This window comes from Onychomys torridus, chromosome 5 (genome assembly GCF_903995425.1).
Source record: "Onychomys torridus chromosome 5, mOncTor1.1, whole genome shotgun sequence".
Taxonomy (NCBI): Eukaryota; Metazoa; Chordata; class Mammalia; order Rodentia; family Cricetidae; genus Onychomys; species Onychomys torridus.
The window spans coordinates 12,727,000-12,786,999 of NC_050447.1; the positions used below are offsets into that span (position 1 = coordinate 12,727,000).

General features: G+C 41.9%; 1 protein-coding gene across 1 annotated transcript; it reads right to left on the bottom strand.

Moving 5' to 3' along the window:
- Positions 1–9,117: 9,117 nt before the first annotated feature.
- C5H16orf87 (chromosome 5 C16orf87 homolog) lies at positions 9,118–31,917 on the bottom strand. The gene is made up of 4 exons (XM_036188315.1): positions 31,742–31,917; positions 25,276–25,372; positions 12,368–12,550; positions 9,118–9,252 (listed from the first exon to the last, which is right to left on the bottom strand). The coding sequence occupies exons 1-4, from the start codon at positions 31,805–31,807 to the stop codon at positions 9,197–9,199; spliced, it is 402 nt and encodes a 133-aa protein (XP_036044208.1). The 5' UTR covers positions 31,808–31,917; the 3' UTR covers positions 9,118–9,196.
- Positions 31,918–60,000: the final 28,083 nt, after the last annotated feature.

The window sequence follows — 60,000 nt, forward strand, 5'->3', positions numbered from 1 at the left end:
ATGTAGTCTTGTAGACATTTTTTCTCAGTCTGTGTGTTGCCTTTCATTTTGTTTTCTCCTTTGCGGTGCAGAAGACTTTTAGTTTGGTGTACAGCCTCTATTTCTGCTTTTGTTGTGTTGCCAAAAACTGTTAAAGTCCTACACTGAAGCTTGTCCTCAGCTGTTTGCTAGTTTGGGGTCTTACGTTTCAGGTCTTAACTAGTCCATTTTAATTTGATTCTTTTGTGTGGTGTAGCTTCAGTTTGATTCTTTGGATGTGGCTATCCAGTTTTCCTTGCTTCGTGTACTGAAGGATCTGTCTTTTTCCATTGTTTTTTTTTTTTTTTTGTGGCTTGTTGGAAATCATAGCATGCATTAGAGGTGTAGTTCCAAACTATAGCAGCAAAGTGAATATTGAAATAAAGCAAATCACATCTTTGTTTCCCAGTCTATATAAAAATAGTTTTCATGTTATTGTAGTCTAAATGTACCAATAGCACTATGTAAAAACAAATGTACCAGATGTGGTGGAGCACACTTTTAATCTCTTGCACTCCAGAGGCAGAGGCAGGTGGATCTCTGTGAGTTGAGGCCAGCCTGCTCTATATAGTGAGTTCCACATTAGCCAGAGCTTTGTAGTGAGACCCAGTCTCAAACACAAATGCTGTATTGCTAGAAAGCACTGACGATCATTTGAGACTCAAGCCATCTTTATTGGTAAAGGACTTGCCTTGGCGTTGGTGGCTGCTGACTAGTTGCGGTTGTGGTTACTTAAGTTGGGGCAGCATGGACTTTTACTTTAGCATCTTACTCACAATAGTTCTTTACAAATTGGGAATCACGGGCTGGAGAGATGGCTCAGATGTTAAGAGCACCGACTGCTCTTCCAAAGGTCCTGAGTTCAATTCCCAGCAACCACATGGTGGCTCACAACCATCTGTAATGAGATCTGGCACCTCTAGCAAGCACAGGCCCTGGGTTCGGTCCTCAGCTCCGGTGGTGGAAAAATAGAATCAGTGCTCTCAGATGCTGCTACTATATCAACTGACACATATTTGAATTAAAAAATATTTTTAATTATGTGTATTTGTGTATGGGTATGTATACATGAGTGTAGGTGCCAAGGAGGCTAGGACACTGGTCCTCTGCAAGCTCATTAGGTACGGTGCTCTTAAACACTCTGAACCATCTCTCCAATTCCCCAACCACTCTTAAAAGATTTTATTTTCATTTTATGTATATGAGTATTTTACCTGCATGTATGTATGTGCACAATGTGAATGTTTGGTCCTCCCAGAGGCCAGAAGAAGGCATCAGGATCCCCTAGAACTGGAATTACAGATAGTTGTGAGCCATCATGTGGGTGCTGGGAATGAAACCCAAATCCTCCACATATGCAACAAGTGCTCTTAACCATCGGGCTCTCTTTAGCCTCGTGGAATTGTTTTAACTCTGTTGAGAGTATCCTCTCCTATGGTAGATTCCATTTCAGGAAACCACTTGCTTATTTTTAGGAAACTATCACATTTTAAAAAAGACTTACTTATGTGTATGTCTGTGTGAGTTAATACCACATGTGTTCAGGTGTCCATAGAGACCAGAGGTTAGATCCCCTGGAGCTGGGGTTACAGGTGGTGATGAGCCACCAGATGTGCGTGCTGGGAACTGAACCCTTGTCCTCTGGAAGAGGAGCCAGCACTCCTAACTGCTGAGATGTCTCTCCAGTCCCTACCAAAATCTTATCTTCTTGTTGTAGCAATTTACTCACATCTTAAGTTCTGCTTCAAGTCAACTATGAAAGTTGGAATCAGCTTTTCCCAAATTCTTCCTGATACTTTAACTACCTCCCATGGATCTTAATGGCATCTGAATGAGCTTAGATCTACCAGTGGAATCCACAACTCTAGCATCTTGTAAAATTTCCTGTGACTTGAAAGTCACACTTGCTCCTGATCTCTGTTCTGCAGAGTGGATGTGAGAACAGTCAAGTAAACAGTCATCTTGCACATTTTTATTGTCACTCTTAGGCATTGTCAGACGAGCAGTGATACTGAGCATTAGATCTCAACAGTGAGCTCAAAAGATTCAGAATATCATGCTGTAAGCAATGTCATCTAGGCCTTGTTTCATTTCCATAGTACACAGTAGATTCATTATGTATTGCTTTGGAATAATCCTCTTGTACACTGTAAAGATTTGTCACTTGAATTTGTTTAATAAGATGCTGTTTGGCTGGTAGCTGGGCTGGAAGTTAGGTGAGAAAACCAAACTGAGAATGCTGGGAAGGAGAAGGGTGGAATTAGGAGTCACCAGCCAGATGCAGAGGAAGCAAGATGAGGATGTTGTACTGAGAAAAGGTACCAAGCCACATGGCTAAACATAGATAAGAATTATGGGTTAATTTAAGTGTAAGAACTTGTTAGTAAAAAGCCTGAGCTACTGGCCAAGCATTTATAATTAATATTAAGCCTCTGGGTGGTTATTCAGGAATTGGCGGCCAGGAGAGAACTATCTGCCTATAATGTATGTCTTACAGAATTTTTTGAGAATGATAATGAGCATTGCCTTAAATGTAGTTCCTAGTTGTATGCCCCCACTCCACCCATGTCAGCTAGCAGATCATTTGGAACTTTGAAGCCAAGCATAGATGTCTGTAGAGATATGAAGGTCCTAGATAGCATTTTGCAATATAAGGCTGTTGTTACTACATGGAAAAATCAGTGTATTGTAGCTACCTTCATTTGTGATTTTAGCTAGCTCTTCTCCCTAGCTTGCTGCACTCACTTTGTGCCTTTGTTTTTGTTTTTGCTTTTTGAGAGAAGTTTCTCTGTGTAGCCCTGGCTATGCTGGTACTCATTCTGTAGACCAGGCTGCCCTCGAACTCAAGGATCTGCCTGCCCCTGCCTCAGGACTGCTGAGATTCTTTAGTGTGCCGCCACAGCCCGGTGTGCCTTTGTTTTGGACTTGGATTTTAAACCTCCTGATCCCACCTCTGCTGGCTTCAGCCTTCTCTTAAGCAGCTTTCCTACCTCTTACTGGAGGAACATTTCCTCATGCTGTACAGCCTAGTTAGCCACTGGTGTTCTTTTAGTCTGTATGGCTGTTTTCATCTGAACTTCAATCAATTCTAGTTTTTTACTTAATTAGAGAAGTGCATGAATCTTCCTTTCACTTGATCATCCAAAGGCCACTGTGAGCTGCTAATTGATCTCATTACAATGTTGTCTCAGAATAGGACCAAGGAGACAGAAAAGAATGGCCAGGTAGTGGAGCAGTTAGAGTACACACATGTTGCTGCCATCTTGTATGGGTGTGGCTTGTGGAGATCACAGATCACCCCAACACATAGCTTTATTGAAACAGTTTGAAATATTGCAAGAACTACCAACATTTGACAAAAAGATGAGCATATTCACTACAGGGTTGCAACGAATCTTGTGTGTGTGTGTGTGTGTGTGTGTGTGTGTGTGTGTGTGTGTGTGTGTGTTGTATGTATGTGCATACACATGAACATGTTCACTTGCCTGTGTGTTGTTTATATGTTAATACATGTGTGGATGTGAGGGTGTTGGTACACTTGCCCATGCATGTGCATCTGTGGAAGCTACAGGTAGGCATTGAGTGTCTTCTTACTGATCATCCTTATTTTTTTTAGACAGTCTCTCACTGCATCCAGAAGTCACCCTTTCTGGAGCTGACTGGTCAATGAGTGCTCAGGGTCTAACTTGTCTTTGTGGCCCAAGTGCTAGGGTCACAGATGTGAGCCAGCACACTTGGCTCTCGTGTGGGTGCTGGGGTCCAAGTTCAGGTCCTCATGCTTGTGCAGCAGGTACTTCACAGACCCAGGCATCAGCTCAGCCTCCAATCTTCCATTTCTAAAGAAAATATAGGGGGTGGGGCACAGGGAGATGACTCAGTGGGGAACAACCTGTGAACGCTGGGCGTGGCTGCAAGTGCCTGTAAGGCAGCGCTGTGAGAGAGTTACTCGGGCACACTGGCTGTCTGACTAGCTCCAGTTTTTGTGAGAGACCCTGTCTCAAGTATAAGGTGGAGAGTGATGGAGCAGGACTCCTTCCCTTCATGTTCTCAGGGCTCTGTACCCACACACAGGTGCATACACTTGCACATGTGTGCACACATTACACATACAAATAAACATTAAAGCATAGTGACCAACACATGTAATCCTAGCACTCAGGAGTCTAAGACAGAAAGATTGCTGTGAACTAGTCCATGCTAGGCTACATAGTGAATTCCAAGCCAACCTGCAGTGGGCTGTGTTAGAGCCTGTCTAAAAAATAAAGATCTATAAAGTGCAGCAAACAAACAGTACACCAGCATTTGCTTGCAGTCTTTGGCTTGTCTCAGTGCTCTGTGTTCTGTTCCATTGACCGGTGTTTTGTACTAGCAGTGCTTTGTAATGTCATTTGAAATCAAGAAACATGAAATCTTGGGGTTGGAATAATGGCTCAGTGACCATGAGTACCTGCTGATCTTCCAAATCACCCAGAGTTCAGTTCCCAGCACCCACACAGCAGCTTACAACCATCAGTAATTCCAGTTGCAGGGAATCTGATGCCTTCTTCTAACCTTGGGATTACCAGACACACAAGTGGTGCACAGACATCTTTTCAGGCAAAGCATCCATACACATGAAATAAAAATAGAAGAAATGTGATACTTCTTATTTGTTTTGTTTTCTGTTTGAAAATTGTTTTGGGTTTTAAAGGAGTCTTCTCTGCTTCCATATTAAAATTTTCAGTTTCTGTGCAAAATGTCATTGAAATTTTGATAGGAACTGTGTTTACCTACTTATGTTTGAACAGTATGCTTTAAATCCATTATATTCAGGGCTGGAGAGGTGGCTCAGAGGTTAAGAGCACTGACTGCTCTTCCAGAGGTCCTGAGTTCAATTCCCAGCAACCACATGGTGGCTCACAACCATCTGTAATGAGATCTGGTGCCCTCTTCTGGCCTATGAGGATACTTGCAGGCAGAACACTGTATACATAATCAATAAATCTTTAAATCCATTATATTCAAGTCCATAAGCATGAAATATCTATTTGTGACCTTTTCAATTTTATCAGTGTTTTCTAGTTTTCAGGATACAGATCTTTAACTTCCTTGACTAAATTTATCCCTCCCTATTTCATTTTTTTTATATGATTTCAGTGTTTTGTTTTTCTTCTCTTTCATATAGATTGTTCTTGGTACAAAGAAAAGCAACTAAACCAGGAGTGGTGGCCCACATCTGGAATTCCAGCACTTTGGAGACAGTGGCAGAAGGGCCAGGACTTTGAAGCCAGACTGTGTCAAAACTTTGACCTTGAGGCTGGAGAGACGGCTCAGTGCTTAAGAGCACTGGCTGCTCTCCCAGGGGTCCTGGGTTTGATTCCTAGCACTAATACAGTGACTCACAACTGTCTGTAACTCCAGTTTTAGGGGATCTGACTCCTTGCCTCCACAGGCATCAGACACAAAAACACCCAAACACATTAAAAACAAAGAACTTCGACCCTGTGTTTAAAACAAAAAACACCACCACAACAAAACCCCAACTGATTCTGTATGTTTCAATTTTACTGAAAATGTTTGTTAATTCTAGTTTTCAATCATGCTACCTGCAAATGGTTAATAGTATAATTCTGATTTTATTGCTGTTTTCCTATCTGATTGCTCTTGGTGCAACTTCTAGTCTGTGTTGAGCAGAAGTGGTAGGAGTGATCATCTTGTGCAGATCTTAGAATGGGGCCTGGACAGAGATTTCCGCGGATAAAAGCATATGCTGCTGCTGCAGAGGACCTGAGTTTGATTCCCAGCACCCAAATCAGGCGGCTCACACTGGCTGCGACTCCAGCTCCAGGGGAGTTGATGCCCTTTTCTGGCCTCCATGGGCATTTGCACACGTGTGCTGCACATAAACTCACAAGGCACACGTACATATACATGAATACAGGAAAATGATAGTAATTAGAAAAAGAGAAAAAACTGCTTAAAGTAAATGCAGTGACTTCCTTCAGCAGGGCAAGGCCACAAAAGGGAACCTGCCAAGAAGTCCTCGGAATGGCAGAGGATATTTGACTTTATACTTTTAGGGGGTGGCAGGAAGTTCTACACAGTGTGATTTAGTCTGGGATAGTCTACATGACAAGATGGAAGAGTCAGATGCTGGGTAAGATCCAAAGCACAGATGGGTCCTTGACTCCCTGTCCCAGAGAGAGAGAGCGGGACAGAGTGCTGCAGGGGGCATGGCTGATTTTCTCAGGCTGTGGGAGCTGACCACGGGTAGTGTGGTTCTCAACCTGTGGGTCACAACCCCTTTGAAAGTTGAAGGACTATTACAGGGTCATCTAAGACCATTGGAAAACACAGATATTGACATTATGATTCATAGCAGTAACAACATACAGTTACGGAGCAGCAACAAAAGTAATTTTATAGGTGGGGGGTAACATTGTGAACTGTATTAAAGGGTCGCAGCATTAGGGAGGCTGAGAACCATTGATTTAGAGTGACTGGAGTCTTAAAGGGATAGGCCCATGATCTAACAATGTGACACAAAGCATGCCCATCCCCTTTGTTGTCAGGATTTAGAAGCCTCTCTCCCTTCAAGGCCCCACCCTGCTGCTTATGTAAGACACGCTCTCTCTTCTAATGCTCGCCCACTTTAACCTGATCACCCCCCACACACAGTGGTTATGAGGCTCTCTGTCCTAACAGTTCCTTCTCAGGGTAATTTTGTATCAGCTCCTTTTCACAAACCTGTCGTGTCTCCTTATTTTAGGCTATAACATGTGCCCCTAGCTGGAGCATCTGCTGGCTCCTCTGAACTCTGGGTGATAGAAACAATAAGTCTCTTTTGTCCTGGACACAGGGGCTCCCTCTTCTCTGCTAACTGAATGGCAGGGAGATACATTCCCTTCCCCTTTTACAATCACCAGAGTATCTGGGGTCCCCATATGACACAGAAGCACCCTTCTACTCCCCTGTCAGTTGGGTCCTTATCTCTAACACATATATTCATAATTATGGCAAATTGCGCCCCTACACTCCCTATGATGAGGCCTGCTCACCAAATTTAAGGCCTCTATTCACGTTACCCCACTTAGAAACGACCCCCATCTTTCTCTTGACCATGCAACCAGACTCAGGCAGCAGGCCATTGTCTGCTACCCCCCCTCATCTATGCTGCCTCTGTTTACCCTAGGGTATGGGACACTGCTGATCCCCCCATAGCCTGTCATCACTCTCTTGTCCTTGTCTCTCTGAAAGACCCTTTCTCCTACACAATACTCCCTATCCCCAAATACATAGAGGCCTAAAACTTTCCCCATATCTGGACCCTTGACTTCTCATGCATAGCACAGCCCCTCTGTGAGGCCACCAAGGGGGTCATAGAGGAACCTCTCCTCTCTGCAGTCCCACCAGGGCTCCACAGATTAGCTGAAACGTGCCCTGTCCTGGGCCTCTACTCTGTAGCTTCCAGACCCCTCAGATTCTTCTCTCTTTCTCTCTTTCTTCATTCTACTCAGGGCAAGCTCTAGTGGCCCCTTGTCAAGCAGCAGGAGATGCCTACTCCCCCATAGCTTATTTGTGGAAACACTGGCCCTGTCCTTACAAACCTTGGCTAACGCTTTGTTCCACATTCTGGAAGTTAACACAATTTCACTACACAACCTGCTCCATGTACTTACACACTTTATAGTTACATAGGGCTCTCTAAGTCATCAAGCCTTCCTCTCCTTACCCGCACTGGGTTCTAGATCCCAGTATTCCTTCTTGGCTCTCTTCTCTGTGGTGCGTGCAACTTTCAGTAGCTTCCTGGGAAAGGAGTGTGGGTGGCATACTTTTTGAAACCCTGAATATCACAAAGTATCATTAGTCTATTTTCACAGTAAGTTGTAGTTTGGTTGAAAAAGATTTGTAATTTCCCCTTAGAATCATTAATGAAATGATTTGTCTTCTGACCACTGGTATCACTGTTGAGAAAATCCAAACCTTTTAAAGTTACTTTAATTACTGCTAAATTTACATGTCATGAAATAATGCATAAATCCTTTAGAATCAAAATGTGCTCTGACAGATGCACATATTCATGCAACCCAAATATTAATCAAGACATGTATGTTGTTTTCACTGAAAAATGCCTCCCAGTCTTGGGCATTTGAACTCTTGGTTCTCAGTTGGTTTGAGGAGGTTTGGGTGATGGAGGAAGTATGACATTGAGGGGTGGTCTTGAAGCTCTCAGGTGAGGACATGAGCTCTGCATCCTGTTCCTGCCACTATGCCTGCCACACTTCTCCACCACGATGCTCTTAGCATTCTGGAAGCATAAACCCAAACAAACTCTTCTCCAGTCACGGTGTTTAGCCCAGCAACAGAAGAGTAGCTAATGCACTCCAGAGACCTTCCTTCACTCGGCAAGATTCCTCACGTGCTGTTCCCGTCACTCCTCACTATTCACACTGCCCTTATTTGGAACATAATCAACTGGAGGGGGGGGGGGTTCAAGACAGGATTTTTCTGTGTAACTTTGGTGCCTGTCCTGGATCTCACTTGGTACACTAGGCTGGCCTCAAACTCAGAGATCTACCTGGCTCTGCTCCCGAGTGCTGGGACTAAAGGCATACGCCACCACCGCCCGGCCAATTTAGGTTTTTCTTGAACTTTAATGACAACCATATATTGTATGTAGCTTTTCTTTTGTTTTAGAACTGCCTTAGTGCTGTTCATACAGAAGTACTCTGTTTCTTGCTAGTCAGTATTCCACTGTCTCGCTCAAATATTTTAATTATTCTTTTTGTTTAAAAAACCTAAGCATTTGTTTTTCCTTAACCAAACAGTGATGATACACTTTGTTCTAATTTTTGACCTTCCACTGGATTGGGAATTTCAGGGGCCCTGTTAGTGTCTTTCAGATTTGGAAAGTTTTCTGGAATAATAATCAATAATTTCCTTGTCTTCCATTTTCTACGTTCTTTTTTCTGAAACTCTTTATAGTCGGTAGATTTTCACATTGGTCCTTTAAGTTTCATATCTTCTATTTTCTCCATCTCTTCCAATTTTCTATGCTTTCTGGAGTTTTTCTTCAATTTTATCTTTAAACCTATTAAACTTTTTCATTTTGTGACTCACGTTTTGGCGGTTTTCATATTTTAAAGCAATCCTTGAAGACTGTTTCCAGGCATGTTTTGTCTTTCCCCTGTGCTGCCTCTCAAGGCTCGAGTTGCATCCCCTTCTTATTAAGGATGTTAACACTGGTTCCTTTCCCTGAAAAACACTTTTTCTCCTTTTTATTTATTCTTGACCTTTTCTACTAGATGCTTTCTTCTAGATATCTCAGTAATTTCTGGTGATTTTATATTTAAAAGTACAGAAAAGGCCATTAGAAGCAGCATGTGAATATGTGAGACCTGACTACTGTAGCTGTGGTCTACTAGGTGCGTCTCTGTGAACTCCTAAGTAACAGTATGTTTATTGTAGGTCTTTTCTCCTGGGCTTTTCCAGTTCCCTAGGAAGACTGCTTCTGGTCTCTCTTGCCTGTAAGATAGAAGCCCAGTCAGAGAACTCAATTTCACCACGCTCAACCGTAGTCTCCCTGGGCTTTCTTTATACTGCCTTTGCCCACATTATCACTGCTGCTTCCCTGGACCAAGACTGCCTTTCATTTCCTTTTCAAAGCACTGACCTAGTGGGTTAAAAAAGGACTTTCCTTTTCCATTTTCTCCTCTTCCTAGTCTTCCCCCCCAAAAAAATAGAAAGCAATAAAGTCAATTAAAATATTTTTATACAGTGTCAAGTTTTTCTTAAGTCATTGTGTTAAGATTCAATTTTAACTTAAAGTTATGCTTACTTCAAAGTTTTGGAGTTCCTGAACAGCAAGGGAACAATAAAGACAGACTAAAGTAAACTAATCAGCTGCTTAGCCCTACAAAGCATTAGTAAGAGGTCTTTTATAAAATGCATGAACATCATTAGTTGTTTTATATTTAGAAACCAATGAACTATATCACCTTCCTGTTTTTATGAAGTTTTACTAAAACACAGCTTTCTTTACAACATACACTGTGAGTTCAGTAGTTGAGACAGACACTACATGGCCCACAAAACCTAAAATATTTGTGTTTGAATTCTTCACAGAAAAAGTTTACTGAGGTCCCATGTACATAAGATTCCACTTTATTCCAGACGTGATGGGATATGCCTATAACCCCAGCTCTTAGCAGGGTAACACAGGAAGATCTCGAGTCAGAAAACTTGGTTAAATAGTAAGATGCCATCTTTTTAAGGGGGGGGGATCCAGATTATACTCTAAAATTTCCTGAAATTTTTATCAAAAGCAAAGAAACAAAATAAAACATTTTAAATAATTTGGCTTGTGGGGTGTAGTTCAGTAGAATAATACTTGCCTAGCATAAGAAAGGTCCCAAGTTCACGCTCCAGGAACTGGGGGTTAGGAGGAACAAGGCCTTCTTGGAAAATAGAGGTCATCTACCTGTCTCTCTCTGTCTCCCACATGCTGGGATCAAAGGCATGCACTATTACTCCCAGCCAAAAATATTCTTAAACAGAAAATATCTGAAAAACATTCACTGGCAAATAAATGCTTCCTTTTTCAAGCAATAGTAAAATATATTTTCAGTACTGCATCCACAGAACGCAGACGCGCTCAACACACAGCCTCTGTCCCCACCGTTTCTCTCATCTCATAGCCAGCGTGCCTCCCGTTTCTTTCCAGTTACACTCCCTTCACTCCAGCTGAAAACAATGTTGCTTTCTGACCAAGGAGAGCTTCGTTTTTTCTTCTCTGTGGACTTTTCTTGCCCAGTTTCTATTCCAAAATAGTCTTTCAAATAAGATTTTCTGATGACCTCATTTGCTAAAAACACCTATTTAAAGAACTCAAAAGTGCCTGGAAGAGCATAGCAGAAGAAAAGTGTAAGATTGCTCAACAAACCGAGGCATACCTAAGGGAAACCTTGTACAATAATTATTTATGAACTTTATTTCTTTAATTGCACAGTATCAAGACACTTTCATTTTGGTAAAAGCTAGAGACAGCTATATATACCAGAAAAATCATGAATAATTCTGTGTCTCAAATAACATCTGTATTTATATAGAAAATATTTGTCTATCTAAAATTAAATATCCAAAGACATGCAAAACATAACTAACAAATAATTATAAATTTCTTTCACTGAAGATGAAATCATTTTGGCTGAGGGTTCTAAATAAATACAAAGAGCAGCTACCCAACTCCACTAATTATTGGCTTCAAAGTCTCAATTTTCATACAGGTATTACAGGGGCTCATTGTATCATTCTTCTTACTATTTAGTGGGGCGTGTCTCTGAGACGGTTTCTCTATGTAGCCTGGCTGTCCTAGAACTAGATCTGTACACCAGGCTGGCCTGGAACTCAGAATTCCATGTGTCTCTGCCTCCCAAGTGCTATGATTAAAGGCGTGCACCACCACACCCCTCTAACCCTAGGCTACTTCTTGCTCTTTTATATGTTGAAATATTCCATGATAAAACTTTCTAAAAGATGTACAAATAAGGGAAAAAGAGACACAGAAGTTCTAGCAGAAGTCTAGAAATAACTTATGAGTAGAAACACTACTTATCAAAAGAAAAAGACCTGTAAGGGGAGACAGAACACACTTTGGTCAAGAACATACTATGCCAGTTGTATAGGAAACATGCAAACCTTCCAAAGAGCAATTAAAAAATGCATACCAAACGTCATTTTAAAAAAATGTTTTTTAGCTGGGCGTTGGTGGTGCACGCCTTTAATCCCAGCACTTGGGAGGCAGAGCCAGGTGGATCTTTGTGAGTTCAAGGCCAGCCTGGTCTCCAAAGCAAGTTCCAGGAAAGGCGCAAAGTTACACAGAGACACCCTGTCTCGAAAAACCAAAAAAATGTTTTAAATCCACAGTAAAACAGTTTAAAATAATTGCTTAGACCTGTCTTTAAAAAAAGAAAAAAAAAAAAGTATAATCATTTTTATTGATATCTGAAAGACATATATACAATTATCTTTGAATTTTTTACTACCAGTTAGCAATGTGGATTTCACCTAATGTAAGCCTTCAGGTTTCTAGTAAGAATTTGTTTTGTTTTCATTTTAAAACTAAGAATATAAGGGCTGAGCGTGTAGCTCAGTAGTAGAGGTTTATCTGGCCTGTGTACTGAACTCAAAACCCAGCACTGTAATTCAAAAAAAAAAAAAAAAAAGCTTTTTTCCTTTCACAATTCACAAACTATGAGTTGTAGTATTTTTTTAGGTCCAAGAGCTCAAAGCTTCCACCACATCCACTACGATTATCTACTATGTCACTTGTCGACTCCTACTTGGACAGGGCTGCGGGACTGAGGCGTACCTCTTTCTTCTTCATGTTTCTTGGCAGGTGTACTTTTAGGTCTTCCTCTTCCTCGTCTGATATGATCTGAATGGCTGTTACTTCGAGATCTCTTTCTGTTTTCTAAGTCCTTATTTGCTGTAGAATTTATCTTCTCTCTCCTAACTCTCTCTGTCCGCCTCCTCTTGGCCTCATGCTTGTTTTCTGTATGGATGAATAAAAGCGATTTATTTTAGGACTCCACAACAACTGTCTGCCCAAGTTTCCATCAGCTTCCTTTTACTTTCTAAAAAACACACTTCCCAGCATATCGTGTACTTTTGTAAAATCTAGCCGTATCTCCCCCATACTCACACAGAACAAAGAAACAACAGAATTCAGATCTACATAGGTAGAAAAAAATCTTGTAAGAGAAAATAAATTTCTTCATTGGGCAACTTACTAATTTCATCCCTCTAAGTCGAAACAACTCCACAACAAGCTTTCATCACATTTCCAAGTTTAACATAGTGAAATACATGGAAAGGGGGAAAACCCATGCTTCCTACCCCCCCCCTAAATTACAGATTGAACTATGTATGTGAAACATGTAGCCACAAAACTAGTCTTAGGCATAACAAAGGTTATAATAAAAACCAACCACAGAGCAACCATACCACATGGTTTTAAAGCACAGAAAATACGGAATTTTCACTTAAACCACAAAGAAGGTAATCATTGATGTAACAGAATTTTCTTCCATAAATAAAAATAGAGGAAACGAAATCTAGGAACTTTGCTAATATAGTGATTTTATTACTGCAAGAAGCCACTCCCCCTACACCAAACCAAAATGTTAGATTAAATTTTTTTTTGCCTCAATATACATCTAACTTTAAAGCCAGAAAGTTAACTCACCAAATACCTAAAATCACAATGGTAAAAGGGGAAAGGAGGAAACTTCAGGACCAGTCTGAGCTATACGGCAAGACTATCTTGAAAAAAAAAAAAGTGTTGGTGGTTGGGGGACAGTGGTACATGCCCTCAGGAGGCAGAGATAGGTAGGTAAATGTCTGTGAGTTTGAGGTCAGCCTGGTCTTCATAGTTTCAGGACAGCCAGAGCTCAGAGATCTCTCTGCCTCTGCCTCTCAAGTGCTGAGATTAAAGGTGTATGCCACAACTGCCCAGTTAAAGAACCTGTTTTTATCTTTCTATTCAGACCACATCATTTGGTAGACAAAGAGCAGACAAAGAGAAATTTTTCATTCTTAAGTTATTAAACCTACTAAATAAATGAATGCTAGAACCAGAGTGTCACCACTTTTTAACTTGCAATGAATTATTAAACATCAACAACTGTTAGCATCTCTAAAAGAAAGGCAGGCTTGAAGTACCTACTGTAGTCAGGAAAAAATAAACAATCCAGTCTCATGGATTTTTGTTTGCTTTGAGTAAAAGCTTGTGATTTTATTGTCTTATAACAAAATCAGCTTAGAACTGGACCACTGTCCCTTTCTCCTGTTACAGCCTCCCATTTCACATGCTCACATCTCTTAATGGCCAGCATTCCCTTAGATCTACAGCCAGGCTCGACACACGCTTCTCTCCAGTCTTAAGCCTTTTTATGGAGAACAGGCTCAGTCTGCCATTGCAGGCACACTGTTTCCTGTCACAATGCCAACTTCCCTAGACATGCCACGAGTCTTTGCCTTCCTCTAAGCCGTCACTCTGTAGGGCTGGTGCTTGCCATACTTCTTGCAAAAAGAAAGTCTAAAGTAAAGAATGTTCACCATGTTTGCAGGAAGAGTATCGACACTGAAAGCCAGTCTCATCATTTTTAGATCCAACTCTCAACTTACAAAAAAACAGATCACTCAAGGAATGTGATAGCCTGCAACACTGGGATACAAGCACAACAAAGCTTTTTGTTTCTTCCCCAACCCCACAACAAAGTTTTTTTTGGTCAGTATTTTATCAAAGTAACCGAAAGAAAACTAGGACAGTGGGAAAATAGAAATATGAACATAAGTTGGTGTGGAGGTCTGAATGAAAATGGCCCCACTGACTCATAGGGAATGGCATTATTGGAGGTGTGGCCTTGTGGGAGGAGGTGTGGCCTTGTGGGAGGAGGTGTGGCCTTGTGGGAGGAGGTGTGGCCTTGTTGGAGTAGATGTGGCCTTGTGGGAGGAGGTGTGGCCTTGTGGGAGGAGGTGTGGCCTTGTTGGAGGAGGTGTGGCCTTGTTGGAGGAGGTGTGGCCTTGTTGGAGGAGGTGTGGCCTTGTTGGAGTAGGTGTGGCCTTGTTGGAGGAAATGTGGCCTTATTGGAGGAAGAGTCACTGGGTGGGCTTTTGAGGTTTCAGGTGTCTCTCTCTCTTCCTGCTGCCTGCTGATCCGGATATAGAACTCTTGGCTCCTTTTACAGTACCATGTCTGATGACGATAATGGACTAAACCCCTGAAACTGTAAGCCAGCCCCAATTAAATGTTTCCCTTATTAAGAGCTGCTGTGATCATGGTATCTCTTCACAGCAACAGAAACCCTAAGAAAGTTGGATATCACTATTAAGGAATTATTATTAATGTCTAATTACAGTTTTAAAGGTCTTGTTTTAGGGATTGGCAAGACAGCTTAGTCAGTGAAGTCACACAGCATGAGGACTCAAGTTTGACCCTCAGCACCCACATAAAAATATGGGCATGGTAACATCTGCTCGTAATCCAAAACTGGAAAAGTAACAACAGGTGGACCCTGGGGGCTTGCCAGCCAGCTACCCTACTGTAATCAGAAAGCACAGGTCCTATTAAATTATCTTGTCTCATAAAAAAAAAATTATTATTTTAGATCCCAGACCATGTAGCTACCTACCCCCTTTCTCTCCCTCCCTGCCTCAATCGGGTCACACACCCCAAATCTGTCTCTTAGGACAAAGAACTGACAAGCACCTGCTGTGGCAGAGTGCTAGAATAGGAAAGGGGTATAGTTTATGTTCCTACCTGCTTCCTGCTTCCATGTCCTTTGACATATGGGCCACACATGGTCAGCCTCAGTCCTGTGATGCAGAACTTCCTACAACCCCCTGATGCTGACTATCTCAACACAAAGCTCTTCTTTGGACCTGAATGCCTACTAGACCTTCTCAGAAGCATGAGTCACATAAGCTCCTTTACAATCCTGCCTGTACTAATGCAGTTTCAAAGAACAAGTGGATAGCCCATAAGAAATGATACCTAAGGTTGACCTCTAGCCTCTGAGAGCATTTATGTGCACATGCAAATACCCACATACAGACACATACTAACACATTAATTTTTAAATTGCTTTTAAGAGGGAAAAAAAAAAAACCAGAAAAACCTAATCAAAACTATACAAAGACACCATCTTTAGGATATTAACAGAAAACAGAAAGTGTTGATGAAGAGCGCTTCTGGGCATTATTAGTAGAAATATAAGTGTAGGTGGTATGGTGATTCCTAAAAAGAAGAGAATTAAACAAATGATTCAGCACGTGCACACACACACACACACACACACACACACACACACACACACACACACACACTGTGGATAACATAACCATGTGCATCTTAAGCATCTGGAACTGTTCTGCAGGAGAAACAGAAGAGTATGGCACTGCAGACTAGAGAGGTCCGACTAGAACCTAGAGACTGACAGGCTCTTCTGGGGGCAGTTTAAAGACCATGAGCTTTCAGAAGGGAGCAAGGACTCTACTGGGAACTGGGTTAGAAGTCACGTTTGTTAATCTGTGGTAAAGAATCTGGCTACTTTCTGTACCTATATTGAGATGCTGAGCAAGACTGAATTCAGAACTAATGAATTAATTTCTTTCTCAAGGAAATTTCAAGCAGAGTAACATTCAGGCCATGGAACAGTCACTGGTCTCCAGGGAGAAAACACATGAAGCAGAAAGACAAGAAAATGTGCAGTTTTGTGAGGAAAGGCATTTGAGCTTAAAGTTGTAGACAATGATGGTGCAGACAAAGCGTCTTTGCTAGAGGGTTGGTGTCACTAGAAAAAGACCTCTAGTCTGCAGTGGGTCAGGAAAGGTGCTGGAGAGCAAGCCATCACCCACTGAAGGGCCACCTCATCTTGTGAAAATCCCAAGTTCACCTGAATGGGTCAAGACTGACCTGGGAATGCTGCTGAAGGGATCCACCTAACACAACGCTTTCTCAGATTCAACTGCAAAGGCACAGAGGTGGCTACAACTCTAGTCCAAGGGCGTCAGGCTCTATCTAAACTGGCAGTAGGACTTGGCATTATCGTCTACATGGCACTAGTTTTGTAGGAATGAAAAATGCAAAAGGTTGAAGTGTTTATGAAGGCCTGTGCAATGTTCCAGAAAGCCACTAAGGCCAGGGAGAATAACAGGGTTGGATGGACAAGGAGGCACCAAGAAGCCATTACATTAACCTTGGATATTAAAGCCTGAGCTCCAAGAGAGACCCCAGGACACGAGAACTCCTGGAAAGAAAGCTGCAGGCATGCAGTACAGTAAGGCCAAGTAAGAGGCAGTACGTGCTACGGGTGAGAGATAGAAGGACAGGCAAGGTTATGCAACCCCTTTGGAGCTCAGCTGACTCCTTCACAAGCACCAGATGCCAGACATGGAGCTTCAGGTTTTGGTGCTTTCCCTGGAGGGTTTCTGTCCTGCCTCGGTCTGATCCTTCCCTGCTTCGCCCTCATTTCCTCTTCTTGGAATGTATACTATAGGTATCTAACGGTTTGGTTTTTGTTGCATTTTTTAAATTTTGCAGGGGTTCAGTTAATAGTCTCTCAAGTCTTAGCAGATAATTTGGCTTTTAAACAATGCTAGGATTGTTAAACACTATGAAGACTTAGGAAGTTGGAATAGATACATTTTCCATAATGACATGGTCATGAGCACACAGGTGCCAGGGGCAGAAGATTGTATTTTGAATGTGAAATGTCTCCTATAAGTTCATGTGTTTGAATACTTGGCACCTAACTGTTGTTCTGGAAAGTTGTGGAATATTTAGGAGGTGAAGCCTTGCTGGGAAAAGTAGACTGCTGTGGGCATGCTTTAAAGTTGTATAGCCCAGTTCCATTTCCTATCTGCTCTCTCTTTTCTGACCTCCCACTCCCACTCACCATGCCTTCCCGGTCCTCATGGACTGTGCCTCTCACAACCGTCAGCCACAATAAACCCGCATGCATCCCTTAATGCTTTCCATCAAATATTTTGTTACAGCAACAAGAAAAGTAACTAATACAGTGACAGAAAATGAAGAAACCACCCGATAAATCTGTAACATACCCATGACAAAACTGTTATTCATTTGGGGGGGTGTGGTTTGGGTTTTGTTTTGTTTGTATGAAGAAAGGGTCATTATGTAGCCCTAGCCTTCTTGGAACTCAGAGAGATCTACCTGCCTCTGCCTCCCCAGTGCTGGGATTAAAAATGTGCACCACCATACCCAGCCTGACATCTGTTAACAAGCTGTTACACTCTCTCAAGACTCTCTTGCAAGGAATGTGGCCAGGAAAACTAGCACTGACCAACACATTTAGTGGAACTAGTAAGGTTTCCAGAAAGGTTTTTCTTTAATCATGGCTGGTATGTCCCTTTATCCTTCTGTCCTTCCATGTTCTTCCTGTGTAGGAATGTTTATGGGATATACACAGATACAAAAGTTACCTTATAAGAAGTATGGCAGCCCTATCTTTCCTGTGAGAAAGAAGCCCAATCCTTCACCCTTCCTCACTAAATAAATAACTATAGTCACTAAGTTACCCACTCTGAGTGGTCTGTAAACTGACATATCACCCACTAAATACACAAGAATAACTAAGAGGAGAAGAAAAAAAGAAACAATGATTTTAAACTGCTCCAGGACAGCTCCGTTGACAAGAGTGATGCCTAGAATGCACAAGGACCTAGGTGTGACATCCAGCACCACTTGTCATCCTAGATGCTTGAGAGGTGGAGGAGCTGGAGATCATCTTTGGTTACAAAGTAAACTTGAGTTGAACTCAAGATACATTCAACTCTGTCTTCAAAAAATAGTTAATTTTTAAAAGATAAGTAAAAACTGCCCCAAGTAGTAGAAGCCTTGAGCTTCAAGTGGAAGACTTGTATATATGTATGCATACATGCTAGGTAAACTTTCTACCTTGAGTTACACCCCTAACCCTAAAAGAAAACACTGCAAACCAAGAAAAAATTAAAATAATATTAGTGTTAATGTCACAATGCAAGATAGGAAATACAATGCCACATGGTGGTTTTTTCTAGAACTTTCTAGGTATGAAACTTCTGAGAAATTTGTTCCAGAAATAGAAACACATGTGATTAACACACACACACACACACACACACACACACACACACACACACACGGGGGGGGGTGGGGGAGACAATGAATGAATGAATGAATGAATGAATGAATGAATATATAATTATCTTGAGAGTATGGCAGGAAGAAATTCCAATGCAAAACTGCACAGGAGACCTTAAAACAATCAAGCTGCTTGGTTTACAGCTTGCCTGCCCTGTGTTTTTCCTCTCAACTAATAAAAATAGTTCTTGTACTTGCTTCTGAGTCTGTTTTTAATTTTTTTTCCCCCAAGATAGGGTTTCTTTGTGTAACAGCCTTGGCTGTCCTGGAACTCACTCTGTAGACCAAGATGGCATTAAACTCACAGAGATCTGCCTGCCTCTGCCTCCCAAGTGCTAGGATTAAAGGTGTGCACCACCACCATGCAGCTTTAAATTATTTTATTAACAAGACTAAGAACCCACAAAAAGGGAGCCCCTGACACTGTTCTTAGAGATCAGGGATAGTTGGCCTATAACTCTCAATCTTCCCACCTTTGTTGCAGATTATGTGTTTACACTGTGTGAAGATGTGTCACTGTAACTGATTTAATAAAGAGCTGAATGGCCAATAGCTAAGCAGGAGAGAATAGGCAGGATTCTGGGCAGAGAGAGGGACTCAAGATGAATCTAGGTGCTCTAGAGATGCCAACAAGACACTGAAGAAGTCGGAGATACAGTACAGAGGTGAGGTAACCAAGCCATGTGACAGAACATAGATGAATAGAAACAGGTTACTTTAAGTTATAAGAGCTAGTTGGGAATAAGCCAAAGCTAAAGGCCAGGCTTTCATAATTAATAATAAGTCTCCGTGTTATTATTTGTGAGCTGGCAGCCCAAAGAAAAGTCAGACTACATACCTTGGCCTCCTGAGTGCTGTATCTCTCTTCTGAATTAAAGTGAATTTATCATTTTAAGATTTTTTTATTTGTTTGTTTGCTTGTTGGCCTTTGCCTGTTCATTTATCCTGCAGGTCCTATTTATCCTGCTCTCAATAAAAAATAAGGTGGTAATTTGACTAAACAGCTATCCACTGAACAGGTAAAATATTAGTGAATTCCCGTTTTAATTGTCTTGAATATTTTTCTCACCTTTAAGGAAGTCTTGGCCGGGCGGTGGTGGCGCACACCTTTAATCCCAGCACTCGGGAGGCAGAGCCAGGCGGATTTCTGTGAGTTTGAGGCCAGCCTGGGCTACCAAGTGAGTTCCAGGAAAGGCACAAAGCTACACAGAAAAACCCTGTCTCGAAAAACCGAAAATAATAATAATAATAATAAAGGAAGTCTTATAACTAAATTTGACTTAGAATTCATTTATATTTTCTTTTACGAGTTTTATAATTAAAATTCTAGAAAGGAAAACAGATACAGGAATCAACTGTAAAATGGCACCTCTGATGAGAACCTACATCTGGAAAATAAAACAAAGATACAGAACAAACTGAGTTAATTAATACTTCCCTTAATAACAGCAGTTGACTAAATAGCTGACTCAGAACTACTCCAGGGAGAGTGAGATGGCTCAGTGGGGAGGAGAGTTTTGATCCCTGGAACCCACATGGTGAAAGGAGAGGACCAATTTTGGCATGTTGTCTTCTTACCCTGCCTCTAACATGCATGTCATGACATGTGTCACACACACACAAGTAAATAAATGTAGATTTGGCACAGATTCACAGTTTTAAAAAATAACAGTGTGTCCTTTAATTCCTCTTTTAAAGCAATCAATCCCTTTAGCACCAGATGTGGTGGTGCATGCCTACAAATGCTAGCACTGAGACCATCCTGTGCTAACACCACTTTCTAGGCCAGCAGAGGCTGTATAGCAATAGCCTCAATTTCAAATTTAATTGCAAAGCTTTGTGTTTGGAGGCCGGGAGAGGGAGCTCAGTGGGTAAAGATGCTTGATGTACAAGCCTGACAACCTGAGTTTAATCCCTACATCCATGGTGGAAAGAAAGCACCAACTCCTAAAGGCTACCATTTGACTTCCATGCTCAATGTAGCACATGGGTGTTAGCACACACACATATATACAAAATAGTACTAAAAACAACAATGACAAGCATTAAGCCTAGGCCTTGTGTGTGCAAAGCAGGTTTTCTCCCATTGATCTACATCTCTACTCCTTCTAGGATACTTTTTAAACTCACAATCAACCATTCAACTTAGAAATGAAATCCTGACTTAGTAAGAATTTTTACAATTATTACTTTATGTGTACAAGTGTTTTGTCTGAATGTATTTCTATGTACCACATGCATACAGTCCCCCAGAGGCCAGAAGAAACTTGGAACTAAAATTATAGATAGCTGTGAGCCTCATATGGATGTTGAGAATTAAACCCAGGTCCTCTGGAAGAGTAGCCAGTGTTCTTAACTGCTGACCCATCTCTCCAGTCCCCTGAATTAATGTTTAAAAAACAAAACAAAACAAAAAAACCTCACCTATTTCATACAAAACTGCAACATGTACTTCATTTGGAAATATGTCAAAAAATAACTGCCTTAGGTTCTAGGTTCTTGCACAAAACACTTTTTTATTATTATATTTATTATATGTGTGTTTTGTGGGCATGCATATGCACAACCTGAGAAAGCTGGTTCTTTCCTCCACCATCTGGGTCTGGGGATCAAATGCAGGCTGGCAGGCCCGGCAACAAATCTCTCTACCTAACACATGGAGCCATCGCACTGCCCATCACTTTTTAATACACCTTTATTTATAACACTTACCTCTTCTTCCTTTCACCAAAATTTATTTTAAACATTTAAAAATTCCTCACTTTATATAATAGGTCATTTATATATATTTTCACTCCCCGGTGCTGAGGGCTAGGATTAAAGGCACATGCCACCACATAAAAGTGTTTTGAAAAGTTTTCCATGGTCAGTACATAAAAATTATCATCATTCTAACTAGTACATATTGTTCTCTAAAAGATCTATCCAATTTTAACCAATCTCCTACTCATGATATATGGTTGTTAACATTTGCTATTACAATATGTTGCCTTAAAAATTCACATAATTCTTTGTGCTTATAAGCAATTGGGATGCTAAGTGCCTATTCAAAAAGAACTACAGATATTAGGCTAGGTACACTTAAAACTTCTAACAACTGCTTGAAGATTGTGCAATCAAAAGGCTCTGCCTCACACTATCCTGTAAGTACTGGGAACAAAGGGTTCTGAAAAAAATCCACTTTCCAGTGAACATTGTGCAAAGCAGATTAACTGAGCAGAACTTGCCTGGCTGTGGAAAGGTTGGAAGGTTGCAGGTCCAGACTTAATTACAATGTATCGCGGGCTTTTTATCCTTGTGATTATTAGGAAAAAACCCTTTGGAATGTATTAAAGGCCCACTAGCTTCCACTAAACAAAAAACTCAGAGTGTCATCAAATAGCATCAGAAACTTGTAGCAGAGGGTCCCCTACTTTACTTTAACCAGTCTACCTACTGTTTCTACTAATGTATTTGAAAAGTGTCTTAATTTGTAACTTTTTTGTTCCGTTACTTTTAAAATTTCACCAAGCTAGCTGCTACCATTTGAACATGGAATTTGAATTAACCTAACTCTGTCTGTGTTCCTGGGCCACTGTCACTCATTTGGCATCAGAATAAACTCTCTGCTTTGTGTTCAACAGACATATTTTGACATGTGCATAAAAACATAGTATAACCACTATGTAAAACAATATATATATAACAATAACAATACAATAAACATGTGTGTGTGTGTGTGTGTGTGTGTGTGTGTGTATGTGTATGGTTTTTTAGCAAGCTAGAAGTATCATATATAATCTAATGACTACAGTATCAGGTACACATACAAAGCAAATAAAATGAACACATAAGAGAGTTGCCTGAACTCCCATGCTTACTCCAATACTATTTATAACAGTGACTCTCCATATCTTGGAATCAACCCAAGTGTTCATCAACAGATAATTTGTGAAGAAAATCACAACAACACACACACACACACACACACACACACACACACACACAAACACCCTAGCATGTATGAATATTATTCAATTATTAAAACTGAAATCTGGCTGAGCAGTGGTGGCACACACCTTTAGTCCCAGCACTCAGGAGGCAGAGGCAGGTGGATCTCTGTGAGTTCGAGGCCACCCTGGTCTACAGAGTGAGTTCTAGGACAGCCAGGGCTACACAGAGAAACCCTGTCTCGGAAAAAAAGAAAAGAAATCCTAGCACCTGCAGCAATGTAACAGACCAGAAGATGCATTAGCTGTCATTCCTGTTGCAGCAGAGAGCAGGGCGAGAGGCAGCTAGGGACACTGTGCCTGCAATAAGAAGCAGAGAGAACACTAGAGCTCAGCTCCTTCCCCTCTTCCTTCACTAGGACCACGGCTCATGGAACAGTGCTACCCACATTCAGAGCAGATCTTTTCTCCTCAGTTAAAACTCTCTGAAAAAGCCCTCAGACATGCCCAGAGACATGTTTCCTAGGTGGTTTGCATCCAACAAAGTAGCAATGAAGATCAGCCATCACAGAGAGCATCACATCAAATGAAATAAGAAAGGACAGAATGACAAAGCCGTATGTTGTCACTCACGGTTCTAGAATAATGGTCTATGGGAAGGCACAAAGGAAAGGAATAAAAGTAAAATTGCTGTGGATATCCCTCTGTGTAATAAAATGCTGATTGGCCAGTGGCCAGGCAGGAAGTATAGGCGGGACAAGAGAGAGGAGAATTCTGGGAGGTGAAAGGCTGGAGAGAGACACAGCCAGCCACCGCCATGACAGAAAAGACATAAGGTACTGGTAAGCCACAAGCCACATGGCAAAGTATAGATTAATAGAAATGGGTTAATTTAAGATAGAAGTAGTAGATAACAAGAAGCCTGCCACAGCCATACAGTTTGTAAACAATATAAGTCTCTGTGTGCTTACTTGGTTGGGTCTGAGCGTCTATGGGCCTGGCGGGTGAGAGAGATTTGTCCTGACTCTGGGCCAGGCAGGACAACTCTAACTACATAAAATAAGTAATACAAAATAAAGTTTGACAGAAGGGATAATTCTAGTGTTCTAAACATAGTTTAGTAACTATAGTCTGCAACAATTGACAACACATTTCCAGTAACTAGAAGACTCTGAAGCTCCCACATCAGAAGTGATAGTGTTTGAGGAGACACAAACGCTAACAACCCTGGCCACGTACATTATTACATGACTCAAATGTTTGTGTTACACCCCCCAAATATTTATAAGAATTATGCATCAATTACATTTTTCAAATGTAGCGGGGGCTGGGCGGTGGTGGCACACGCCTGTAATCCCAGCACTCAAGAGGTAGAGGCAGGTGGATCTCTGTGAGTTCGAGGCCAGCCTGGTCTACAGAGATAGGCTCCAAAGCTACAGAGAAACCCTGTCTCAAAAAAAAAAAAAAAACCAGGAAAAAAAAATTTACCCTTCATCAAAAAAACAACAACAACAACAAAAAAAAACCTCTCTTTGCAACAGATGGTAATCATTACAGAAAACCACAACCAATTAAAATGCAGAGTTGTGGAGCCCAGACCCACTAACAGATACATCTACAACACAACTCCTTCACCTAACGCTCAGAGACCATTGGAGAAAAGGTGTGACAAAAAGATTCTAAGCGCCAGAGGAACAGGAAGTGTGCTGTGAGATGTGTTTCTTAGAAATGTCAGAGAAGCTACACCCGTGAAGTCTCACCAGCAAGGCTTGCCTAAACAAGACTGAACAGGGTGAATCCAATAGATATGCTAACATGGAAGTTCATGAGGCCTCAACCCTAGCTAGACAAAGCTAAGGAGAGAAACAGTATTCCTCAAGGAGGGACATGCCAATTAGTTATCTAACATCATATGGCCAGGCCTGAAAACACACACATACAATTAATATTATATGGACTGAGCAGGCTATATTTGTATATTTAGAAATACATTCACACACACACACACACACACATGCAACAATTAAAGAAAAAAAGGTCAGGAATTTGAGAAAGAGCAAGGGGTTGTACAGGGAGGGGAGGAAGAAAGGAAAGGGAAGGGGAAATGATATAATTATAATCTTGAAAAAAATATAATTAAAAAAAAAAACTTCAAAGTTATTACAAACTCTACCAGCATTATGAAAGGGAACAAAAGTAAAGACAATGGTCCACCAGTAAGTGAAGAGATAAATGGAGGCATATCCATATAAAGAACACTACTGAGCAAAAACACAAAGTAAATGTTAAATACTTTGCTCAATGACAGAGGCCAGACAAAGAGTCACATACTGTAACTCCACCCACAGGACAATAGCAAAGAGTGGCAGCAGGGGACAAGAAGAGCAAGGGAGATGGCAGAGAGGGACTGGCCTCCACACATCAGAACCATCAAATGGCAGACTATAAACTGTCCTTCACTTTACATCATTATTATTCTTAGTAAGCCATTTTTAATGTTTTTATAAAAATTTAAATAGATACAAATAAATTAGAACTGTATCACAAACTCTATCAGTATTCTAAGGGAGTTCACATTTAAGTGAAATGAACTCCTGTCACAAGCTGGTTTTCAAGGGTGTTGTGTTTAATTTTCACAATTACCTGTAGAAGATGGTGATTTCTCTGAATGTTTTGCATTCAGTAGTTTTCTGCTAATAAATATGTAACCACAGGGACATGATTTACATGCAACAGGAATCTGCAGGGAAAAAAGAAAACTTGGATTACTCTTCTCCCATTGTTAGATTTCTCAGGACTTAGGAAGTCTCTTGGTAATAAACTGCTTGAAGAGCCACAGATTAAATGAAAACCACTTTGAGATAGTTACTATTTCACAAACATTCACATTTTCCTAGTGCTTATGACACTGAAATACCTTAGGACACCAATGTGATAAACACTAACGCAATGTCAGTGTGTGTAAGAATGAGAATGGAAACTGAAAAAGTAGATCAGCTACATTTCACAGAAAGAAAAAACAAGAAATGGATCCAAACCAACTATTGGTCATGTGAGTAGAATACAAACTGAGGGTTATTAACAGCACAGGAGGAAAACAGGTCCTTTTTTTGTTTTTTGTTTTTTTTGCATTAAAGCATTGAACACTGGTCCGGGCATGGTGGCACACGCCTTTAATCAGCAGAGACAGGTGGGTCTCTGGGAGTTTGAGGCCAGCCTGGTCTACAGAGTGAGCTCCAGAACAGCCAGAGCTGCACAGACACCTTGTCTTGAAAATAAAAATAAAAGTACTGAACACTGGCTCTTTTTCATCTTTAGACTTTTACTACTGCTGCTCTTATTACTAGTGTGTATTCGTGTAGGAGAGAGGGGGGCACTGTAAGGTCCATCCTCTCCTTCCACTTTTACTTGGCTTCAAATCAAGGTATCAGGCTTGCATTCATGCAAACACCTTCACCACTGAACCACCTCAGCTGCCCTGGTTTTTGCTTGTGGCCAGGGTCTCATGTGGTCTAGATTGGCCTTGCTATGTATGGCAAAAGCTACCCTTGAATTCTAATTCTTCTGCCTCTCCCTCTCAAGTGCTGGGATTGCAAGCATGGATAACCATGCCCTGCACAACCTAAGAGCTTCACACTTAACAGACAACAAATGGGGCCTACAAGATCTTGCAAGTCTCATGACCTAAGTTCAATACCAGGTAAGGGGTAGGAGAGAAACAACTCTGAAGGGCTGTACTCTCCATACACATATGGAAGCGCACACACACACACATACACACACACTATAAACTAACTAATTAGCCAATTAATTTAAAACGGAGAGAACAGTAAGACCCAGTGCTGTGGGCTTATAACCTTAGCACAGGAGGCTAAGGCAGGTAGACACCAAGTTCAAGGCCCGTCTGGATTATGCAATCAGTTCAAGTTTAGTTTAGACAGCCTGCTTAGACACTGTCTCAAAAAAATTTAAAAGTTAGGAATGTAATGGCTCAGTGGCAGAACACTTGCCTACCATGTACAAGACCCCAAGTTCAACACTGAATACTACCAAAAGAAAAATATGAAGAAAATGAAATCATTAGAAACAATTAACAAGTGAAGATTGACTTTGAGACCCAGGTGCCCACTGACTAATTCAACTGATGAGATGATTTTTCTTTAATGAGTTCAACTCAAGACACTTTCCTATGTCGGAGTGAATGCACTCTAAAGTCCTGTTTAAAAGTAGAATGTCCTATGGCCAGGCGGTGGTGGCACACACCTTTAATCCCAGCACTTGGGAGGCAGAGCCAGGCGGTTCTCTGTGAGTTCCAGGAAAGGTGCAAAGCTACACAGAGAAACCCTGTCTCAGAAAAAAAAAAAAAAGGAACCCTCTTAATTCCTGCCCCAAAAATCTGTAACAAAACCAAAAAAAAAAAAAAAAAAAAAAACAAACCATAGCCAGATCCTATTTAAAAAAAAAAATTAAAAAAAAAATCTTCAAACAGGTTGGACAACTTGAATAATGTTAGTCTCATTAAATTATTTATACAAATGCCCTAAACACCCTTTAAATTTCAGTTTAAGATAATAACTTAAGTTCTAATGCTATACTTCCAATTTTTTAAATGGGAAAAATCCAAAATATTACTTACTAGGATTTATTATTTTTCAATTCATTCTTTGAAAACTATTATTTAGGTTGTTTATTTTAAAGAGAAAAGGAAAAAAGGGGGTCATCTACACATTTGTTCAATGTCACATTACTTAGGTCTATATGCTGTAGGATATCTTTCTGTATGCTCTGATGGGTTGATAAATAAAACTGCACTGGCCTATGGCAGGGCAGGATGGAACCAAGCAGGAAAATCCAAAAGAGACAGTGGGAGGAGAAAGGAGAGTGAAGGAGCCGCTGCCAGCCGCCACCGCCACCGGGGGAAGCAAGGTGTAAAGTACCAGTAAGCCACGAGCCACGTAGCAAGGTACAGATTTATAGAAATGGGTTAATTTAAGATGTAAGATCTAGCTAGCAAGAAGCCCATGGCCATAGTTTGAAAATAATATAAGCCTCTGTCTGTCTATATGTTTATTTGGGTCTGAGTGGCTGCAGGACCAGGCAGGACATAGAAAAACTTCCAACTACATCTATACTCATGTCTGGCACAAAACAGACATTCACCAAATATTTGTGGGGGAAAAAAAACCCCTACAGATATAAAAATGACAGCACTGCTAAAATTTGGACTTGAAATTGTCCAGGACCAAAAAGAAAGAGAGGAAGAAAGAGAAAGAGAGATGAAAGATTTGGGCACTACAGTATTTTATTAATTTTTTTAATCCCTAAAATAACCAAAACCAATACAGAAAACTCATTTATAGAAATCTCATTTTTTTTCTTTCTGAGGTTTTAGTCACCTAAAGTCAATAAGAAGGATAAAAATGGCAAAGGTTATTTAGAAAGAGTTTGAGGTTGTTGATGCAAAAACACAGCATTTACATCAAAAGAAAAGAGTTATGCTGGAGCTAAATGTGAGCAACCAGGGCCTAGGAACAGATGTAGGTTACCCCAAATTTTATGTTCCAACATGAAAGCAGCTCCATGAAGTTTTCACAGTAACAGAGCAGAGTCAAGTCAGAGATCAAAGCACTTCCCAAACACACTGGTGGAACCATGAAGTAGGTAGGCACAGCAAAGCAGAGAAATCTTCACTCTAGGACTCAGGCGCTGTCTGATAAAACTTTTAGCCCTTTGGTTGGTAGAAAATTAGGGTTTTAAGTTCATTCATCCCAAAAGCTTTTTATCTTTTCAGATTTAGGTCTGACACTGAGTAAGGCAGAGAACAGCTTTTTGTAGGCTAAAGATAGCTCACATTGCAACTGGGCCTGTAACATTCCACCCTCTCCACATCCCTGAAGTTTTAATCAATCAGCCTTTGTAGACAGTTTTATTTCAGGAATTCTCCTTAACAAGACATCACAGAACTTTTATTAGAACACACTGTTCTAATCGTTCTATTTAATTATTAGCTATTGACTACTTATGCCTAATTTAAAGATTTCATTATAGGTTCGTGTACATATGCAAAAACACAGTATAGACAGGGTTAGCACGGTCTTAAGTTTCAGACATGTACTACGGATGTTAACGTATCTGCCCAAAATAAGGGAAAGTATTGAGATTCTTCAGTGTTAAACAGAGATGGGTATGGGTACAACACACACACTTGCTAGATATGGCACAGACATGGAAAAACAGTGCATTGTTTAAAAGGAAAGCAAAGCCCAAAAGACACACTAAAAAAAGAAAACTGTCAAATATCTTGAATAGTAATATACACAAAATAGTTTAGTAATTTTCCAGTCAGTGAATGAGACCTCCATGAAAGTGTAGAATACAAAAGTTTAAAACTGTATTTTGGGGGCTGGGGATTTAGCTCAGTGGTAGAGCACTTGCCTAGCAAGCGCAAGGCTTTGGGTCCTATTCTCAGCTCCAAAAAAAAACCTATTTTTTTAAGGGCCTACATAAGAGATGTTAAGAACTGCTAAAAATCTAGCTTTCAGCTTCCTTGTACCAGTTTTTAAAAAGTGATCTAGTCAACTGGAGAAATCTCCCTTCAAAGATTTGACATTTATGTTTATAAATACACACAAAAATTGAATTCAATACTCATGCAATAACTTGGAATCTTGGCAATATTCTAGAGTCGTGTTTACAAAGTTACTTACAATTATAATTTGTTTCCTAGTTTAAAACCAAAACCTTCTCTTTTTTTTTCTTTTTGAGAGAAAGTTTCTCTGTGTAGCCCTGGCTGTCCTGGATCTTACTCTGTAGACCAGGCAGGCCTCCAACTCACAGAGATCTGTCTGCCTCTGCCTCCCAAGTGCTAAGATTAAAGGTGTGCACCACCACCACCCAGCAAGCTTCTAGTACTTTTTTAAGTAATTAGAAAACTAAAATTAACCTATTACTTTATTCAGTTCAATTACTATTATTTGAAAAAAAAAAAAAAATCAGCAAAGGGCTCAAGGCCCTGGATTCAACCCTACCATTGGGAAATCACCAAAAATTCATTTGTCATCATGTGTATTCTCCTCCGTATTGAGAATAAAAGACAAAACAAACCAAAACCAATTACTAGTTTATAAAGGACTAAATTGTGTCCACTATCAAAAATTCACCCACTGAATCCATAAACTCCACTGTAACAGCATCTCCAAGTAAGGCTTTCCAAGACACTTGAGTTGAAAGGAAGGGGATGCCCCTAATGGGATTAGTGACTTTAATGGGACTAGAGCACACACTTTTTGCCACATGAGGACACTGGCAAGACACCTTAGCATGTACAAGCCAAGAGAACTCTCACTAGAACACACCCTGACCTTGAACTTAGATTAATGCTGATTATTATTTTTGGTATTTTATTAATGGTGTGTTATTATTGCAGCCAAAACAAACCAAGATAAGGCTGATTTTGTATGAAGGATTGCATGTGAGGTCTTGGAAATGGTTCAGGGGGTAAGGACACCTGCTGCCAAATTTGAATTCCAACCCTGAAAACCTCACTTGATGGAGAGAGAGAGAGCAGACCGCCACAGGCTGTCCTGACTCCCACAGAAGAACACACATAACATACAAAATTAAAATGGAAAAAGATACACGTGTGTTTGTATACTAAGATAAACATCATCTTTCCGAATAAACCCCTGATGTGCTGAGCAGTGTCAAGGACTCCGACACTGTCTTCTGCTCTTCCTTTGCCCAGGGTTTCTGGTGTGTCTGCTTTCTTCTGTACCCACACCCATCTCTCTGAGCTGTTTAGCACTGAATGTGGAGGTCACAAGGCAACTCTGTTCTCTTCTTCTACCTTTACGTGTGTTCTGGGATCCACCCTAGGAGGTCGGGCGGGAGCAGCAGCACCTTCACCGGCTGAGCCATCTCACTGGCCCCTAACCAGGATATTAAAAAACAGGTATTTTCCCCCAAAAGATTACTTTATGCCAAATAAAACAAGATAAGAATTTACAGGGATCTGTGCCCTACAGAAACTGAATGCATAATTCATATTATATAAGCCTTAACTGGGCATTATTTAAGCATCGAAGTATTATGCTAACAGACTGACCATAATGTCCTCCAAGTCTGTTAAAATTTAGTGTGGTGGAAAGAATGAATGTAATACTACATGACTGTTTTTATATTGTATACTGATAGAGCTCTATCGACTGTATACTTACACAACTTTCCCTGATCGGTGTTTTTACCACTGCCTATAAATCACTGAATAAAACATGTAACACTTTGTTAAAAGATTTGATAAAACTACAAGAACGCACCCTAAATAATATATTAAAATCAGCTTAAGTCTGCGCCCATTTCAAATCACTCCAGAGAATGAGAGAAGGGGGAGGGGAGGAGAGAGAGGTAGTCATTTTGGAAAGATTCATTCAGTGGAAAAATAAGTATACCCAGATCTGTATGCTGGTATGAAGGGCCCTAAGGGTGGTTTTAATTAAGAGTTTTAATTCATTACACTGTAATGAGAATAAGGCGTGCTTAAATGTAGGAAAGGAAAAATGCATTTTTTTAAATTGCAGCTATTACTCCATGAATTCAATCTAGACGATTCGTTTCAAATACACGAACCCGCATAAATATATGTTTTAAAAATCTGGAAGCAGACATGCCAAATTTACAACAGTAAATAGCACGAGAAGGATGGGGCGCACGCAGAGAGGAAGAGCCTCCACGCCGACTTCATTCGATCGTGTTCCGTTAACACGGTAATGGAAGGACTAGAAATCACCCATCAAAACTGGTTTTATTGCGGTGTTCCGGAAGTCCACAAATTTGCAAAAAGTTAGCACCATTGCTGTCCTTTTGTCTGCTTTATGCAGCCACCCGGGTGGCGGGGGCCACAGCTGAGGAGCCTCACCGCACCCCCCGCAACAGCGAACAAAGCCACCCGGGGCAGCAGGGGGCCGCGGGCCGGCCGGGGACCCGAACAGCCAGCGCCGGGTCCGGGCTTCCAGACCCCCGCCGCCCCCGCCGGGCCGCGGGCCGCCGCGCACCGCCAACCGCCGCCGAGCAACGGCCGCCCGCCCCGCCCGCTCGCGCCGGCCCGGCCCACCTGTTGGTCGCACTCGGGGCACGATTTGGTGGCCATCTTCACTTTCTTGGCTCGAGTTGCAGACATGCTCCCCTCCTCAGCAGCTGTGGAAGCAGCGCGTAGCTCCGCTGCTCCACAGAGCGTTTCCTCACTCCAGCCGCGACCCGGCCGTGGAGGCGCGCGTGCGCGTGCGCGGGGCTGCGTGCGGGGGGGGGGGGGGAGGGCGGGGCGCCGCAGCCCTTCCTCTACGGCGGCTGACCGCGCGGGGGCGCGGCTTCGGCGAGACTCCACCAACCAACGCACAGGTGGGCCGGGCCGTGGCTCTGGGCACGCCCCCTGGCCGGCCCCAGAGCTCGAGACCGAAAATGGATACCGGCAACGAGTACCTCTGTAAATGTCAGCAATGCTAATCCTGAGATTATAATAGAGAAATTATAATAGACAGTCGATGAAACCTCTAGGTACCCAGCGTCAAGGATCCAACGTTCATTATTCAATAAATAATTGCCTACGATCCACTATCAGGCACACTGAATAAGAAATATCTGCCTTCAAGAACTGTCTACAGTGCTTTGTTTTTGGCTCCGGGAGGTGAGGGGCTGGGCGCGGGAAGGATGCCCTGTTTTGATTCGGTGTATCACTGATACTGACTAGAATTAAAAGTAAATTATTTGAAAACTGAAACAAAATGCCACGCACTCCTGTAACCCCAGCTGTACTGCTCTTGTTCAGATCTATAGTGGGAGAGCGGAAGGATATTTTTTAAATGTACAGTTTGTTGAAGAAAGGAGCATGAGTTGAGTTTAAAGTTGTAGAAAAGGGAGAGGGAAGACACAAAGCATCCCCGTACTCTGCACCATAGGAAAGACACCATATGTCAAAAAAAAATCTAAACTTGTGAAAATGTAAATCCGTTTAAAAGAGTGCTTGTGTGAATAGAATCCTGCCACAAAGGTTCACTGCTCCAGAATGGCCCCCTAAGGAAGTCTCCAGGACCACCTTGAAGGAACACAAAAACTATTGCCACTTTGGATCAAAAGGACCAGATGACATCTGGAGCTGACAGCGTGGGCTTGCAAGCAAGGGAGATGTATGCGTGATAGGGCCAATCGAGCCTTGTGCAGAGACCCTGCACGGTGTGGATCAGATTTCCTGAAGGGAGGCACTGAGAGACAGTTTTATGAAACTAGGAAGGTGAAAGTTTCAACAGAGACCTCAGAGATATCACAAGCACAGTACAACCATGGAGAAAAGCTATCAGTATGGGTCCAGAAGGGGATGTAGGCAGGATAGCTGGAAGATTGGCCTGTTTAAGGGTCTCAGATGAGTCCATGACAAAACCCAGATGCCACACAGGGAGCTGCAGGGCTTAGTGTTTGATCTGAAAGTTTGAGCATTGCTTTGGTTAGATCTTCCTTTGCTATGCTTCATTCTCCCTTTTGGAAGGAGAATATTTACTCTGTACCACTGTGCATTAGAAGTGTGTAGCTTGTTCTGGTGTTGGCTTTTGTTTTGTTTTGTTTTTTAATTTTACAGAGGCTCACACTTAAGAGTGTGTCCTGGGCCAGATAGCGGTGGCACACGACTTTAATCCCAGCACTTAGGAGACAGAGGCAGGAAGATCTCTGAGTTCAAGACCAGCCTGCTCCACAGATCAGGTTCCAGGACAGCCAGGACTAAACAGAGAAACCCTGTCTTGAAAAACAAAAACAAAAACAACAACAACAACAACAACAACAACAGAGTTTGTCTTGAATATCAGAAGAGATTTAGACTTGGGGAATGTGATTGTAGTTAGACATAGGGTCTTAAGTAGCCTGGGCCAGCCTCAAACTCACTGTATAGCAAAGTATGAGCCTGGTCTTCCTGCCTCTACCTCTAAAGTTCTGGGACCACAGTCATGTGCCACACCTGGCTTCCACTTTGGACTTTTAAACACTTTTGGGACTGACAAGACTCCAGTGACTTTTAGAGAGAGATTAAATGAACTTTGAATTATGAGATGAACATGGTCCCAGGTGGAATAAAAGGGAAAATGTTGGGAAATATTATTTTAAGTTGTGTTACTGTTGTTTATGTTACATTTGTTTAACTCTGTGAAGCTGTGTTACTGTGCCTGTCTAGAACATCTGATGGTCTAATAAAGAGCTGAGCAGCCAATAGCAAGGCAGGAGGAAGGATAGGCAGGGCTGACAGGCAGAGATTATATAGAAGGAGGAATCTGGGAGGAGAAAAGAAGTAGCCAGAGGAGGAGGAGGATATTAGAGACCAGCCACCCAGCTACAAAGCAAGCTACAGAGTAAGAAACAAAGAAGGGTATACAGAAATAGAAAAGGAAAAAGCCTAGAGGCAAAAGATAGACAGGATAATTTAAAGTTAAGAAAAGCTGGCAAGAAACAAGCCAAGCTAAGGCCAGGCATTTATAAGTAAGAATAAGCCTCTGTGTGTGATTTATTTGGGAGCTGGGTGGTGGGCCCCCTAAAAGAGTAAAAAACAAACAACAACATTACGGTGTGCCAATGTGGAGCTCAAATTTCTATAGTGTCTGAAAAAGCTTAAAAAAAAAAATACATCTCCTTTAAGAGTTTCTGCCTGCTGACAAGCCCTTGAGCAGCCAGTATCTTAAACAGGAACAAAAAGCTAAGTAAAAATTCCTGCCACAGTGCAGGCATCAGCATTCTAGAGCTCCAGGAAGGTTGAATGTAGTTCTCAGCACAAACATCTGTCCTACTGCAAGTTTCACACTTGGCTTTCATGGCCTGAGAAGTGGGCGGAGCCAGCTGAGAGCTGCCTGTGGAGGATCCAGGTGTAGGTTAGCAGTTTAAAGGTTTGTTCACTCCGTGGGGAAAAAAAATAACAGCTGATGATACACATAAAGGAGATCCAGATGAAAAAAATTCTGAACAGGTTATAGTATGTTTAACAATGCATAGGCTTAAGGAAGGAAAAAGTTTAAAAATAACAATAAAGTCTTTAAAGAGAGAGCAAAAGTAATATAAAAGAAAAAAGTCATGTAAGATAGGAAATACACAGGGAGTCTGGATCCTATATGTTATTGTGTTAATTTTGAATTTTTTTTTTTTGATTGTTGAAAAGCAAATGATAGCTGCAAATACACCTGGAATTGAAATAGGGACTGTTGAAATAAATCAGCCTATACACTTTAGGAATGCCTTACTTTTAATAAGTCAAAAAATTTGTCCATTGGAAATCAAAAATGCTTTGGAGTTTTGTTCCCACAGGAGATGAGAGGCTGTGGATTCCTTCAGGGTTAATATGGATCAGGTTTGATCAGGCAAGACCTCCTGAATCTTGACAGGTGGTATTTATCAGCAAAGATTACTGCTGGTCTTCCTAGAACTCAGTCACTATTTTAAAATTCTCTCTCTAGGACCCTAAAGATACTTTGTCTACAGACACCAGAAAGCAGTTTGGAGAACACTATTAAGAGCAGTGCAGGAGGCTTTTGGTTATTTGGAGGGTTATGGATGTTTGTTATTATTTAGGGGAATATGGTATATTGATACAAATTTAAAGGTTTATTTGTTACACTGTATATATGTTTCTACTTGTTTAAAGGATTTTTGTACATTGATACAAATTTAAGGCTACTTTTGCTACAACATATTGTAAATATGTTTCTATTCTTATTTAAAGTAGTGTATCTATGCAGTTTATTTTAAAATGTAAGACAAAACTCTAGTTTTTGAAAGTTGTTATTATAAACTATATAGGATAAGCAGGAAACATAGGTTAGTGGTTAGTCATGTATAACAATCAAATTTGTAGATATGTTAAGTATGCTTTCCAGATCATATAGATAGATAGATAGATAGATAGGTAGGTAGTCTTCAAACCTTTCAAAGACCTACAGAATATGGCATTCAAAATAATTTGTTAACATAAAGTTTTTTCATAGCAATGAGACACATCTGTTCCTGGCAGCACCAATTTACTTCAGAGATGATGGGCATTGAAGAAACTCCATAGGAGTTTGCTTTCAATGTGGCAAGATTAGCCATTTGGGCAAGAAACTGCTTTTGCCTTCACTGCTGTGCAGACTGAACATGCAGGACACACAGGAAAAAGACTGTTGAACTTTGCCAAAATAAGGCAGGACAGTCCTTCAAAATTCCTGCTTCACAGAAGAGTTTGCTAGATATTCTATAGGACACACAAGAAAGTGACTGATGAACTTTGCAAAAACAAGGCAGGACTGTACTTCAAATTTCCTGCTTAAAACCAGGTATCAGTGGTATATACTTTTAATCCCAGCACTTGGGAGGCAGAGCCAGGTGGATCTCTGTGAGTTCAAGGCCAGCCTGGTCTACAGAGTGAGATCCAGGACAGGCACTAAAATGACACAGAGAAACCCTGTCTCAAAAACAACAACAAAAAAAAAAATACAAAAACAAACAAAAAAACAAAAACCCAAACAAACAAAGAAAAAACACCCCCAAAAAAATTCCTGCTTCACTAAAAAGTTTGCCAGATATTCTGGGCCTGTAGGCTGAAGATGCATGCTCCAACATTGCAGAGCAATTCTGGGTGACTGTTCAAGTAGCCAAATATCTCTGTTGTTAAATAATATTAGATCCTTCTGGGTCTTTGATAGAGTTGAAGACTAAATAGTTATAGTTGCAGCTTTTCCTAGTTATGATAGAAAGTAAGTTAGGTGAAAAACTGGCTCACTAAGATAGGATAGATAATGCATTATTTTCTTTGAATATGCTAACTACAAATGGACAGAATATTGTAAATGTTATTCTTACTGGATAACTATTTTTGTTATATGTAGTTATGTTATGTTAAAGTTAAAACTGTTCTTTTTATTTAGACAAAAATGGAAATGTTGGAGAATTTTATTTTAAATTATGTTACTTTTGTTTATGTTGTATTTGTTAACTCTGTGAAGCTGTATTACTGTGCCTGTCTAGAACACCTAATGGTCTAATAAAGAGCTGAACAGCCAACAGTGAGGGAGGAGAAAGGATAGGTAGGGCTAGCAGGCAGGGAGACTATATTCAAGGGGAAATCTGGGAGGAGAAAAGAAGTAATCAGAAGAAGAAGAGGACATCAGGGGCAAGCCACCCAGTTCCACAGGAAACTATGGAGTAAGAAACAAAGAAAGGTATACAAGAATAGAAAAGAAAAAGCCCAGAGGCAAAAGATAGATGGGATAATTTAAAGTTAAGAAAAGCTGGAAAGAAACAAGCCAAGCTAAGGCTGGGCATTAATAATTAAGAATAAGCCTCCATGTGTGATTTATTTGGGAGCTAGGTGGTAGGCCCCCCCAAAAGAGCAAAAACAATAACAGGAAAAAGCAAGTGGAATCATAAAAAGAAGGAAATTCCAACATATGATATATTCATACAACATGTATGAATCTTAAAGACATGTTTCTAAGTGAATGATGTCATTCATATAATGTACCTAAAGTAGCCAAATTCATGAGATCCAGGAGTATATCTGGGTAGTATATTGCTTGCTTAGCATGGACAAGCTCCTGGATTGAATCTAAGTTCTTAAAAAAAAAAAAAATGGAAACAGAAAGCAGAAGCATGGCTACCAGACCCTTAGAGCAGTGGTTCTCAAACTTCCTAATGCTGCAACCCTTTAATACAGTTCTTCGTGTTGTGGTGACCTCCAACCATAAAGTTATTTTTATTGCTACTTCATAACTGTAATTTTGCTACTGTTATGAATCACAATTTAAACATCTGATATGCAAAATATCTGATATTTAACTTCTAAAGAGGTCATGACCCAAAGGTTGAGAACCACAGGCTAAGAACCACTGCCCTACAGAAAGAGAGGCTGGTGAGATACTTTTGAATGGATAGAGAGTTTCAACATGATATGATAAAGATGGATAGCAGTAAGGATTCTAAAATATAATGTAATTAAAGGACTACCCATATGATTAAAATCAAATGGCTAAAATGTAAAGTTTTATTTTCTGCATATCTTACAAGGTAAAAAAAAAGAGAAAAAAAAAAACCCAGTAAACCTGGAATAGAAGGTCATTTCTTTAATGTGATAAAGACTGTATATGAAAAATCCATCACAGGTAATGTCATATTCTATGGCATGGGACTGAAAACTTTCTCCTTAAGCTCAGGAACAAAACAATAATATCCAGTTTAACATAAGTTCTAGTCAGAGCAATTAAACAAGAAAAGAAAATAATGAGGCATTGAAGCATGTAATTTAGAAAAAAGAAGTAAAATATTTGCTGTGGATGATTGATTGATAAATAAAATGCTGATTGGCCAGTAGCCAGACAGGAAGTATAGGCAGGGCAAAGAAAGAGGAGAGGTCTGGGAAGTGGAAGGCTGAGGCAGAGAGACACTGCCAGCGCTGCCATGAGAAATGTTAAGATACCGGTAAGCCCAAGGCACATGGAAACTTAAAGATTAATAGAAATGGGTTAATTTAAGATATAAGAACAGCTAGCTAGAGCCCTGAGCCATTAGGCCAAACAGTTTAAATAATATAAGCATCTGTGTGTTTATTTTATAAGTGAGCTGTGGGACTATGGGTGTTTGACAGGATCTGGAAAGAAGCTCTCCAGCTACAAATATTAGGATCATTGACAATACAAAAGCCAAGGGTAGGACCTGATCAGGGTACTGTGCCCAGATGATTAACAAAACAGGGTGGTAGTTGCAGAAGCTTGGATTAGGGTCATTGGCCCATGGTAGGGCTCCCAGGTATACAAAGACTCACAAAATGCTATGGGGACAGCACAGTGGGAAGTGAGCCACACCAGACCACAGTAGGGCACCTAAGCACATAGGAACCCATAAAATATGTCCAAGATAGTACACTTCCAGACTAGAGAAGGAAACCAGGTGTGCAGGGACCGCAACACATAGTGGAGGTGGGAATAGGCCAACCTGGCCAAGAGTAGGAGTCCCAGGAACCCACAACATTCAGAAGCTGAAGACCACAAAAGCAACAAAATTACAAAGAATTGGCATACCTCGGTCAATAATAACTCTTAATACTGATGGCCTCAATTCTCCAGTGAACAGATGCAGACTAGCACACAGCATTAGAAAACTGGGCCCATCTTTCTTGCTGCTTTAAAAAAGCACACCTCACTTCACCATCCAAGATGGATACCACTGAGAGTAGAGGGAGATGGCACTCCAGAGCGAAAGAAAGTAATGAGCAGAGATAGCTACTCTACACTCTAACAAACCAAACTAGCCAGAGGAGATAAAGACAGTCATTTCACACTCTCTAAGGAACAATCCCCCAAGAGGTTCGTACAATTCTAAATATATGCAAAACAAACTCCAGTGTACCTAATTCCCTAAAGCAAATGGAGCCATATGCAAAGTCACAGACACTGTATATCATGTAATACAATAACATTAACACCTATATAGTAATAGTGGGTGATTGCAACACCTCTCTCACCAAGGGACAGGTCATCTGGGTAAATTAAATGGAGATACATTAAAGTTAAATGATATCATAAATCAAATGTACCTAACAGAAATCTATATACTCAATTGCTAAATACACATTCTTCTCAGCATCCCATGGAGCTTTCTCCAAAATTGATCATATATTAACACACAAAGCCAATTTCAAAAAATAAAGGAAAATTGAAGTAACTTCTTATATTGTATCTGACCACAATGGATCTAAATCTAGATACCAACATCAAGAGAAAATACAGAAAGTACACAACTCGTGGAGATTAAACAAACACAACTGAGTAATGAATTAGTATATCCAACATACCAAAATCTATGGGATAAAATGAAGGCAGACCTAAGAAGCAGCTTTATAGTTCTAAGTGCCTGCAGCAAATTAATAAATCAGGGAAAATTCAAATAACTTAATGGTGCATCTCACCGCATTGGGAAACAAGAATACATTGAACCTAAAAACAGCAAATGGGGAGAAACAAGATCAGGGAAGAAATTAGTAAAATAATACAAGACTTGGATAGTTTTCAAAGATAATTTTTGATGATGTGTATGTGTGTGCTTCTGTGAGTAAGTACATGCCTGTCAGTTCTGGTGCCCACAGAGGACAGAATGTGATTGGATCTCTTGGAGTTGGATTTACAGGGAACTGTGAACCACTCAGGGCTGAGAACCAAACACCAGTCCCCTGTAGGAGCAACAAATGCTCTTAACTGCTGGGCTATCTCTCTAATCCAAAGAGTTGAATTTTTGTACAAATAAACAAGATTGACAAAACCTTAGCCAAAGTAACCAAAAGAAAATAAGAGGAAAATCTAATAAGATTAGAGTTTAAAAAGGAGCTATTGCAACAGGTACCAGTAAAATTCAGAAAATCATAAGGGTATAACTTAAAAACTTATATTCTGCTAAAACAAAAACCTAAAAGAAATGGTGAATTTCTAGATGCATCTAACCTATCAAAGTTAAACAAGATGAAATAAATAATATGAGATTGAAACAGTGACATATATATATATATATATATATATTTATTTATTTATTTATTTATTTATTTTTGGTTTTTTGAGACAGGGTTTCCCTGTGTAGCTTTGCACCTTTCCTGGAACTCACTTGGTAGCCCAGGCTGGCCTCAAACTCACAGAGATCTGCCTGGCTCTGCCTCCTGACTGCTGGGATTAAAAGCGTGCGCCAACACCACCTGACAGAACATGTGCACAGTGTGACATTTCATTCCACTCTTTATTTTTACTTTTTTTTTTTTGTCGGAGCTGAGGACTGAACCCAGGGCCTTGCACTTGCTACGCAAGTGCTCTACCACTGAACTAAATCCCCAGCCCCCCTCCTTTTTTTTTTTTTTTTTTAGATTTATTTATTTATTATGTATACAATGTTCTGTCTGCATGTGTCCTTGCAGGCCAGAAGAGGGCACCAGATCTCATTACAGATGATTGTGAGCCATCATGTGGTTGCTGGGGATTGAACTCAGGACCTCAGGAAGAACAGCCAGTGCCCTTAACCTCTGAGCCATCTCTCCAGCCCACAGTGATACCTTTTAAAAGTCCCCCAAATAAAGAAGTCCAAGATTATATGGATCCACTGCAGAATTATATCAGGCTGTCAAAGAACTAAAACCAACATTATTATTCCATAAAATAGAAAGGGAAAGAATTATTCCAAATTGCTTTTTACAATGTCAGTATTACCCTGATAACAAAACCAGATCAAAAACGCATTTTACACACACACACACACACAGACACACACACACACACACACACAGGAAATTATAGACTGATCTCCCTGATGAACATACATGAAGAAGGCTCAATATGCTTGCCAACTGATTTGAAGAAAATATATCTTAATTACCAAGTTGGATTCATTACAGAGATGCAGGATGGTCCAACCTACATAAATCAATAAATGTAATACATTACATAAATTGAATCAAAGACAGAAATCATATGATTATCTCAATAGGTATAGAAAAGATCTTTGATGGAGCTGGAGAGATGGCTCAGAGGTTAAGAGCACTGGCTGTTCTTCCAGAGGTCCTGAGTTCAATTCCCAGCAACCACATGGTGGTTCACAACCATCTATAATGACATCTGGCGCCCTCTTCTGGCCTGCAGGCATACATGCAGGTAGAACACTTTATACATAATAAATAAATAAATCTAAAAAAAAAAAAGAAAGAAAAGATCTTTGACAAAACCAAACATCCCTTCACAGTGACAAAACCAGACATCCCTTCACAGTAAAAGTCCTGAAGAGACTAGAGATGAAGATTCCATATATAAACATAATAAAGGTAGTATATGGCAAATCTATAGTCAGCATAATGCTAAGTGGAGAAAAACTCGAAAGCCTTCCCACCAAGACCAGGAACAAGTCAAGGGTGTCCACTCTCTCTACCCCAATTCAATGTGTACAGTGCTTGAAGGGTTAGCTAGAGCAAGAAGACAATATAAATGAATAAAAGGGATATTTATAGGAAAAGAAGTCAAAGTATCCCCATTGAAGAGGATGTTACTTGATACATAAGGAACCCTAAGTTCTCCACCAAAAAAAAAAAAAAAGAGCCAATAAACACTTGGAGCCAGATGGCAGGATACAAAAATAACACACAAAAAAATCAGTGGTCTTCCTATATACCAATGACAAACCTAAGTGGAAAAGAAATCCGAGAAATAATCCCACTTGCATAGCCACCCCCAAAATAATAAAATTCTTAGGAATAAATCTAACCAAGGAAATAAAAGAGCTCTACAACAAAAGCTTGAAGAAATCAAAGAAGATGCTAGGAAACAGAAATACGTCTCATGCTCTCGGATTGGATGAGTTAATACTGTGAAAATAATCTTCCCACCAAAAAATGATCCACAAATCAATGCAAAATTCTCAATATGCTTGCAAACTGAATTCAAGAAAACATCTAAATTACCAAGTTGGCTTCGTTATAGAGATACAGGATGGTCCAATCAAAATCCCAAGACCATTCTTCACAGCCACAGAAAAGCAATCTTAAAAATTCATGAATACAGCTTGGTACAGTGGTGGTGCACACCTGTAATCCCAGCACTCTGGAGGCAGAGGCAGGCAGATCTCTCAGTTCTAGGACAGCCTGATCTACAGAGTAAGTTCCAGGATAGCCAGGGCTACACAGAGAAACCCTGTCTCAAAAAACCAAATCAAACAAATGAATAAAAAGTACCTGAGTACACAAAAGATGAAAATGCACAAAAGATCAAGGAAAGCCAACAATGCTGTATGGAAAGAATGCTGGCCATTGTGATAATAATTCCCAACTTCAAATCATATTATAGAGCCATAGTAAGGAAAATAGGGGGCTGGAGAGATGGCTCAGTGGTTTAAAGCACAGACTGCTCTTCCAGAGGTCCTGAGTTAAATTCCCAGCAACCACATGGTGGCTCACAACTACCTGTAATAAGATCTGGTGCCCTCTTCTAGCCTGCAAGTGAAAGGCCATTGTAAGGGAAACAAGCCCCGCCCCCACTAGCTCTGCTAATTGTAGATTCAGTGGAAAATACTGCACTCTGCCCCCACGCCCCATACCAGAAAAGTTAGCCCATCATGCGGTGCTAACATGATGCTTGCAGGATAACCACCCGCAGTTGTGCTTGCAAGATAAATTGCTTGAGAAGAATGCTTGCAAAATAACCTCTTGCTAGATAAGCTTGGAATTTGTTTACCCACCCAGACTCTGAGAAAGACCGCGGAGACATCTGGTCTCCAGATGTCTGCACTCTGGATGACCCCGCTCCCCCGCCCTGATAGAACCGCCTCTTAAAAGGCCTGCGAGCCTTAGACTCGGGGTCACCGGCTACTTCTTGTGCTGGTGGCCCACGAGCTCGTGTTAATAAAGCTTCTTTTGTGACCCGATATTGGAGTGAAGCTCTCTGTTTTGGACGCCGACCCTAACACAAGGACACATGCAAACAGAACTCTGTATATATAAATAAATAAATCTTTAAAAAAGAAAAAAAGCCAGGCGGTGGTGGTGCACTCCTTTAATCCCAGCACTTGGGAGGCAGAGCCAGGCGAATCTCTGTGAGTTCGAGGCCAGCCTGTGCTACCAAGTGAGTTCCAGGAAAGGCGCAAAGCTACACAGAGAAACCCAGTCTTGAAAAAACAAACAAACAAACAAAAATATGGACATGTAGACCAATGGAATAGATTAGAAATCCCATAAATAAACCCACACAGTTCCAAGCACCTACATTTTGACTAAGTTGTCAAAAAACATACATTGGAGAAAAGACATCCTCGTTAATAAATAATGGGAAAACTCAATATCGACATTAGAAGAATGAAGCTAGATCATTATCTCCCACTCTGCACAAAACTCAACTCCAAAAGGATCAAAGACGTGTTCATAAGATCCAGTACTTCAAGGGCCTGGGGGCACGGATGAGCAGTTTAGAGCAAGTGCTGCTCATTCAGGGCAGAGGTTCCCAACCCTCCTAATGCTGTGATTCCTCATGCTGTGGTGACCCCAACATTAATTATTTAGTTGCTATTTCATAACTGTAATTTTGCTACTGTTATGTATCATAAGATACCTGATATGCAACCCCACGGGGTCCAGACCCATAGGTTGAGAACGACTGTTCCAGAAGGAAAATTTGGGTCTTAGCACCCATGTCAGGCAGTTTACAACTGCCTGTAATTACTACTCCAAGGAATCTGATGTCCTCTCTGGCCTCTGTGGCACCCACACACCTATGACAGTCACACAACATACACACACACACACACACACACACACACACACTCACACACGTGAATATTACAATAATAAAGGCTAGAGAGAAGGCTCAGCAGTTAAGAACACTGGTTGCTCTTACAAAGAACGTAGGTTCAGTTCCCAGCACCCACAAGGCAGCTCCCCACCTCCTGTAAACTCGGTTCTGGGGAATCTGATGCTCTCTTGCAGGCTCCACGGGCAACAGGAACCCATGTGGTGCACAGGCATGCATGCAGGCAAAACACCCACACACATGAAACACCCAAACAAAATGATAATAATAACAGTACATTTTTAAAAACCTGAAACTTTGAAGCTGCTAGAGGAAAATTTAAGAGCATCCTTTGGCACAAAGCACAGGTATGAACTTTCTGAGTAGGGCTTCATAAATGCTGAAATAAAGGCCAGCAATTGACACATGAGATATCAGGAAACCAGAAGATACTATACAACAAAGGAAACACTCAGTTAAGTGAAGAGGAAGCCCACAAAAATGGGAGAAAATGTTTGCTAGCTATAGTTCTGACAGAGAAGCAGTTTCTAAAATGTACAAAGAACTAAATAAATAAGGAAATAAATAAATAAATAAATAAATAAATAAATAAATAAACATCAAGAAGCCAAATTAACCAATTAAAAATGAACATAGAACTCAATAGAGAGTTCTCAAGAAGAGGGCTAAAGGCCAGAGAGGTGCTCAGCTGGTGTTTGCTTTTCTGAAAAATAAGTGATAAAACACTAACAAGCCAGGCGGTGGTGGTGCACGACTTTAATCCCAGCACTGGGGAGACAGAGGCAGGTGGATCTCTGTGAGTTCGAGGCCAGCCTGGTCTACAGAGTGAGTTCCATGAAAGCCAGGATTGTTTCACAGAGAAACCCTGTCTCAAAAAACAAAACAAAAACAAAACAACAACAACAAAAAGAAACATTAACAAAAGCAACTTAGGGAGGAAACATTTATTTGGCTTATAGGTTACAGTCCATCTTCCAGGGAAAACAAGGCAGGAATACAGCAGGAACCAAGAGGCAGGAACTGAAGCGCAATCCAAAGAGGACTGTGTCTTACCAGTTTTCCCTCTTTGCCTCGACCAGCTACTTTTGTTTAACACAGCCCAGGCCCACCTGCCTAGGCATGACATCACTTACACTGGCCTGGGTCCTCCTATATCCACTATCAATCAAGAAAATGCCCCTCCACAAACACGCCCCCTCCACGGACACGCCCCCTCCACGGACATGCCCACTGGCTAATGCAATGGAGGCGATTCCTAAATGAGTTCCTCTCCTCTCTTGTGACTCGTTTGTATCATGTTGACAAAAACTACTCAGCAGAGCTGGTAAGGGTGCTTGTCACCAAGCCTGATAACCCAGTTCAAGCTCCAGGAAGGAGAGAAGCCACAAGTATCCTCTGACCTTCACTCAGTGCTGTAACATATGTACCTATAGACACACACAAAACAAATACAATGTAACTTACATTTTCTTAAAATAAGGAAGGGGGCTAGAAAGGGGGCTCCACAGAATTTAAAAAGAAGAAATGAAAATGGTTATTAAACACTTAAAATCGGTTCAAAATCCTTACCCATCAGGGAAATGCAGATTAAAACTCCTTTAAGTTCTACTCTTGGGAATGAGACAGCCAGCCCTAACCTGAGGGCACTGGGTCATGGCCTGCTCTATCCTAGTCAGTCAGTGACTCTTCCCCCAGAGACTCAAACCCCATAACAATTTACACATAATTCCCCTGTGACAGCTAAAGGAACTCAATAGCACCAGGCATCCCTTAAGGGCTGTTGACCTGCGCTGGGGAATGCCTGGGAGCTCCTAGCAGCCTGCAGGGGAGATGAGCGTAGGATACCGCGCTCCTGCTGTGAGGTTGTAACCACTGGTTTCTGCTGTGTGAGCTTCACTCATAGCTGGGGGACTGGGATGAAGAGGTCTTTTTATTACCTTACGACAGGACAGAGAATCAGCTGAGGGAGAGAAAGACTTTTCTTGCCAGCTGCGGATTCCATAGATAACTATAGCATACACCTTTGACATTCATCTTACAAACGCTCCCTGTAGCAGACCCTTCCGCACAGCATGCTGTTTGGCTCTAAGGCACCTTCATCCTGCTAGCAGTAAGAATAAATTCATTTAATCTAAATTTGAATTGAGTCTAAGTCTTCAGTCTTTCCCAGTGGATTCAACACCTCAACAACTTCATCCACTCCGTCATCGGGAATACAAATAACATTAAATGCTGGTGTGGATGTGGGGAGAGAAATCCTTCTACACTGGTAGTGAGAATTTAAATTGGTATAGTCACTTTGGAAATTAATGTAGAGGACTCTAAAACAAACAGACAAAAAACTAGGAGCAGAACTAACAGATGAGCCAGGGATACCATTCCTGGGCATATTCCCAAAGGACTCTCCATCCTATTACACTATAGTAACCGTTCATTGCTGCCCCATTCACAATAGCCAGGAAATAGAATCGACAGATGAATGGATTTCGAAAATGTGACAATATGTACAACAGAATTTTATTCAGCCATAAATAAAAATGAAATTATTAAACGTAGTAAAATGAATGTATCATCTGGGGAAATTTGTCTTTGAGAGAAGTAACCTGGGCCCAGAACATCAAACTCAGTATATTCTCTCTCACAGATCTTAGCTCTGAATTTTTAGAGATTTGTTCATCTGCTTATTTCTAGATTCAAATATCTATAGAGACCTGGAAGCAAGAGAGGGGCCATTGATAGGAATTCTAGCCACGCCCCCATGATCTCAAATGCCCTGGTGAGACACTTAGTCATTTCTGAACCATACGTCCTACGCGATCCGTACACTGCGTGGTCACGTAATCTATGTGCGTGCGTGGAGTAGCCACATGGGCCAGATGTGCATGTGCGGCATAAAAGGCGGGTCCCACGAACCCTCCCGGTCTCTGCATGTCTTCAGCAGGCCTGCCCACACTCTGTCCTGTCCCTCCCTCCTCCTAATGTGGGTTTTATTGTGACTGGTGACTTTTCCTCAAAGGGTAAAACCGCTGCATAAAACCAACTGCCATGGTATGTGTGTGTGTCTGGGGAGGGGGGCGTTGGGGGCGGGAATCAGAGGCCCTAAGTTGGATTTAGATGGTAGAACACACGTGTGTTAAAATGGAGGGAGTACTAGGCAGGACAAGGTTTAAACATGGGTATGGGTGTGTTGTGGGGAAGAATATGGCCTGTGGGGATAGGGCTAACCAAAATTAAAGCTATATGAAAAACCTACATGGAAACCCACTACTTTATAAGCTAATTAGAAAAAAAACATAGTTTACTGGGCTCTGTCCTCAGCTTCGGAAAAAAACCAAAAAAACAAAAAAACAAAACCATAATTTAAAAACAGACTTTGAACAGTCCCTTGAGTGGGTGGTACTGATCCCAGAAGCAAGGATTTGCTGTCGGTTTTTCGTCTAAACTGAACCATTTCTTCCAGGACGGAAGGAAGGGAAGGATCACAGAGTCAGCGGGGAGACAGAAGATCACAGAAAGCTGCATGTCAGAAGAACGAAAAGTTGCAAGATTCCCTCTCCAGCACTAAAAAAAGCATTAAACATGTGCTACCAAACCGAAAAGGAAAGAGGTGTTTGGACCACCAAGCTCCCAGCAAGCTGTACAGTGAGTGCCGGGGTAGTAGGTTTGGGAGAGTCGCCCACGTTGGGGCAGGGAGCTTCTGGTGCTGCAGCTCTTCGGGGTTATCCTTCCTCCTTGTGAGTAACCCCTCACCCCTCAGACTCCTGTTAGTAACTCCAATTAAAAACAAATTTTAAAAAATAGTAATACCTCATTGCTGCATCAGCGCCACCAACTGGAGACCAAGTGTGCCAGCACATGAGCTTGGGGATGTTTCTCATCTGAACTTCCACAGAGGGCAAGGGTCAAACTAGTGTCCATTTTAGGCCCTCTGAGCACAGTGATCTAGTCCTCCAAGTATGTTAATGAACACCTGGAAGGCCAATGACAGCAGTCTTGAAGAATGATTCATGCTTTAAAATTTAACTGATTTGCGGGGCAGTGGTGGTACATGCCTTTAATCCCAGCACTAGGAGGCAGAGACAGGCAGAACTCTGCGAGTTCAAAGCCAGCCTACTCTACAGAGTGAGTTCCAGGACAGCCAGGGTTACACAGAGAAACCCTGTCTTGACCTGAGCCCCCGCATCCCGGCCAAAAAAGAATCAGTTTGTTGTTGTTCTTTTAATTTTAATTAGATACCTCATACACCTTGTAGAAACTATAAACAATTATTTTGAAAAAAAAAGGTAATTTTTTTTTCTTTAGATTCTAGGGGCAGCAAATTCTAGAGAGTCACCTCTGAGGCAAGGACAGTTGTCTCTGAGGATGAAGTTGTACCTGAAACAGCAGCCAGGGTGTCCTGGAGGCCAGTCTATTTTTCCAAGCAATGGGAACCATTTTAGATTGTGGAATCAGAGCTGAGACAATAATTAATTAAAGAGCATCTGGGTAAGATGCTGCCTGACGTTTTTCAAACCTCTCCTTACACTATGAATTAAAAGGGCTTTGGACTAACTTTGTATTTCAGTTAAAATAATCCTTGATGTCAGGTACAGAGGAAACTCCAGTTCCCCAAACCCCAAAAGGCTGTCCAAATAGTCCAAAAATGGGCTCCACCTGGACTATAGGAGGGTCCCTGGTGGTTAGACAAAAGCCAGCATTCCTCTGGAACTTGTGAAGCCGGTTCCCGTCTACCAAAAAGTGTGAGGAGACACATGGCTGCCTGTGCAGCCATCAGCATATCAAGCCCACGCTGGCCTCCAGGCCCCTCAGTATCACAAAAACCTGTTACACATTCAAAGTCCATGCTAGCATTCTGCCCTTCTCACCTGCTCAAGAAAGAACATTAAGAGCAGCAAAGGAAAAAGGCCAAGTGACTTATAAAGGCAGGCCCATCAGATCACACCTGACTTCTCAGTGGAGACTCTGAAAGACAGAAGGTCCTGGACAGATGTTTGCAGACACTAATGAATGAGAGAGGATGACAGGGTTCCAGTCATTGACTGGGGCAGCAGGCCCTGGGAAACCCACCAGAGGATGTGCTGCCCCTCTGCCCTTAGGGCCCTGGAAAACTTATTAGAGGATGTGCTGCCCCTAGACCCAGTCAATTAAGAGCCACATAAAAAATGCATTCCAGACATTTCCTGTCATACCCTAAAGGATATGCTAGATTATAAACCACAGCTGTCAGAGGGAGCAAGTTTCCTACAGATAAGAAAGGGAATGTCTAATTATCAGAGGAAATGGGTCTGCTGATGATATAGATGTGATGACATACACCGCTAGAGGAGATGGCCATTTCCTTGTAACTGCAATCAGTTCAAACCAAGCATCTCCAACCCTAAATGAGCACCAATCCTGAGCTTGTAACTATATAGAGTTGGGATTCCCCCAGACTCCCTACCTAACCTTTATAAAAACCCTGCTTGATTGTACTCAGGGTCTCTCCTGCTCAGCGGCTGTCAGATGGATGGACTGAGAGCCCCAGGCTAACTCACCACAATGAAAAGACTCTTTGCTTTTGCATCAGATTTGGTCTCTTGGTGATCTTTGAGGGACTCTGGGTACAACATAAGAGACCACAGATGCCAGCCCAGACTACTATACCCAGCAAAACTTCCCATCACCATAGACAGAGTACACAAGATATTCCAAGACAAAACCAGATTTAAACAATACCTATCTACAAATCCAGCCCTACAGGAAGTACTGGAAGGAAAACACCAACCTAAGGAGGTCAGAGGCACCCACATAAACACAGGCAATAGACAACCCTGCATCAGCAAATCCCAAAGAAGGGAAATACACACACACACACACACACACACACACACACACACACACACACATTACCATCAAAAGATAACAGAAATTAACAATCACTAGTCATTTATATCCCTTAATATCAATGGACGTAATTTACCTATAAAAAGACACAGGCTAAGAGAATGGATAGGAAAACAGGATCCATCCTTCTACTGCATACAAGAAACACACCTCAACTTCAAAGACAGACACTACCTCAGAGTAAAGGGTTGGGAAAAGATTTTCAAATGGACCTAAGAAACAAGCTGGTATAGCTATCCTAATATCTAACAACATATACTTAAACTAAAATCAATCAAAAGAGATTAGGAAGGACATTACATATTAATCACAGGAAAAATCCATCAAGATGAAGTCTCAATTCTGAACATTTAGGCCCCAAATACAAGGGCGCCCACATATGTAAAAGAAACTGAGAAGCATCTGTAAGGCAAAAGGAACAGTAAATAAGACAAAAAAGACTGCATACAGAATGGGGAAAGATCTTCACCAACCCCACATCTGACAGAGGGCTGATATCCAGAATATATAAAGAACTCAAGAAACTAGACATCAAAATACCAAATAATCCAATTAAAAAATGAGCTACAGAGCTAAACAGATAATTCTCAACAGAAAAATCTCAAACAGCCAAAAGACATTTAAGGAATTGTTGAACATCCTTAGTCACCAAGGAAATGCAAATCAAAAGGACTCTGAGATACCATCTTACACCTGTCAGAGTGGCTAAAATCAAAAACACCAATGACAACTTATGTTGGAAAGGATGTGGAGCAAGGGGGAACACTCCTCCACTGTTGGTGGGAGTGCAAACTTGTACAGCCACTTTGGAAATCAACATGGTGGTTACTCAGAAAATTGGCAATCCATCTACACCAAAATCCTTCTATACCACTCTTGAGCATATATCCAAAGGATGCTCAATCATACCATAAGGACACTTGTTCAATTATGTTCATAGCAGCATTATTCATTACAGTCAGAACCTGGAAACAACCTAGATGCCCCTCAACTGAAGAATGGATTAAGAAGATGTGGTACATATACACAATGGAGTATTACTCAGTAGTGAAAAAAAATGACAGCATGAAATTTGCAGGCAAATGGATTGAACTAGAAAATATCATCCTGAGTGAGGTAACCCAGACTCAGAAAGACAAACATGGTATATACTCACTCATAAGTAGACACTAGATGTAAAGCAAAGGAAAGCCAGGCTACAACCCACAGCTCCAGAGAAGCTAGGTAACAAGGAGGAACCTAGGAGGAATGCATGGATCACCCTGGGAAGGGGGAACAGATGAGATCTCCTGAGTAAACTGGGGGGGGGGGGGCAATGGAGGGTAGGGATGGGGGATGAGAACATAAGGAAATGGGATGGTTGAACTGGAACAGGGATGGGATGGGAGGGCAATGAAAGATATGTCTTTCTTTTTTTTAAAGATTTTTTATTTATTATGTATACAGAAGAGGGTACCAGATCTCATTACAGATGATTGTGAGCCACCATGTAGTTGCTGGGAATTGAACTCAGGACCTCTGGGAGAGCAGCCAGTGCTCTTAACCTCTGAGCCATCTCATCAGCCCAAGATACCATTTTTATAGGCCTGAAGAAGGTAAGCAAGTATCTCAGTTTATAAGTACACGCTTTACGGCCTTTTAATACATCTTCAAAACACTTTACACACACACACACACACACACACACACACACACACACACACACACACACAGTTTTAAGTGTAGCAAGCCATTTACAAAATAAATTCAGCATGCAAAAAAAAATTAATGGAAAGGAGAAATCTAAGTTGTCACAAGTTTATTCATCAGTTGCTCTGGGGAATCCTCAGGGTACTGTGTTCTGCTCCATGCTGTCATAAAATAGAATGACACACAAGCGACTACACAGAAACACATATGAACACACATTACACAGTTACATCATTGAGGTGAAGAGTTCCCATCTGTCTTTGGAGGGAATGGGGTTAACTCCAGTGGCATCGAGGAATCATTGTAAGTTTAAGGCCAAATTTCATTATAAATTATACAGATTTTAAACCATATCCAATGAGCAATTTACAAATCCTGAGATAAGAGTTTATAGCATAGTCTTATTATTATTATTTTGTGAGAGCAGAGTGCAGAGAATCACAGAGATAAAAGGTTTTTGAGAGTGGGAAATAGAGCCTTAGCGGTAAGGGACTTTGGAAATGTGGCAGAGCAAGCTTAGGTGTAAGATATTTGGGGACCATTTGTTTGTGGCAGCAACAGTTGTTAACAATTTGTGAGAATTTAGAAATCAAGTTTGCCAATTTTGGCCATTAATTTGTATTGAGGCCAAACTGTCACAATAAAATCTGAGTCCGTGGAGGAAGAGAGGGGGTTGCAAAGCAGAACGCTGGCAGATGTGTTCCCTATAAGTGTGAAGATGAAGGTGAGTATGAAAGCAAGCTGCAGGACTGCAGGCAGGAACTGCAGTGTAGGGGTCTGCAGGCTGGATGCAAAGTGAGAGAAAGCCAGGGGAACAGAAGAGAAGGGAGGCGTCTGTAGTGGGTAGCCATTCCAGCCTTGGCCTGGAAGTTCCATCCCCCATTGAGGCTTCGGTAATGGTCACACCTACAAGGCAGGCTGAGAGAGGACGCTGAAGACCCAGGATCCAAATGAGAGGTCTCTCTTGGTGTCCGGACCCTGGACACTGGAGGTAGATGGAGCAGAGTTCTCCAGAGAACACCGCCGGACTGCGCCATACCTTTGCCAGACCTTACAACCTACCTGTCCCTTCATTTGTAAGTTACGCCACAAAATAAACCTCCCTTTTAACTATGTGGAGTGGAGTGGCCTTAATAATTTCACCAATAGGCGTCCATATGGATCTGCAGGCCACAAAAGCCAGAGCCGTGTGGAGAATACAGTGGGCTAGAGCTTAATCTGTGGGACTCCCAGGCTGCTGGGAGAGGGGAGGGTGCAGCAGGCTGCAGGAGATAGACCTGCACACACGTGCCCAAATGGAGGTTAACATAGGGCAGAGGGAAGCAGCAGCTGAAGAGTCAGACTCTCACATTTAGAATCAGATTCACTCACAGACAAATGATCCGTATATACCTTACTGAGGGTTAGAGCAGCAGATGTTGCAGGGGGAACAGGTGTGTGCTGAGCACGCCCACTGCTGGCCTCACCAGCTCTGATTCCCATTTTGCTACAAACACACAGACGGGACATTTACAAAGTTTAGAGAGGGAGAGCAGACAGAAACAAGCAGATCTTAGAGCAAAGAAAAGGAAAGAGTGGAGGATTCTTTCTTGGTTCTCTGACCACCTGGTCCATGGTGTACTGAGACCAGATTTGATCGGAAAGGAGTGGTCAGGGGTTCTCTAAAAGACATTCCAATGGGAGCAAGGAGGTGTATGACACAGTTCCCAAGGATGAGGCAGAGAGAAGTCCAGAACCTGAGAGCCTCAGGCGTCTCTGGGACTCAGAGGAGGACCAAACTGTTTAGTGCATTGTGAAGCAAGAATAGGGGCCCAGGACTAAAAGCCCAAAGAAGTACAGTTGCCTGGTACCAGGACTTGGAAAAAAGCCAAAGAGCAAGAACGGTGCTCAGTGAATGAAGCCTCACAAACAGGGGAATAGTCAGAGGGGGTCTCCCTACCAGAGAGCCAATCGCTGGTATTGAATGGAAGGCAAAGCTGTCAGTGAACTAGAAAGCAGATCTATTGCAGGTTGGAGAGAGATCTGTTGCGAATGGAGTGGGCAGGTAGGATCCCAGCATGGCCAGATTAAATGCCAGGAGAGCTGGCGAGTCTCAGCACCGATGTAAAGATAAAAAAAAAAAAGAAAGGCAAAGTGGATACCTTTTGGTGGGCCCTGCTAATGTATGCCAGTAAGCCAACACGCCACCCACAACAGCATTTGTGGAAGAGGGTTATTGGGGGAGGGAAGAAGAGAGGAAAGAAAGAAGCAAGAGGCAAGAGAGCGAGCTGTGCCCGGAGGACACTTTTAAGGGGTGCACATGTCGCCTAGCTGACTGGGAAAGGCACCCGGCGACAGGTGATGATGCAACTGCTTCCGCGCCAGAGACAGGCGGCTGCCCCGGCGGAAACGAAGACAAGAGTTCATGTATTTTTTTTATTTTAATAGCTTGATTTCGTTTATAAAATTAAAAAACAGTTATATTTTAAATTGAAACAACATATTAGAGTTGGTGTGGTTGTTGCACAGGCCTTTATAAAATTCCAGCACTCAGGAGGCAGAGGCAGGTGGATCTCTGAGTTCGAGGCCAGCCTGGTCTACAGAGTGAGTTCCAGGACAGCCAGGGCTACACAGAGAAACCCTGTCTCAAAAAAATTAAAATTAACATACTTGAAACACAGAAAAGGCATACATTGTATTCCAGCTGTTCAACAATCAAAGATAGTCATGGTAATCATTTTAAATATGATGAGAATGAGAAAGTTACACACAGTTTTTAAAAATTAAATCACCTATTCAGGTGGAGCACACTATTAATCCCAGCACTCAGGAAGCAGAGATAGGTGGGTCTCTGTGAGTTAAAGGCCAGCTTGGTCTACATTGTTCCAGGTCAGCCAGGGCTACACAGTGGACTTTGTATCAAAAAAAAAAATAATAATAATTAAAGCACCTTAAAAGTTTACACACACACACACACACACACACACACACACACACACTCCCCACACACATTTATATCCCCATCCATATATACCTATGAGCATTCATACATCTTAAAATCAGGGTATCACTCTATCACCTTTTTTTGTGGTTACCTAAAAGCTGTTGCAGAAGGGCACCGGGGAAGCAAGGGTGGGGGCAGAAGAAGCAGGTGAGACAGAAGACGTCTTGGAAGCTAGAGCAGCCATTTAGAGTTCTGTGGACTGAATATAGACAAGCTTTTAAAACTGTAATGGGGTGGGGCTAGGCACTAAGAACAGTAAAGACACAAGAGTGGGCGTAGTCTTTCTACTTTCGAAGGGCTGAGAATTTGGTACTTGCTTTCATCTGAAAGTGCAGGCTAGGAGAGACCACAGGGGACTGGGGTAGCAGGTTTTGCTGGGAAGGAAAAGCCCACAGGGCAGCAGTTGTCCTCAGCTGGCAGGAGAGAAGGGATTTTTTTTTTTTTTCTGGAGAAGTGATCTTTAGTTGTGGAAAGTCAGTATACATTACGAGCAAGGCAGCGATTGTGTGTGGTGATAAAAAAGAGCAGGACCACAGCGAGTCAGGAGGGGGTTAGATAGATGTAGGAAACATGGAGAAACGGGAACCTGAAAGGCAAGGCAGCGTGAACGAAGAGGGTAGAAGCTGAGACAGAGAAAGGTTTGGATGCAGGGGCCTCGCATTTCTTCCTGGACATTCACGTAGGTCCTTTTGAATCTAGAAGTCAAATGTGTCACGCTCTGGCCAGTGATAACCATTGTCGAGGGGTATTGAGGCCAGGCCATGTGTCTTGGCTGGGGTTCCTCCTGTTACTGGGATAAAACACCGTGACCAAAAGCAAGGAAACGGTTGCTTTTCTCTTACTTGAGGAGGAAAGGGTTTATTTTATCTTACACTTCAAAGTCACACTCCATCTCCGAGGGCAATCAGGGCAGAAACTCAAACAGGGCAGGAACTGTGGAGGAATACTGTTACTGACTTGTTCTCCATGATTTGCTCAGTTTGCTTTATTATAGCACCCAGGACCCCCTGTCCCTGGGTGATATGACCCCCAGAACTGTGCCCTTCCATATCAATCATTAATCAAGAAAATGCCCAACAGACTTGCCTACGGGCAATCTGATGGTGCCATTCTGTCAATGAGGTGCCTCTTCCAGATGACCCTGGCCTGCGCCAAGTTGGCATAAACACTAGCAGCAGCACAGCATATTCTAGTAGAAACAGTTTGCAGGAGACATGCCAAAAAGCCACTTGCCCATGGCTGGAGGAGTGAGGAAGGAGATCTTTCCTGACCAAAAACAGGTCAAAAAGGAGGAGGCATCACTCAATGAATGGTGCTGTTCAGTAGAAGGGCCCAACAAGAGGAGCGCCATCTCCACTGCTCTCGAGGGAGACCAACCGTCCTCTACCAGGCCCCAGGGTTTGGGGACGTTCACCTGGAAGAGAGTCAGGAAGGAATGGTTTCTGGATAATAGAGAAGAAAAAAATCGTTTCAAAATGCACCCAAGGCTGAGTGACATAGTGCTGGATGCCAGGAGCACAGTAGAGACAGGGTCTCTGCCAAACTCTCAAGAGGAAAGAGGGGATGAGGAGCTGGGGGAGAGGAGAACGGGGCGGAGGAGGACCCCCCATGGAGAGCCTGCACCCCTACTTCCCATTTGGGATGCCAAGTGAAATGTTAATGAGAAGCCAATGAGTGATTAAGACAAGTACAAGCCTTCATTGGGGGCAAAGCCTGCAGACCTGGTCTCTGTACGAATCAGAGGCCATTGCCCAAGCTGAAGCAGTTATAGGGCAGGAGGGCAGGGGTGCAGAAGGAGGTTGAAGAGTTTCCTGCTACGGCCCACAGCTGGCCATTGCAAGGGGTAACCAGCAATGAGTTAAAGAATGCGAGGAGATAACCATCACTCCTGGCTGGCCATTACTTGGGCCCTTAGGGCAGGGAAGGCAAGAAACTAGAGAAACAAGGTACTTGACTTCAAGGAACCAAATTACCATAATTCTGGGAATTGTCATAGTCCAAGACAGAGAAGCTTCACAAACTGGTGTGGCTGCGGCTAACAATATGGATCTAATTAAAAGCTCCTGTCTCATTGAATCTGGAAGTCAAAGGTGTAACTGTGACTTGCCCCTGTGACTGGAGAGGCCATAGGGGTGAACCTACTACTGTTACCTGCTAGATGAGCTTGTTATCCAAGTCCCTCTTAAACATTTATGTTTACATCCGCGGACTGTCCTTACCCTTGATCAAAGTTTCTGTCTACAGTGAACAGCAATTGATGCAGAGCCTCGGGAGTGGTTACGGTGTGCCTAACAAATGACTGTAATTGCTCAGCATTAAAAAGCACCCGACATCACTCCTTCCAGAGCTCAGGGACAGAGCAGAAGAGGGAGCAGAAAGTGTATAACAGCCAACAATGAGAGGGTAATGAAAGGCTGTCTCGTGACCATGGTGGAGGTTTGGCTCTCATGAACTCATAGCAGCTATGATTAATCACTTATTTAAGGCCTACCAAAGACTGAGCTAGTAAGCAGTCATAGATGGGGGAGAGCTCACGGAGTCCTGCCCAGGGAAATGGCCGGTGGCCAAGGGCTGCTGTAGATGAATTCATGTTTCAGTGGATAACTTTGCCCACTCAAGTGGCCCTGGTTAAACCCAGAAGGCCAAAAAGCAAAGGCAAAATCCCAGCACAGAAAAGGGCACAGAGTCCCACCCCTAACCAAGAAACTATTTGCAAATTGATACCTGTTGGGAGAGGGAAAATCGATTTTCTTCATTGGAGTGACACTGGGTGTCACCACATTTCAGGGTGGGCCCCATGCTCAGGCAGAGTAGTTGACCAACACAAAACAGATCCCATGCCCTTTGTGTGATCTTTTCTGATTTCATTTTATGGTTTGATATGTTTTCTTTTTGGTTTTTTGTTTGTTTTGATTTTTGATGTGGGTTTTTGTTTCTATTTATTTATTTATTTATAGGGCATAAACTTGAGTAGATAGAGAGATGGGGAGGGTATGGGAAGAGTTGAGGAAGGGGAAAGAATATGATCAAAACATATGGTATGAAAAAATTTGTCAGCCAGGCATGGTGGCACACACACCTTTAATCCTAGCACCAGGGAGGCAGAGGCAAGAGGATCTCTCCAGGACAGTGGGGTTACAGAGAAGCCCTGTGTTGGGGGAGAAAGAAAGGAAGGAAGGAAGGAAGGAAGGAAGGAAGGAAGGAAGGAAGGAAGGAGGGAGAGAGAAAGATTTCAAAGCCAATAAATAAATAAATAGCAAAAACAAGTGAAAGTGGAGGAGGGGGTGGTTGTGGTGGTGGGGATAAGAGAGGCTGAGTGTGACCCAGATGTGTTGTTACACATGTGTGCTAAATGCTAAAGAGCAGATTAATTTAAAAAATTTTACATTTATTTTATGTGTGCAAGAGTTTTGCCTACACATATGTATGTACCCCATGAGCATGACTGCTGATGGTCGTGAGCCACCATGTGGTGCTGGGAACTGAACCCAGGTCCTCTGCAAGAGCAGCAAGCAATCTTAATCACTGAGTCATCTCTCCAGCACCAAGAACAAATTAAGTTTTAAAAACAATTGGATACCAAAGATGAGCAAGTCTGACTGATGATTTCTTTCTTTCTTTCTTTCTTTCTTTCTTTCTTTCTTTCTTTCTTTCTGTCTGTCTGTCTGTCTGTCTGTCTCTGTCTCTCTCTCTCTCTGCTTGTTTGTTTGTTTGTTTGTTTGTTTGTTTCGAGACAGGGTTCCACTGTGTAGTCCTGGCTGCCCTGGAACTTGCTCTGTAGACCAGGCTGGGCTTGAACTCACAGAGACCCACCGGCCTCCGCCCACCCTCAAGTCCTGAGAATAAAGGTATACACCACTATGGCCTGGCTATCACTGATGATTTCTTGTTTTTGATGGTTTAAACAGAAGCCAGGCCTGGTGGCACTTGGTTGTAATCTTAATACTTGGGGGGGGGGGGGGTGAAGGCAGGGGTGCCGGTCCGTTCTCAACTATACAGCAAACAAGGTCAAACTAGAGGACGTGGCTTGAGCTGAATAAATCCCTCTGATGCTAAAAGGAAGGTAATTTTGTCCCCTATCACATCAAGAATTGTCTGAGGCTCACATCCACAGAGAGGATGTCTCAGTACTCTGTCAGTCCTCAAAGAGGAGGAAAGTCCCTTTCTTCAGTGGGCTCCTCCCAGTCCAGGACAAAGTCAGGGGTACGGATATGGCCCTTTGATGGAAGTTGGCCCGCCCTCACGAGGAAGAGAAGGAAATTGTTGCTTCTGGTGGGACCTCACTTTGCAGGTTAGACATGGTTCTTGGGGACACTTGCAGTCCAGTGTCTGAAATATCCCGGCTGACCACATGATAACAGGATGACCCAAGGCTGTTCTAAGTCGCTTGGCCACTAGATGGAGCTCTAGCATTTGCTGAGATGGGAGGGACGGCCGCTGTGGCCATCAGTTGGATTTGTCTTTCGGCTCTTTGCTCTTTCAGCTGTTCTGACTGTCCTAGACTCCTCCCACTTAGTAAAGACCTTGAAGACTGTGTCTCATAAAGTAGAGAAAGGCTTCTGGAGTTGCTGGTCTATGTTTTGAAGCTTTTGTCCTATGGAGCATGTATGCCCCAGCTTCTGAAGAGGCTTGAATTGTGAATGTACTACTACTAGTAGTCAGGGTGGCTTGGCCTTCTGTATTCTCAGGGATCCGGTTAGTTTAAGTATACATGGTTTCAGCTAGACTGGGCTGAAGGAAAAGAGGTGAGGTGTTTGTTTTTGGAAGCTCCCTGTGTAGATAATGGCCTTTTTCATTTCCTCTGACAGTATTACAGTTCCAATGGGGTCTTCCTTCATTACTTCCCATGTCAGTGACCAGTGGAGCTCTGTCAGGCAATGGAGCTGGCCAGGCTGTAACTGGATGAAACTCATCAGTCCACGTGTGTGTCAAAGACTAGTTGTGGGACTTTCCCTCATAGATGCAGCCAGTGGTCTTGCCAAGTTAGGTCAAAAGCCATAGTAAACCCTTGGAATTCTTTAATGGAGGTGGAGGGATCCTTACCAAACCACCTTAATTGGAATGTATTTGGGATTGGTCAGACAAGGGTACCACCTTCTGTTAGCTGCTTCATGAAGGACGTTTTTCCAGAGGATAGTTCTGAATTGTTCCCAGAATGTCTGAAAGAGAGTGAATGTATCTGGGTAAGGAGAAAGCGTGATTGCAGAGAGTTCTGGGGTGGGGGGTGGGGGTGGGGAATGGGTGTTCAAAGAGGGGGAGACAGGAGCAGAGGTGGCTGAACAGAGGCTGGTGGTAGACATGCCAAGGATGCCATCTGGGGCTGAGGTTAAGGAAGATGGGGAGTTAATGTAAGTGAATCCAGGGCACACATGACATCCCTTTCTCCACTGAGGGTTCTTCGGCAAGGCCAGCAAGGGCTGTGTGTTAGGTATTTTCTGTGACTGTCTTTAAACACTGTGGCTAAAAGTGATTCAGGGAAGATAGGGTTGACTTGGC

Bases quoted from the DNA above. Each gene is read 5' to 3' on its own strand.
- C5H16orf87 (XM_036188315.1), bottom strand. From the start codon at position 31,807: ATGTCTGCAACTCGAGCCAAGAAAGTGAAGATGGCCACCAAATCGTGC. The intron at 25,373-31,741 runs GTGGGCCGGGCC...TTTTCCCTGCAG, and splicing joins GCCCCGAGTGCGACCAACAG to ATTCCTGTTGCATGTAAATC. The intron at 9,253-12,367 runs GTACGCCTCAGT...AGTGTTTTTCAG, and splicing joins GAAACATGAAGAAGAAAGAG to GGAAAGGAACCAGTGTTAAC.